The sequence below is a fragment of the Rhinolophus sinicus genome, chromosome 17 (assembly GCF_057876585.1).
Source record: "Rhinolophus sinicus isolate RSI-liver-muscle chromosome 17, RSI-T2T, whole genome shotgun sequence".
Classification (NCBI taxonomy): Eukaryota; Metazoa; Chordata; class Mammalia; order Chiroptera; family Rhinolophidae; genus Rhinolophus; species Rhinolophus sinicus.
This window is the reverse complement of record NC_142517.1, coordinates 44261565-44322512: the sequence shown is the minus strand read 5'-3', so window position 1 is coordinate 44322512 and position 60948 is coordinate 44261565. Positions and strand designations below refer to the sequence as shown.

The 60948-nt window shown below is 37.3% G+C and overlaps 1 protein-coding gene across 5 annotated transcripts; it reads left to right on the top strand.

Moving 5' to 3' along the window:
- Positions 1 to 528: 528 nt before the first annotated feature.
- On the top strand, positions 529 to 47805 carry ZMAT3 (zinc finger matrin-type 3). Of its 5 annotated transcripts, XM_019752110.3 has the most exons (9): positions 529 to 1792; positions 3005 to 3100; positions 4706 to 4805; positions 6302 to 6372; positions 20946 to 21272; positions 41630 to 41749; positions 44060 to 44226; positions 44348 to 44448; positions 46373 to 47805. In XM_019752110.3, the coding sequence occupies exons 5-9, from the start codon at positions 21003 to 21005 to the stop codon at positions 46582 to 46584; spliced, it is 870 nt and encodes a 289-aa protein (XP_019607669.1). In that variant the 5' UTR covers positions 529 to 1792; positions 3005 to 3100; positions 4706 to 4805; positions 6302 to 6372; positions 20946 to 21002; the 3' UTR covers positions 46585 to 47805. The 5 variants fall into 5 exon arrangements, with proteins under 5 accessions (XP_019607669.1, XP_019607640.1, XP_088650236.1 ...); XM_019752081.3 differs by lacking the exon at positions 529 to 1792 and having other exon boundaries at positions 2106 to 3100; XM_088794110.1 differs by lacking the exons at positions 529 to 1792; positions 6302 to 6372 and having other exon boundaries at positions 2106 to 3100.
- Positions 47806 to 60948: the final 13143 nt, after the last annotated feature.

Below are 60948 nucleotides of genomic sequence, written 5' to 3'. Positions count from 1 at the left end.
CCACTTTTCTCTATTTCCTCTTCCCCCCACTTTCCACTTTAGGTAACCACAAGTCTGATCTCTTTTTCTAAGAGTTAATTTTGTTTTGTTTTTAGCTTCCACATATAAGTGAGATCATACAGTATTTGTCTTTATCTAACTTATTTTATTTAGCTTAATGCCTTTAAGGTCTATCCATGTTATCACAAATGATGGGATTTCCTCATTTTATGGTTGAATAATAATAATAATAATAATAATAGTAGTAGTAGTAGTAGTAAATGTATATATATGTATCACACACACAGAACGTGACAAAAATGTATACACATTTTAAGAAAGGAAAAAAACTATTAAAATTGTAATAATATATACTGATAACAAAAGATGAATACAAGTCATATGTACACATTTTTTGGCACCCCTGATATATATATATATATATATATATATATATATATATATATATATATATATGTATATATATAAAATCTTTATCCATTTATTCATCTATGGACACTTAGATTGCTTCATGTCTTGGCTATTGCAAATAATGCTGCTATGAATATGGAGGTGCAGATATTTTCTAAGACGTGGGAGGATCATACTACCGGATCATATGGTTCTATTTTTAATGTTTTCAGGATGCTCCATACTACCAACAGTGCCCTACCAACAGTGCGCAAAGTTTCCTTTTTCTCCACATCCACACTAACAACTGTTATCTCTTAATCATTTGACGATAGCTATTCTAACAGGTGTGAGGTGATAGCTCATTGCGGTTTTGATTTGCATTTCCCCAATGACTAGTGACGTTGAGCATCTTGTCATGTACTTGTTGGCCTTACATACATCTTCTTTGTAATGTTCTTTTTAATTCATGATACTCTTGGTTTTTGAGGAGTACTGCCTTTCATAATTCATTTAAAAATTTAAGCCATAATTAAAATTTTAATAAAAAGTGGGAAAGTATCATAAGGATGGTGCTATTTAATGGTGTGTAATGATGGTTTTCCAGATTAGATTGTGTTTCTTAAAGCTAAGTCAGTGAAAGAACCTGATATAAAATCCAAGGGATGATGAGTACAGAAAAGAAAACTAATAAAATTTAAACAATGAGGAACATTCTAAGGTGGCACAGTGAAAGGTACAATTTGGAACACCCTCTGTCCTGTGTTGCTGGCTCCTGGGTTTCTGTACTCCATCTGCTTCGAGTTCATTAATGTGTTCCTGATGATGATTTCTGTTGTTTAAAAATGAGTTAGATCATTACTATTTCTTGATAATTTAAAAAAAAACCTTAAGTGAATTAAAGTCAGAAAATACCATTTAATGTATTCACTGGCTGTAATTGTCATATACCTATCACAATGTCATTCTCTCTTTCTCCCTCCACCGCTCCCTTTTCTTTTTTGCATTCTGTATAAAGGAAAATACTGTTTTGGTTTTTATTTCACATTTAGAAAACTTGTGGCCCTGAAGGAAATGCTGGCTGGGCAGGTCTGCCATGACATCATCACTAAGTAGACTTCCAAGGCAAATGTAAGCCGAAGTTGTTTTTGAAGCCAGCACTTGCTGTGATGGAAGAGACTCCGGAAGGAGGACTTCCTGCCCTTCCAGGCTTTGGGCCTCTCAGAGTTTCCTCTGAGAGGTACCACATTAGGATTGAATGCTTTATGAGAATATTTCATATTGCTTCTTTCCCCACTTCTCAGCCAGGTGTACCATTAACACCATGAATTCCCACATAGAAAAAAAACTCTAAGCTGGTGCCAGAGAACCTGAATTCTAATTCTGGACCCTGTTGTAAGTGGTACGTGACATTAGACAAGACACATAAGCCACTCTGAGCCTCACTTTCCTCTTTTATAAATTCAAGCACTAAGTTTAGATTTTTTTAAGATGCAGTGATTTGTCTTGCTGTTTAGTTTGCCGAGCTTTATTTTCCAGATTGGCGGGGCATGCAAACCTTGATTAGAAAACAATTTCTAAAGAGGGAGGGAAATCAATAGTAGTGGAAGAGTTGCTGGAGAAATAAGGAAGGTTAACTAGTTGCACTCTTCTTTGAGGTTCAGCTACTAAAAGGTAGCAGAATAGTTTCAGACATGTTCCTCAGGCTCTCACAGTTTAAAATAAACTGGTTCTATTAAGTCTGCACATGAGTTTCTGTGACTGAAAGGATACAATATCCTGTACTGAGACAGATGTAAATTCACAATATACAGTTTATCAGGAAGGACTCTAAAGTTCGGGTGAGATAAAATGCATTGGAAGTAAGTCAAGTAAGTACTGGAGGCATATTTAAATATTTAGAAAACCTCAGGAGAAGTGGAACATCCTGACTCCTCACTGATAAGTTGCAGAATATAACCATCTCCTTGCACGACTTGTGGAAATTGGAGCTCTTTTTATGAAGTAATTACTGATTTTCTAGAGTGATTTATGAAAATTGGTCTTAGGGTCTCATAAATAGAATATTAGACTTAATGAAAACAATCTTCGGAATAAAGGAAGACTTTCACCTTTAAGAGTGAGCTAATTTTATTTTAGTTGGAGTAGCAGCAATGAACCACTTACCCTTATAAAGAAAAGAAGAAGAGTTCTGTGTCAGATTGAGAGCCTATCACTGTTAAGAACCTTTCTCAGACACTTGTATGATGGGAAAGAAGATTCAAGCACTTCAATCTTTCTATTTTCTTCTTTCAGTCCCTGTAATCTATCCAAAACCTTATATTTAGCACCAGTGGTTCCCCACTATTTCAAGGGCCTCTTTTAGAAAACATTAAAAAAAATGATAAGATTCCCATCTCATAGTAATTATGTTTTTGTATCTAGTAATTAGAAGATGACAATATATAAAAAGCTGACATGAATTTAGACCATTATTAATGGAATTTGATTAATTATGCTTTGCAGTTCTATACACTTAAAACATAGTACATATGTTATCTAGAGATACTCTTCAGACTATACATAATGTTAAGTGAGCAAAAAGATTGGATAATCTCTTGTATTATCTCCACAGGGTCCAAGGACCAAAGGGACAAACCTGTCTGCCGCTTTGGAACAATGAAACTCAACCAGGTCGGGGAGGGAAGGACGGGAGATGCAAGTTGACCAGGTTTCTCTTCTGTAGTTACTGTTATACAAACAAAGAGTATGTTGAAAATATATGTGTTTTTCCCCCTCAAGCATTCCCCTGCCTTGAGATTTGTGCATTGCCCTGCCACCTCCCTTACCATCCTTTATACTTCCCTAGGAACATTGGTTCCTGCACTTAGCGGTTTCATGCCTAGGGAACATTTAATAAGACAAAATCAAAGAAAAACACATACATTCTGGGGGAAATGGGGAAACTGTGTGATTAGAAACATTAAAACCATAATGCAATATTATTTTCATATTCTAAAAGAAGATACATCAAGATTAGCAGACTGGTGAAAATATCTTTTATGGACTGGTGATTTGGAATCACTACTTTGGATAAAAGTAAAATCTGTCTTTCAAGTAACTTACAATTTTGTTGAATGTTTTTATTTTCCTTCCTAGAACTTATGTTCTATTAAGAAAGCCTCAGATAATAACTCTGTTTCTTCCATGTTGAAGGAAGATACAATGTTTATTGCTTTGCTTATATCCTGTTATTTTTCTCTGGTTACATTTCTTCGTTTTGTCATAAAAAACTATTTGAGATGGATTATAGCATATATTATAATATTAAATAAATAGAAGAGGAAATTGAAATAAGAGAAAAATTAAAATGAGGAAATAATGTTAGAACACAAGAACACATGCTGAGTCTTATATAAATTTTAGAGGTGAGCCTCATTTTGAATCGACAATTCCTAACAACAAAAACATAGAGGGAAGCAGATTGATAAAGCCATCTATTACTGTATAACAGATTAACTCAAAATTATCTCTGAGGGTCAGGAACCCAGGAGTGGTATAGCTGGATGGTTCTGGCCCAGGGTCCTTCATGAGCTGATGTTCAGATGTTAGGTGGAGCTGCAGGATTCACTTCCTAGATAACTCATCACATGGCTGTTGGCTGAGGCTGATGGCCTTGGTTTCTCACTGGCTGTAGGCAGAAGGCATTAATTCCTCACCATACCTTTCCACAGGGTTTCCTGGATGTTCTTATAGATGGCAGCTGGATTTCGCAGAGTGAGTGATTTATGAGAGAAGGCAACACAGGAAACCGCATTGCCTTTTATGATCTAGTCTTGGAAATGACATACCATCATTTCTATTTTGTTGGTCATGCAGACCAACCCTATTACACTGTGGGATGTAACTTTACAAGAATGTGAATAAAAGGAGATGGAAATCATTGGGGGCCATCTTGTTGGATGGCTCCACAATGATCAAACTAAAAGATTCAGTGCTATTAATTTAAAAAACAAAGCAGTTTCATGAGAAAAAGAAAGACTCCCCCCAGACTGAGATATGAAAGAAATTTATTTCATGGAATTGCATAAAGGTGACATATGAAATTGTGGAAGATGCTTTCAACAATATACCTAAAAGAGCTCTAGTATGAGTTATATTCGGATGTTTTTTGTGTTACCCTTTGTTGTGAATTGAAAGGTTATGTTCTCCCAAGATTTGTATGTTGAAGTCCTACCCCCTACCCCTGCAATGTGATGATATTAGGAAGTGGTGTTTTTATAAGAAAAGACCAAAGAGCTTCCTCTCTCTCTTTCTCTCTCTCTGCCATGTGAAGATACAGAAAGAAGATGGCCACCTGCCAACCAGGAAGAGGGACCTTACCAGACATTGAATCTGCTGGCACCTTAATCTTGGATTTCCCAGCCTCCAGAATTGTAAGAAATAAATTTCTGTTTAAGCCACACAGTCTATTCTGTTACAGCAACCTGAACTAACTGAGATACCCCTTAATGTAAACTGTTGACATAAAAAAAAGATATCACTAAGTGAAAGCAGTGATATGAGAAATTACACAGTCAAAATTCAAAGTGTTCAGATGTACTAGCATGATAGACAATAATCTTTAGGGAAATTGGATTGATGCTTCTCAAATTGGGGTAATTTTGTCCCTGGGATATACATATCAATGTGCTGGGGATACTTAAAACCAAAGAACGAACATATCCCATCTTTCTGAAGCAATAAATTTACATGAAGATATAGGAGGAAAGTTGTGAATATTTTTTATTAAAACATTTTGTTACATAAATCCACAAGAAAAATCAGTAATTATTTTGTTTCATGTTTTTACGTTTGTTTTTTTCCAATTTTATGTTTCACATTTGTTCAATTTTTATATGTTTTAGTATCTTTATATAGCAGGAATTACTGGGAAATTTGGACTTTTGTATCATTGAGGAAATCTGGTTTGCTTGCCCTCCCCCCTCCCAGTTGTGTGCATTATGCTCTGAGCCCACTTCCTCCCTGTCATCCAGCTCTTGGCCCTGCCTCCACAGCAGTGCCTAGGACCGGACTGTGTGATTTCCCAGCCTGCGGGGGCTCACACATTTTAGTATTTTGGAACATGAGGTGGCATCTTCATAACCCCCTGCGTGTATTTTATTTGTTTATGTATTTATGATTTTGATTATAGAAAATAATTTTCTCACAAATCAGCTCAACTTCCTAACATTTCCAAAATCAAATCTTTTGTGTATAAATATGAAACTTCAGTTAGTTTTACTTCCCATGGAAGTGAGTCTCTTTGTAATACAAATATACCTGAAACTCTGCTTTAAAAATTACTGTAATGCTTCTCTTTATCTTCCAAAAATGTAATATTATACATTTAAAATTGTATTTTAAATCAGGGCCACACATTGGTGGTGGCAAATGAGAATTTTAATGGATAAGCTTAAAAACTACAAATATGTAAACTACTCATACTTAAATAAAGAAGACACCAGTAACTGAAACGGTCAAAGGTGAACAAACGGCTTTGTCTCTGAAGACTCCCTCATTGACAGGAAAATAAAAAAAGCATTGCTTCAATCATCATAGTGAGAGCAGTAAGAAGCAGCAGTTGATCAAAAATACAGAATGTACTCCAATGCTAGGTTATGTGTGCTAGCAAATTAACATTGACATTTTAGCGTCTTAACACTATAATGGCTACTCTTAACATACAAAGAGTACAACTGGTCTCACTTGACCAGTCGATTGTGGGTCCAGTGACTCTCCAGGGCAGCTCTGTTCCAAGCAAGGACTCAGGGATCTAGTCTGCTTTTATATTGTGACTGTCATTTCAAAACATGGCATGCAGATTGGAAGATCACATACTGGCTCTTAAATGCTTTGAGTTAGAAATGACATACATTATTTTCTTTTCCAGCCAAAGCTAGTCCTGTGGGCTAATCTAACTGCAAGTATATAAGGAAACGTGGAGGAGCACATGTGCATTTGGTGAGCAGTGTGTACTTCTGCCATGGATGCTTTTCCATGCATGAGTCATTATTATGGAGGTGCAAAATAGCTTGAACTTTAGTATGACTTATGAGGATAAACTCAGAGTAACTACATAAAACCAGCCATCTTTCAGTGGCTTTTAAGTACCAACCACACAAATTATGAAGAAAAATAAAAAATTTTAAAAAGATGAAATAATTAAGACTGCTTTTAAAATCAGTTTTAGAATTCTGTGGACAATGAAGCTACTAAATACAAGAAAATTTGGTGAAGATTTGGTACTGTAGGTTTGGCCATTGCTTCAAAAATTGGTATCTAAGCTGAAACACTTGACCTTTTTGAACTATACATTGAAGGACACTTTTCATATGGTCAAAATATGTACCCAAACAAATATAACATATTATGTTGAAGACAAATATTGATCTAGCTTTTCATTGATTTTTGTTTACTATTGTTTACATTGAGAATATTTGTGGTCATGTTTATTTGCGAAGTGCAAACAAAAATATTTTCAACGAGATGTGTGTTTTTAGTGAATAGAATAGCAACTGAAAAAATTAATAAATGGGATGAAATCTATCATATAGAAAGCTACGGGGGTGCTTATCTCCTCAATTTGTTCACTCATATTGCATTCTTTACTGAGAACATTTTATCTGAAAAATTTTACCTCTTTAATTAGTATGTTTAACAGGGTGGTAAAAATGATAAACTGTGAATGTTTTCACTGAAAACAATAGCACTGCTTCAATGAAAAATGAATTTTGAAGGTATGTGAAGAAAAATCTCAAGGATCATAAATCATTTGATTTTTAAATTGACATGTGATAAAAAGTATAACATTATTGGTAAAATCTCCCCTTTTTATTGAAAATGTCTTTTGACAAGTAATCTCCAAATTGTGAAATATACTGACCCTGGATTAGGGCAACTATCAGTCTTTCTTATTTCACTAGTGATTTGTTCTCACAGAATGTCTGACACCAGCCTCAAATTTCTGGTTGCACTCTATTTTTTCTTTTTTGTAGCTACATTCTGACTGTTTCCTCTTGACGATTTCTCTTCATAGCTTGTAATGTAGTAAAAACAAACATACAAACAAACCTCTTGGCCACTCTATACACCTGTTTATGGGATTCTGGGGTCTCCAAAATATTGTTAGTTCAGTAGAATACAGGAAATTGACAAGAAATTTAAAACATGTTGGTAGGAGCTCATCTAAATCCAATTTTGCAAAATTGATGTGTCCACTCCTATAGCATTTTGTCCATTTATCACCAGACATGATTTTACTCATTTTTCCCTGGCAATAACTAATTTAAAACATTTTTGTATATTCAAACCAATATAAAGTAGGATGCAAGAGTTCTAATGTTTTTATTCTGGAGCTCCCTATTGGGTTGGCCAAGACTGTCAGATCTGCATTGTTATTTGAAGGCTTTTCCTGCCCACTTGATTTCCTGCCCAATCGGTTCATTTTCTTTGACTTTCATAGACTTCACCCTCCAGTGACCCTCTTGTACTCCTACTATTACGTTAGTGTCTGCTTAAGGAGCTGAAGTGATGGCAGTAAGGCACCCGCAATGAAGACTGGGGGACTGGGTCATTCACCATTTGGTTGGCAATGACAGCCCCATCCCAGGTGGAAGGTGAGGCAAAGGCAGCTTCTATCACAAGATGGCAGCTCAGTTGCTAATGCTTTCCCCAGAGGAGGAAAACACCTTCGTTGGTATAATAATTCAAGCTTTTGAAAAGTTCTATGGTGGTGGTGGGCAGACAATGCATGCAAGGACGTGAAATTGGATGGCTGATATCAAGTTGCATTGAGGTCCTAAGGTACAGAGGGATAATGAAATCTTGTAGGTATTTAACAAACACTTGACAAACAGGTGTAAAGGTCACAGGGCCTCTTTGAGAACTATAAAGGGCCTTTATTTCCTGCATTATGAGAATAGAAATGGCTGAAAACCATACTCAGGATTTAATAGTTTGAGTCACTAAGCTTCAAAGGCAATTGACTGCTCAACTAAGGCAGGACTGCTCTGCCAAGGTCAGGGCTGTGATTGGGAAACTTGGGTCCCTGACACATGGGATGAGGACATTTGTGTGGATAACCCCAAAGATTTTGAGTCCCTAGACTCCTCTGACCCTCCGAGCCTGCAGAGATGGTCCTCTCTGTTAAGAGCTGGCACTTCCATCTCCTATTCCCCATGGAGGAAAACACCACAGAGGCCTCTCCTTTGCAAGACAACAGAGGGGACCTCAAGATCTGCTTCCTCTCCTGACTAAGCCAAAGTATATAACTCATCAAGGAACTGCTGGACTTCACATGGGAAGAAAGATACCATACCCCAATGGAGCTGCAAAATTCATCAGCATGTACTGACAGGAGCCAGGGAAGGTTCTTGATCAAAGGGGCTAAAATTTAAGACTTGATAAGGAAGAGGTCACTCTCTTGGGATATGAGATTTAACATCCTGACAAGGACCTCAGATGATGGTGCAAACTCATTGCTATGGTGACATTTAGAAGCTTGAGGAAGGCAATGGCCATGATAAACGAAGTTGAAATGCTTAAATTACCATGGCGGATGGTGGATGAAAGGATTAAAAGGCTTAAAGATTGGGCATGCCAGAATTATTGTATTTTATCCATGTCTTTATTAGGCATTTATTATTTATCTTCTTAATGAGCATGTAAGTACCCAGCACTCAGGGATATTGTTTGTCTTGTCCTGTGCTCTATCCCCAGCACTAAGAACAGTGTCTGAAACATAGCTGACTTCAATTAATATTTGTCAAATGAATAAATATATATGAATAAGGTGACAGATTCCCCTAAAGTAACAGCAACCTTCTTGGAAGCGAGTCAGCAGGCCTTTTTCTATTCATAGCTTTCCAGCTGAAACTTCAACCATGGATATATTTTTATTACCTGTGGCGGTTGTTTTCCAAGTCCCTGTTTCATTAAACAAAGGGAGAGTGGCATTGCCTTGTTCAAAAAGAAAAATTAATTTGACAGTCAAGGCCATGGAGAGGTTATAATAAATCACAAGCATTTCCATCAACTTCAAGTACACTCTCCTTTTAAGTGCAACATGCTGACTGACGTTCAAGAATACTAACCCAGGAATGGCATATTCTTCAATAGCTTGGAAAATACTAATAGAAGATGGTGCCATTTGATAGGTATTTTTAAAGCTAACATTTAAACTTGAAAATAGTTTATATTTTTGTCATATATTTATAAGCTCATAAAATTTTGTATTTGGATATAACCTCAGATATCATCTAATCCAGTGTGCTTGTATTGTAAATAAGAAAGATGATGCCCAAAGCTATTAAGCGATTTATCCACAGTCATTTAGGAAATGATTGTTACAATCATGACAACTATCTAGGTTTCCTGATTTCTAGTCCAGTTCTTCCCTTTGACACTTAAATGACTTTCACTGTAGTTGTCACCAGTTGACCCAGGGAGTAATTAGTACTTCACAACAACACCCCCTTCTCTGAGCCCCTACCTCTCTGACCAGAGATGATGAATCTAAGAGTGGACATTTGACCCATTCTTGTCCAAGTAAATTCTGTCTCAAGGGTTTTAAAATTTGGAACAGAAAGATAGAGCCTGAGATGCAGTCTTCTTTGATGGTGGAAATTGTAAGCTGTCAGGCTTAAGAACTATTGGTATCCAAGTCTCCCTACTTGTGAGAAACAAGGCTGCAGTGAAACAGAGTAAAGTCTATTTGCCCTAGGAGAGAAAGAGATCCTAAAGAGAAAAAGAGATTCTGGGTAACATCTGAGTCTTTGCTTCTAAGAGCCCAGCTGCCTTTGCCATAGATGGGGTATTAGGCAATCTGTAGGATCCTTCCATGCCTTCTGCCCAAATCAGTTTTAGTTGTTTTTCTGTTATTGCCACCAAGAATACACATATTGAATAACTACAGGGTTTATAGCAATATTCTAAGTTTCCAAGGAGAGGCAAATCAATACTGAGACGCTACCATGTGTCAGGTACTAGATATATATTATTTTTTATCCTAACAATCCTATAAAGCTGTTCTTATGCTCTCCATGTTTCAGACTAGGGAACTGAGATTCAGAAGGAATCCATGCTAGGTTAGAAGGCTAGTAAGTATCTGTAGATCTGTAGAGAGAACTGGAATGCAGATGATCAAATCCTGAAGCCTGTACTCCTTTCAACAAGTCATATTGTCTTAAATTCTGTGTGATTTGTTTTGTTACTCAGAGTGAGGTATAGAGATCAGCAGTGCTGGCATTACCTCGGAGCTTGTTAGAAACACAGAATCACGGTCCTGACTTCAGGCCTATTGAGACCGTATCTGCATTTTAACAAGATCCCCAGGTGATTTGTACATATGTTAGAGTTTGAGAAGCTCTGTAGAAACCAAGACTGTGGTGTCAGAGAGACTTAAACTGAGTACTTTTAAACTACATCTTAACATTTCAGAATCATTTTCCTCACCTGTAAAATGGATAAATTAACACCTACCTCACTGGAGTTGTGAGGATTAGATGAGACAGGGTATGAAAGCCACTACTGGCACAGTAGGCTCTTATTACAAGTTAGTGTACTTCCTCTCCAATATTGAAGAAATATATCATTCTTCCCATTATTACATAGCACTGATACATACACAAAATGGTGCAGATAAGACTATATGGATACATAATGAATGGATATTTCTCCCAAACAGAATAGTGACTGCAGGGGTGAAGGGTCAGGAAGTAGGATTTGGCTTTCTTTGTCATAACGGGTGTGCAACATTGAGTTTACATTAGTGATGTCACTGGCAAAGAAATAGTCAGAAGCTAACTGGCCTGAATAAGGGAGATGTGTTATTAAAGCAAAAATAAATAAATAAATAAATAACTCCAGTATTTTTTTTAAGAATTGACAGAGGTTGTGAGAGGGAAAAGGATATTAAGTCAGAAAAGAAATATGGAGTTTTTAAGAAAGTAGCTAATTATTTCCACTGTTTGCAGATCTTAAGACCTAAATTGGATACTCTGATAATCGCAGGTTACAGAAAAGGAATATGATTGCTATCATCCTAAAAGTATTCATTTTCTCTCTTTTACATCGCCCACAAGAAGGAATGTAACCATTTTAGTAATAGTACAGGAAGATAATAAAGTTATTTTAAATGCTTGAGGATAATGAGACTATGGTAATTTTTCTATATGCCAGCAATAATTATTTGAAGGAAAATAGATTGCATTCACTAAAGCAAAAAAGCATATTTTATGTATTTTAATAATAGTAATAGTATTTGTACCTTGATGAAGAAAATCACGAAATTGTATTGGAGGACAAAGAAGTCTTGAATCATTGTAGAGTGTCTGGAAAAGAGAATATTGTAAATTTTTAACTTCTCCCCAAATTAATTTATGGGTTTGATTGCAATTCAGATTAAAAGCCCAATGGGAGTTTTTCTTGGGGAATTTGACAGTGTGATTCTAATCAGGAAGTATAAACAGCAAAGAACAGGCAAGAACTTAGAGTAATGAGATACACATTTTTATTTTTACCAAAATAATCTGTATACAGAGGGTACCAAAAAATGTATATGCATTTTAAGATAACTGTTAAATTGTAATAATATCTACCAAAAACAAAAGATGAATACAAGTCACGTGTGACTTCTGCACTTACAAGAGGTGCTCAAAGTGGTTACCATCAGCGTCCAGACACTTCTGATTATGGCGAACAACTTGCTTGAGCAACGCTGACCAAAGTGTCCACTTGTATACATTTTTTGGCACCCCTGGTATATAGTTTACAGAATTTAGAATGGGGGGAGTCTTATATTAGTTACCTTTGCATAACAAATTACCCAAAATTTAATAGCTTAACACAGCATTCATTATCTCACATGATGTGATTGATAATGTTATGTCAGCTTGACCAGATCACAAGATGCTCACATATCTGGTTAAACATTATCTCAGGTTTCTGTGAGGGTGTTTCTAGAGAGAATAGCAGATGGATATTGGTAGAATAAAGGAGATTCCACTTGCCAATGTGGGGGGGCCTCATCCAATCCTTCAAGGATTGGAGACTAGAACAAAAATGTGGAGGAAGGGATGATTCTCTCTCTACCTGACTGGGTGAGCTGGCGTATCCATTTTCTCTTGCCCTTGATTCCTGGTTTTAGAGTTCTTTCTCCTGGAGGAAAATGTTAATCTGCAGATTCAAGACTTTAAAAAAGCTTCCTCTTTATTCCCTGGCCACTTTACACTGTGTAATTTAATTGTTGAAGAAATTGGGTCATTTGTTCTCTAGTCTGGATTTTTGTTGAGTGCATCTCCATAGTGTAGTTTAACATGTTTCTCTACCCTCCGTATTTCTTGCAAGCTGGCAGTTGAATCTACAGGTGTGATTAGAAGTTGAAGGTTGGGTGGTCTAGGACAGTTTTTTAACTTCAGACTCGAGAGCTCACTCTTGTCGTGTCCTCAGTAGTGTTCACTAGGTGCTGGCTTCCTTTCTGAGATCTCCTTCCCCTCTTCTATTCTGGTTCTTCTGTTTGCTGTTTTACTACTCTGCACCATTTTGATTCTATTGCTGGCATTTTCTCCTCAGTTTGGAAGTGGAGTTTGGGTTGGTTAGCCTGAGAGTTTATGGGCCCCTAACTAAGTTAGTCCCTTCAGAACTCATCACATACCCACCCATCCATCTGCTCTTGGAATGTGCAAAGCTCCTCTGAGTTTCAGCTACTGTTCCCAAATTTGCCCACTGAGCCTTCCAGGGAGTCCCTGTCTGGTACTTGGGTATTTTCAGTCTGTTGCCCTGTTGTTTTTCTCTGCTTTCTCTTGCTGATGTCACACAGCTCTCGTAGCTCTTGGAGGTTTGTCCCTATCACCACTTAATATTTTGGGGTGTGGAGACACTTCATTGGACTAGCTGTCTATAAACTTTTGGTTTTGCTACTTACTGTGTCTACTTTTTTAATCAGGGAAATTCAGGGGGGTTAAAAAATCATGCCACTGCTGTTCCCATCTTTCTATGATTCCTCTACATTTTACTTTTTAAGTTAAAAATGTTAAAATGTTATTAAGATGCTTGAGAGGTTATTTTGCTTGATTTATTTGTTGCATTGTATTGCTTTGATTGCAAACTAAGGATTGTGTTGAAGAGCAGAGTTGGCATGAGAGACAGAATTTTGGACGCTTACTCTGATGATTTAAAGAAGTCAATTTGGAAGACGTCAGGTGCCGTGGCCTGGGTATAAGAGTAAAGGATGTAGAGTCTCAAAGGATGACACATATTTACATTCCAGGCAGGATCTGACCTGACAAATTGTATCAGTCCATGGAGAGGGATGAGGGCTTCTCCTTTTTCTGATTTTGGGTACAGAATGAAGATGTCTGACTTACATTCCCCAAATGCTCAAGCCGTGACACCAAAAGTGTGTTAGAATCATCTTCTTGGTAAATAAACTAATATAAAATGTAGATTTTTCTCAGTATGGGATCTAGCATAATGAAAAATAATGGTCTTTGTTTTAATATGAGAGTTTCCTCCTGATAAATTCAGATAGTTTCCCATATACTAGTGACATTAAAGAGACAACATTTCTATGAAGTACAATTGTCAAGTATTATAATCCCTATTCTAAATGGGAGGAAAGAGAAACACTTCATTAATCCATTTATTCAATCAACCATGGTGGTACAAATATACTAGTTAGCTATGCCATATAAGGTCATAAAACTTAAAAGTATAAAAAATTCTGTTAAAAAATAATTGAAACTAGTCTCAATGTTGAGATCTTGTTCTTCCTAAGGACGGAAAACTTAATTTAGCCAATTCTGCATGCACTGCTGTTACCCACAAATCTCTCCTGTCCCAAATCACTTCTGGTTAAATGTAATCACTTTATCATGATATGACTCTCCCTTGTTCTTTCGAGGGTAGCCTCTTTGCAGGGGGTAGGGTAGGGTAGATGGCAAGAGAGATATTTGGTTCTCAGATGCAAACACCCTTGGGTTTGGCCTCAGAAGTTGATGTCCCCTTTTCCATCGCTTTTGGATCACTGACCTATGCACTCAGCTGTCCTTCCTTATTCTGACCTCTAGGCCCTTCAGCCCTCTGCAGTCCTCTCTCTCAGCCTCTTTGAATGGTCTGTAATGCCATAAATACTAAATCAAGAACACGTTTGGGCATATTCCTGTGGTTCTTCATGCCCAAATACGTCATGCTAACATGCTGCTCTCTGTTGGCTTATTAAAGAGAAACCCTAGGACCTTGGTTGCTTTTCAGGTCCCCACCTCCCCAGGAATAGAGAACTCAGATCTCCTGTGTCTTCAGGTCTTAAAACACATCTGGGGGTTCTGTTATTTCTATCTCCATAGCTTCTTTCAAGCTAATCCCAGGGACTGGGTGTGAGGGGAAGTACAAGCTTTTTGGGGGAGATATGCACCAATACCTCTTGGGTGAGAAAATGGTTCCCCTATGTTTGTGGCAGATTACATTACTGTTTACAATTGGCCATCCCTACCACCCTCTTGTAAGATTATAATCCATGCCCACTGCCATGTAATTTGCCTGTAGAAGCAGTAGACTTCTTCTCCATTGACTTGGGCTTTAACCATATGAAAGGCTTTGGCCAATGGGATTTGAGTGGACGTGTCATAACACATTGGAGAAGCAACTTTAAGAGGCTCACACATTTCTCCCAGCTCTCTGGCTCTTCCCATTTGTCATGAGAATTGGCAAGTCCCACTTAGGGGCTGCTTCTTCAGCTTGGGACCTGGAATAAGAAGACCCATGGAACTGCTCCACAGCATGTAATACAAGCAAGAAATAAACCTTTGTGGCCATAAGCCATTGAGATTTTGGTGTTGTGTATTTTTACAGCAAAACTAATACATTTTTTTTTTGTGGTTGAATTTCTTTTTTCTTTCAGCTCTGCAGGAGCTGAAACTCATGAAATACAGCTATTTTAAACCAAAACCTATGACTTATGAGACTGTTGTCACTGTCATGAGCTTCAAATGTCTATTAAGCAATCTTCTGAGAAATGCCTTCTTATTTCTCCCTGAAGCAGGGAAAGAAATGTGCTAGCAGTCCGGGAAGAGTATAAGATTAGGGGTAGAGGACATGGAAACGTATGTGTGTGTGTAGAGCTATAGGGTGGAATACCTCAGTTAATGTTTCAGATTTTTACTCTGACATACAAAACTGCATAAAACAATGAAATACAAAATTTGAAAATTCCAAGACATGAATCTTTCCTGCACTCAAGGAGTTTATAGGACAGATGAGTCATCTATTTAAGTAAGTATAATATGAGGCAATACATAATAGGTGTGTCTGCAAGGTGTGCAGAGAAAGTGCTATGGAAGCTCATCAAAGAAGAGGCCTAAAAGGATAGGTAGAATTTGGAAATGCAGGGATGGGTGGGGAAGCATTTTGCACTCAAGCTGTAGATTAATCTAAATCACATAGGCAGGAAAGTGAGTGGTTTGAGTGGGGCCCAGTAAGTAAACATGAGTGATTCTGTTTTGTTTACTGTTTAGGAGACTGATGGGAAGTTGGGTTGGAAAGGTAAGCCAAGGCTCAGTTGTGGTCCTAGCTAAAGAGTGTGGACTGTGAAGTGGCTAAAGACCATACAGAAAAAGGGCTGAAGAGTGGATTTCAGCAGCATTTATTATTTAAAAAACAATGTGGCCATTTATAATTTTGACACATAAAGTATGTATACATAAACAGGAGAATTAATTCAGCTAAATTGTTTCCTACTTAAGCATGTTGCTAAACAATCATTGTATTTATGAAATCATTTCTGGAAAACAGACCATCTGATTTGTTGGTGGTGGCATTGGATGGTGTGTTTCAGCCAAAGAAACAGCCTTAATTTCCTGCAGTAATTTGCCTACTACTAGGGCACATCTTGCTATACATAGATCTCCTTGGCATTTTAACTGATCAAAAAATAAGCACACAGTGATGTAAATGTACTTAATGACACTGAACTGTACACTTAAAATGATGAAAATGGTAAAGTTATATACATTTTACTATAATAAAAAAAAACCCCAGCGAATCTTTCTATGGGAGAATTTACAAATTAATAGAATTTTAGAGCTGGAATTTCCTCAGCTTACCTCTCAATGTCTACATTTTCAGGGTGGTGTTGACTCTGAGAGGATGTGGCATTCTAGCATTAGCCAATCTCTTCCTGGTCTTTCCTGTCTTGCAGGTGAGGCTCCAGGAGTCAGGAGAAAGTCTTCTCTGTCTTGCCCAAGTTAGTGTAAAAGATAGGGCGTGTGTGTGTGTGTGTGTGTGTGTGTGTGTGTGTGTACACGCGTCCGCGCGTTCTCTAGTGTGATTGCAGACCACTGAGCAGGCAGCCACGCTCTTCTTTCTCCATCCTGGGGAGAAGTACAGTTTAAAGATTCTGTTGCGTAGTTTAATGGCTCCTGGACATTTTGGCATCTCCATTTAGCTGGCAACCAGCAGACTGAGGGCGCGGCTGGAATGAAAAAGCTTTGGATTTCAATGACTGCAGATAAAAGTTGCAAAAGCTCTGCCCAGGTTTCTGCTCTGGATCAACTTTCCAAGGCATATGATGAACAGCTCTGAGGACCTGTCCGCTGGGATTGGCGGTGGTGCATCCTCCTTCGCATTCGTGCCTTTCTTTGTTCCTACTCCGGCCCAGGGCTCCTGAGCTCGCAGTGTCCGCACCTGCCCGGGGCGCACCCGCGCGCGGGGATGCTGGAGCCGCTGCGGCCGCCGCCGCGCTGCAGCGCCTGCTCCGCCAGGCACATGCGCAGTGGCGACGCCGGGCCGGCGCCTTCAGTCTCCTCCTCCGCCGCCTCCCGGTTCCGCAGTCACTTCCTGCAGCTGTTTCCCTGTGGGTCCGGTTGGACTGACTTTTGAGTCAGTCTTCAGCTGCTAAGAGGGCTCGGCTGGGGCCAGCTGCGAAAGTTGCGCCGAGGGAGGCGGGGTTGAGCCCGGCCAAGCCCGGCGCGCAGGGCTGACGGCGGCGGGCGTCCCGGGCGGACTCGGCACCCCGACTCCCCGCGCGTCCCAGGGGTTCCGGTAAGTGCGAGCTATCCGGAGCCTCGGGGCGTTGAGGACGATCTAGGATCCGCGGGGACTAGCGGTTCCTTTCGGCTGCGGTCTTTCCACCTGCCTTCCACGTGACAGACTTGCGCTGCTTTTATTTATCTGTTTGTTTTTAAGCCTTTCACGTGCTCCGTTTGGATCATCTAGGCGGGCAGCTGCCTTGGCCCTCTCGCTGCCCTCTCCCCCCTCCTGGGAGACAGGGGATTCCATCTTTCGTGATGGCATCCTTACGAGGTTGAGGTGCGCGAGTGTGCGCGCTCCTGTGTATGCATAGGCACATTTTAGGAATGTAAGGTATATGTGGGCGATGCTGAAGTAGCTGTAGCTTTGATTCAAATATGTAACCGGTGCCCTAGCATTAGGCACCGTCACAGCTGAAACTGGAAAACATACGCCAGTTCACCAAGGCCTCTTCGCCCCCAGATTCCTGCGTTCTTTTGAGTCTTCCTTATATGAGATACCTTGCCTCAGCTGATTATTTTTCTAGTTTTCTCTCTCTCATTCCTTCTGGCTGCTCTGAATAATGCTCACCGTCTTTTCCTCATTTCCAGAATTGCCAATTACAGACTTCCCTAGTTTGCTGAGGTGCCAGTAACCTGTTCCTTTATATTGTTCTCTTTGTAGATTTCTCCAAATGAGAAAGTGATTGTCTTTAATACGGTAATGTGAAGAGTAGGCCCCAGTCCAATTATGAAACTATGCTGTAATCATTCCTTTTCTTTAAACAGGATACACCGTGAGGCTTTGATTTTCTTTATTGTCCCCTCAACTCCTTCCAAACCGGGACATTTACCACCATAAATCCTTCCTTTATGCCACTTCAAGCATCAAATTGAATGGTTTTTATGATCTGAGGAATATTTTATTTACATCAGCCATCAAGTTAGTTTCTTTTCACCTAATGCAGTAGTTGAATGGACCTGAGTCACATATGCTTTGGTTTCTCTATATTCGACCATTCATGCTTTCACTGAAAGCTTGGTTTTATTTCTTTTAGATTTATATTTGCTTGCAAGTATAGTAATTGATGTAATTGTCATGTATTCTCTTTGGGAATTGACATTATCATTTTGATTGCTGAATATTACAAGAAATAATTTTGGAATATCTAGCTATTTAAAAATCTAAAGATAAAATGCGATAATGAGTAAGTTTGTACATGGTGAGAATTTTTTCTTTAATTCAGGGGATTTTATCACCTATGGAAGGGGGCCTCTTGTACCTCTGTGCTCTGAGAAGAGCTTTTGATGGAAATCTGTAGGCAACAATGGGGGAGACACATGCTGAAATTTCCTCAAGTGGGAGTGAGCTTCCATAAAACAAGTCCAGACATGTTTAATTGTTATTGGTAGCATTTGATTTTCTGTTGATATTGCTGATTTCCTTTATCCAGATGTTTTGACACCCTCCTCCACCATTTCTCTTCTGAACTGGCAGCTCATTTATGTCAATTTGGTATCAGTGTGTTGTGTCGGTACAGGCAGAATGTGCAGTCTTTTAATATTATAAATTACTATAATTAGGTAGTTAAACTTTTTGAAAAAGTGGTCTTTGTCTCCTTAGTTTTTCCTTTTAAAAAATGTCCATATATCTGTCTTTACTTTCTGAATGTCTTTGCTTGATTTAAGTGAGAGGAATAATATAATTATAGAGAACCTGTTTTTTTAAATGTTCTAAATCTGTATTGCTTTTCTTTATGATCCCAGAGGTACATGCAGCATATTTCTGCTGAAGAATAAAATAATATTGTTTTTCTAAATGTTATGATTAAGGTGAAGTATTGTTAAATACTATGACTAATAATTTATGTACTTTGCTCTTAAGTACATTATTTCCCCATTGCACTGATATCCTCTGCTGCCCCAAGACGCTGAATTTAGTATAAAAGTTGTTACTTGATTGACATTTCAACATGTGTATATTTATTAAACATGCTAAAAGAGACTTCTGACTTTTCACAATTTATTTGGTTAATTTTAGTAAATCTGTTGTCATAAAATGTACACATTTCTATTGCAGATGGCAAATTTCAACAGCCCAAAAATATCCATATTCTGTTGACCAAGAAAAGAAGTTTTAATAGCATTGAGAGAATGGAAGGAATAGTGGATTTTGAAATAAATATTTTAATTTGGGTTAATTAGAATCATTGGAACTCAAAATGTGTATGTACTGTAGTTCATTTTGAGATACTCAGGGTTAGAAGATGCCATTGGGTGGCAGGCACGAGAAATCATGGATAAAATTAAAGAGGGATTGGAATATATTGGATCTTTTCTGAGGGAAACAGAATAGAGACTACTAGTTATTTTATAAGGAAGGGAAAGGAAATAGCTGAAAGACTGAGGAGCTGGAATTATATTGGGGCTGTGGTAGTGTGATCCAGTCCCTCATTAGACATTTGCCTGATACATTCTTTTGTACAGGTAATTTTCCTCCAGAGGGAGAGAAAATATTCTGATTTTATAGGGGACTCCTGAATATGTAGTCTAAGGCTATATGAGGTGAGGTCCTGAACTCAGGCGCCTCCAGGGAGCAGGCAAGTATCAGTGATGCAGGCAGCAGGCTAAGTGGGGACTGAGGTGGCCTGGAGAAGGCAGGCGTGGCTACGGGGACCCTGCCTTTCAGCACTAACCAGCTAATTGTTGCCCACGTGGGACCATGTGCCACATGTTACCAGGTCATTCTCTTATCAAGAGAAGCCATGAATCTCTTGATTTTTAAATGTTGAAGACTACCTCGATTTAAAAAATGAAAGCAAAACAAAACACTGAATATTCCAAATAGAGCAAGTCTGTGGCTGCATGGCCTACAGCCTATTTGCAGCCTCTGCGGTGAGGAGCTGTTGGCTCAACTATTTAAATGTTATTAGTTGATCACAAGGTACACTTTTGTTTATTTTTGTCACATGGTAACTCCGAGTGATTCCTCGAGTTCCTTGATATTTTAGCTACTTCTAGAAGTGCTTTAAGGATTCTGAGAAGTGATTCTCTTTATTTCATTCTTTTTGATATCATTTGGATGGAAAGACTAGTTTGGATGGAAAGGAGACATTTGATAAGGTCTTTAGCTGGTGGAATTTTTGTCTATGCATGATTATCAAGAGTGTTTAATTGTAAGTATGCCTGAGGGAAGGGGTCTGGACTGGGTGACCTTTGATGTCCATTTCAGCCATGTGACTTTTAGATTTAATTAGTTATGGATGCAGTGCTATTAATGTTCATGGGCCAGAGGGACCACAGTTGGAGCTGTGCCAAGAAAAATAGAACCAAATCTATAAAACTGTTCTCCGTGGAAGAGCATTGTGTCGATGTGCGTTAACAGACAGGGGAAGTCTGCTAGATGAGGCAAAAAGACAAAAGTCCCGAAGATGGTTTGGAGAAGTAGAGAAAGGGGTCAGGTGGTGTGATCATTTACATGTGGTATTGCCGAGGTCACATTTTAAAGTGAGTATGTTTTTGCTCTTGATTCAGATTTGAACACCTGACTTCTGCTCGCCCACTGGATTATGCCCAGGGCTTTCATACCCAATGATCCTCTTGCAACACGCCGGGCTTCCTCTGCCTAAGCGGCCCTCATCGTCTCCTCCTATGTCAGTGGCCGCCAGGTCTACAGGAACCTTGCAGCATCTGCCGCAGAAGCCTTTTGGGCAGGAGGCTTCCTTACCTCTGGCAGGAGAAGAAGAGTTATCTAAGGGAGGGGAGCAAGACTCTGCCCTGGAGGAGCTATGTAAGCCCCTGTACTGCAAGCTCTGCAATGTCACCTTGAACTCAGCGCAGCAAGCCCAGGCTCATTATCAGGTAAGGGAAGAAAAGAAGAGTAGGCATTTAGTGGGAGAACATTTCCGAGTTGTCTCTCCAGACATGACTGATTGTGCCTGGAGTAATCAAGGTGGCTTAGTGAACAACTAAGTATTCGTTTGTTTGATTAAAAGTGTAATGTTCCTACTTTTAAAGAAAGCATCACTTTTTATAGAATGGGGTCTTAACCTTCTGTACTAAGCTGGGTGACATTTGATAGCTTACCTGTCATTGTAGGCAAATGTATGTCATCTGTGTTGGTGTACAAACCTGTGATCCCAAGGAGAACAGGTATTTGAAGCGTGATATACCAAACTCAGTTCAATGTCACAATTGCCTAGGAGAATTAGCCTTATAAATTCTCTTCCAGCCAATACAGCTTGCATCAGTTCAAGGTAATCGCTGTCTATGATTCTTATGCTTTTCCTTTTTGACCTCTGACTCCTTTTATATATCCTACCACTGCTAAGGACAACACAGGTATCTTTCTGCAGTGAGAATAAAATGAGGTTGGAGTATTGAGTCTTACCCTTCATTCATAAGAAGCATACTGTGATTTCTATAAGCCCGTTAGTGTGAACTGATAATTATTTCTAAGATTTAAAGCTTTCGCCTCCATTTAGAGTAGCTAGCGGAAAGGACAAATTTAAAGGGTATTCTTACCTAGGAACAAACAGAAAATTAATTTTTGGCTAGAAAAAAAGAGTACAGTATTTTTATTCTAGCTTGTTTGTTTAAAATAATATAATTCATTTTTTGGAGAAAAGAGACCTGAGAAGCAATCGAGGCCAAACACCACTGAGTGAAAGTTTTTCTTCTGGGTCATCATTGATTTGACTGTTCATTTTCTCCGTGAATGTCTATGGTAATAAGTCAGTATGGTAGAAAGATGACTTGCACAGATATTTCTTCTATTATACCATTCTTTCTCCAACTTCAAGTTTTTATTTACTCTGGGTATAAGTCTTTTCTGTTTTGTTTTGATCCTAAAGGCTGATATTGTGTCACTTTGTGACTGTACATCAGAAGTATTTTGATGGTGTATTGTTTTCTCTGGGATTTAGGGGAACATACTGCTTCCCTGGAGTTCCTTTTGTTTGGGTTTGTTTTGCCCTCAGGTACAGAGTTGAGTTAATTATAGCTCTCTGATCTTGGCACATGTCACCATTGGTTCATAAAGGCATCTTCTGGTTTTGTTATTACATTTTTTCGCCGTTTCCCCAACCCCCACTCTCATTCCCTCTGTGTACCACTTCCTACCACAATGGTTGGATACCGGGTTTTCTTTTGCCTGTTTTACCATTTGAGTGGAGTGTTAGGATGATCCATCTCAAACCCAGAACTTAGTGCTAGCTTTCCTCTTCCTTTATTCTTATGGAATGTTCAGTTGTATAGCCAAAACTCACTTAGAAAAATCAAACGGGTTTTAAAGTTTTGATTTTTAGTTATATATAAGCCCCTAATAGATCATTAACTTGGAAGCAACTCCACTTGTGTGCCCTTTAAAGAAGAGTTGTCTGCTTTTATGAGGGAAGACTCTTTTTATGATGGAAGGGCATTGTGTAATTTTAATATATGTGCATGGATTATACCTGGACCTCCTGCCTTTTTTCCCCCCTCTAATATAGATTTGTGTCTCTAGACAGTGATGGATGCTTCTGGTTACGCGTAGAAAGAATTCAGTTTGAGCAGGGTCATTGGAGTATAAGGCTTAAAGCATATTAAGAAACAGAATCAACATTTTTTTAGGTTTTTTATTCTACATTTGTGTGTGTGCTCTTAACTTTTGAGTTGACAAGATTATTAATTATACTTAATTTCAACTCCATCAGTCATACAGAGTGAATACATAAATTAGAAAATATAAGAAAAGGGAAATAAAATTTTTATAAACTTCTCCATAATCAGAATTATTAAGTAGAAAAATTGGAGGAGAAGGGACAGTCTGTCGTAGGGGACAATTTAAGCAGCTAAGAATGAGGGTAAAGATAGAGTAAAGAAGTAGCCAGTGGGTATTAAGAAAGTAGAATCTAATAGAAAGTAAAAAGTTTGGGTGTAATAATTGCTTGTTTCTAAGAGCTTAGAAGCAAAGATTTGAATGAAACCAATACTATTAGTAATTCTTAAAGAGGGAGAAGTATTTTTATAGAGAGACCACGCAAGCGGTTAATGTATACAAGTATAGGGCAATTCCATTATGAAAGCAGAGAAGAAAGCTAATCTTAGAAGTGAAGTCTGGATTTTTACAAGATAGAAATGGTCAAGATGAGAGAATGTGGCGCAAAGGATCAGAAAAATAGACAATCAGAGCATGGATATAACGTAGAGGTGGAAGAACCAACATGGAAAGAAAGCATAGAAATGTTAGCCTGAAATGTGTGTCAAAGAGTACATAAAGAGGCAGTGATTCTTAAAGAAGTCCCTGTAACATTCCTTGTAATACTGGTTTGGAGGTGATGAACTCCTTCAGCTTTGTCTTGTCTGGGAAGCTCTTTATCTATCCTTCGATTCTAAATGATAGCTTTACTGGGTAGAATAATCTTGGTTGTAGGTTCTGGCTTTTCACCACTTTGAATATTATGTGCCAATCCCTCTGGCCTGTAAAGTTTGTGTTGAGAAATCAGCTGCCAGTCCATGGGAGCTCCCTTGTAGGTAACTAACTGCTTTTCTCTTGCTGCTTTGTCTTTAACCTTTGGCATTTTAATTATGATGTGTCTTGGTGTGGGTCTGTTTGGTTTCATCTTATTTGGGACTTTCTGCTCTTCTTGGACTTGTACGTGTGTTTCTTTTGCCGGGTTAGGAAAGTTTTCAGTCATTATTTCTTCAAATAGGTTTTGACATCCTTGCTCTCTCTCTTCTCCTTCTGGTACTCCATGATGTGAATGTTGTTATGCTTGATGTTGTCCCTGAGGTCCCTTCAACTATCCTCATTTTTTTGGATTCTTTTTTCTTTTTTGGTCTTCTGATTAGGTGTTTTCCACCACCTTCTCTTCCAAATTGCTGATTCAGTCCTCTGCTTCATCTAATGTGCTGTTGATTCCCTCTAATATAGTCTTCATTTCAGTTATTGTATTCTTCATTTTTGACTGGTTCTTTTCAGAAGAAGAAAAAAAACATAAAGAAGAACATATTACAAAGAAAAACATTCTCACTGACAAAGGCAAACACATAATTAAATCAGTAAATCACCTAACACCAAAGCTAGTACAAAGGTTACAAGGTATAAAAACCTAGGAAGAGTCTGCGTAATTACCATAGTAAATAAAAACATACACACAAACACCTACAAAAGAAATAAAAAAATAATGCCAAAAGCATAAACGTGGAGGATGTGAGTAAAAATGTTAGTGATTATAGAATGTGTTCAAACTTAAATGACCATCAACTTAAAATAGACGGCTATAAACATAGCTTGGCATGTATGAAGCACATGGTAACCACAAATTAAAAATCAACAAAAGACATACAAGAAATAAAGAGAAAGGAATCCAAACACAATACTACAGAAAGCCATCAACATAAAAGAGAAGAGTGAGGAGAATAAGAAAGGAACAGAGAAGAACTACAGAAACAATCAGAAACCAATAGAATGGCAATAACTACATACCTATCAATAATTACTTTACTGTAAATGGATTAAATGCTCCAATCAAAAGATGAATGGATAAAGATATGGTACATATATACAATGGAATATTACTTAGCCATAAAAAGAGTAAAGTTTTACCATTTGCAACAACATAGATGGACCTAGAGGATATTGTGCTAAGTCAAATTAGTTGGACAGAGAAAGAGAAATACCATATGATTTCACTTATATGTGGCATCTCAAGAACAAAGTAAATGAACAAGCAAGACAGAAGCAAACTCATAGATACAGAGAACAAACTGATGGTTGCCAGGTGGGGAGAGGTTGGGGGGCTGAGTGAAAAAGGTGAAGGGATTAAGAAGTACACATTTGCAGTTACAGAATGGTCCTGGGTATGTAAAGTACAGCTTAGGAAATACAGTCAATTTCGTAAAAACGATACATGTTGTCAGGTGGGTGTAAGACTTATCTGGGGGATCGCTGTGTAAGTTATATAAATGTCTAACCACTGTGCTGTACACCTGAAACTAATATAATATTGAATGCCAATGGTAATTGAAAAAAAACATTTAAAAAAAATCAACTGAAAAAAAAAGGGCATTGATTTAAAAAGGCTGCTAAAGACAAGGGTCAGACCAGTGAGTAAGGTTTACCCAGAGCCAGGAATAGGCAGAATGGCAATGATTGCAGACTAATAAAACAAAGTGGTAGATGAGATGATGAAAGTAAAGTTTTATTTGAACTCTAAAAACCTGCTTTGTAATTTTAGTATAGAGTAATACCAAGATTGCAATTCACTATTTCAGCTATGTGTGAGATAAAATGGGTCAGTGGTAGCCTGCTTAGAAGCTAGAAACACATTCATGTGAAGTGATAAATCTCTGTGATGACATTACTGAAAATGATCGAGTTCGTTGATGCCATTGTTGAAATCGCAGTTTCAAGTTGCCTGGGGAATTGTAAACAACCCTCAGTCTGGTTTGAGCAGTGTTCCACTAGAGTCTGACTGTATCTGGTTCCAGTAATCCAGGACACACAATGAAAACTGCTCAATCAATACTTTCCTTTAAGCTCACTACCATCTTTCCACGACATCCTAACGTTCTCAAGTGGGGGCTGCCTTAGCAATACCCATGTGTGTCTGGGGTCACCACAGATTTAGTTTTAGTCCCAAGACTTTTTAAACCGGTCAGTCTGCTTCAAAATACCCTTAGCTGTTCTTTTGTTTTTAATGAGGTTACCTATTTTTGCAGTCTCAAAATTATGGCTTTAGTTGTATCTTAATTTAAAATAAAGCCTTTGGAGGAAAAACGTCTTCATTTTATTAAAATCTGCAGGGTTCAGGTTACTTAGGGCAACCCTGGCATGGAGTAACACCACGCTGTTTCAGCAGCATAAATGCCCAGAAGACGAACCACTTTAGGATGGAAGGTCATTAACAGAAATTAAAAAAGCAAAAAGCATCGATAAATTTTGCTTAGGCATCCACAATTTAAAATAAAGTCAAACAATTTATCTGCTAATTTGCATATTCATTTGAAAGAGAACTAGTTGCTCAAAGTACATTTCTGAAATTTGTTGTAAACATGGATTTCTACTTGTAGTATTTAGTAGCCAAATAACCTACCGTATTAGATTATTAGGTTGGTGCAAAAGTAATTGCGGTTTTTGCAGTTATTTTTAATCTTTTAAACCGCAGTTTTGCACCAACCTAATAGAAAGAGAGAACACATGTAAAACAAGTAGTTCTAGCGTTATGATGCTAAATGTAGGTATCTTAATTCATAATTCAGAGAGTGCAATTAGATGTTATCCCCAAATATAAGTACTGATTTTGGCATGTACATTTGAACATTGATCATTCAGGTTTGGATGGCATGATCAGCACCTCTAATCTCAGCTAGTTTTTATGTTTTCAAAATTCTCCCATCTGACAGATTTCCAAATGAACTTGCCATGGACTGAGATGGCCAAAATACACTTCATTAGGGAACAGAAGCTCTCCCTGATCCTGCCATTAGCTGGATCGCACCAGCTTTCTGCCTCCCCATCTGAGCCCTCCCCTACCTTGTTTCTTATTTCAGAAGAGTAGATATCCCTTCTCTGGACAAGGCTGATTCCTCACCCTGTACTCTGGATTTCATCACCTGTCGTCACTTCTGCTCCTTGATCAAATTAAAAGCATGCTTAAGTTTTTTTCCATATAAATAAAAATAGCAACAGCAACCTTCCCTTTACTTTTCATTCCTCTTGTTAGCAACCTTTCTTTTCTTTCTTGTCCTTAGAGTTCTGCCAGGTATAATTGTCCTCCTCAGGTCTTTGTTTCCCATTCATTCTCTCCAGCAGTCTGGTTTCCATTCTAATATTCTACTGAAATGATCTTTTTTTTAGAAAAATATCTTTGTTAAAATATAGCTAACATACAATATTATATTAGTTTCAGGGGTACACCACAGTCATTCAACATTTATGGACCTATCTACCTACAGAAGAGATCAGCATGATAAGTCCAACAACCATCTGACACTGTACCACGCTATCACAATATTACTGACCGTATTCCCTGTGCTGTACATCACATCCCCATGACTTACTTGTCTTATACCTAGAAATCTAAACCTCCTCTTCCCCTTCACCAATCTCCCCCCTTTTTAAAATTTTGCAATTGCAGTTGACATTCAGTATTGTTTTATAATAGTTTGAGGTGTACAGCATAGTGGTTAGGCATTTATGTACTTTACGTAGTAATCCCCCTGACTAGACTAGTCTAGTCCTGGCACTATACATAGTTATTACCATATTGACTGTAATCCCTATGCTTTGCTTTACATCCCTGTGACTGTTCTGTAACTACCCATCTGCATTTCTCAGTTCCTTCATCTCTTTCACCCAGCTGCCCAACCCACCTCCCCTCTGGCAACCATCAGTTTGTTGTCTGCATCTATGAGTCTGTTTCTGTTTTGTTTGTTTGTTTATTTTTGTTCGTTAGATTTCAATATAAGTGAGACCATATGGTATTTATCCTTCTCAGTCTTACTTATTTCACTCAGCATAATACCCTCTAGGTCCATGCACGTTGTTGTAAATAGTAAGATTTTATTCTTTTTTGTGACTGAGTAATATTCCATTGTGTATATGTACCATAGCTTCTTCATCCAATTGTCTATTGATGGGTGCTTGGGTTGCTTCCATATGTTGGCTATTGTAAATAGTGCTGCAATGAATGTAGGGGTGCATACATTTTTTTGAATTAGTGTTTGGATTTTTTTCAGCTAAATACCCAGAAGTGGAATTGTTGGGTCATAAGGTAGTTCTATTTTCAATTTTTTGAGGAACCTCCAAACTATTTTCCATAATGTCTGTGCCAATTTGCACTCCCACCAACAGTGCATGAGGGTTCCCTTTTCTCCCACAGCCTCACCAACACCTACTGTTTGTTGATTTATTGATGATGGCCATTCTGACAGGTGTGAGGTGCTATCTCCTTCTGGTTTTAATTCGTGTTTCTCTGATCATTAGTGACGATGAGCATCTTTTGTCTATTGGCCATGTGTATGCCCTGTTTGGAGAAATGTCCGGTCAGGTCCTCTGACCATTTTTTAAATGGATTGTTTTTTTGTTTGTTTGTTTGTTTTGGTGTTGGGTTTCGTGAGTTCTTTATAAATTTTGGATATTAACCCCTTATCAGATGTATTATTGGTGAAATATCTTCTCCCATTCAGTAGTTATCTTTCCATTTTGTTATGGTTTCCTTTGCTGTACAAAATGTTTTTAGTTTGCTGTAGTCCCATTTGTTGATTTTTTTTCTTTTGTTTCCCTTACCAAAGACAACATACCAGAAAAAATATTACTAAGGCAATGTCAGAGAGTTTGTTGCCTGTTTTCTTCTAGGTGTTCTATGGTTTTGGGTCTTACATTTAAGTCTTTAATCCATTTTGAATTTATTCTTGTATATGGTATAAAAAGATAGTCCAGTTTCATTTTTTTTGCATGTATCTGTCGTTTTCCCAACATCATTTATTGAATATACTCTCTTTACCCCATAGTATATTCTTGTCTCCTTCGTCATAGATTAAATGACCATATAGGCGTGGGTTTATTTCTGGGCTCTCTGTTCTGTTTCATTGATCTATGTGTCTGTTTTTATGCCAGTACCATGCTATTGATTACTATAGCCTTGTGGTATAGTTTGATACAGGTAGCGCAATACCTCCTGCTTTGTTCTTCTTCCTCAAGATTGCAGTGGCTATTTGGGATCTTTCATGGTTCCATATAAATTTTAGGATTATTTGTTCTGGTTCTGTTTAATATGCCATTGGTATTTTGAAAGGGATTGCAGTGAATCTACAGATTGCTTTGGGTAGTATGAAAATTTTAATGATGTTAATTCTTTCTATCCATAAACATGATAAATCCTTCCATTTATTTCTGTCTTCTTAAATTTCATTCTTCAATGTCTTATACGTTTCCAAATACAAGTCTTTTACCTCTTTGCTTAAATTTATTCCTAGGTATTTTGTTTTTTTAATGCAATTATGAATGGGATTGTTTATTTAATTTCTTTTTATGATAGTTTGTTATTGGTGTATACTAATGCAACCGATTTCTGAATAGTAATTTTATATCCTGCTACTTCACTGAATTCATTTATCAGTTCTAGTATTTTTTGGTGGAATCTTTAGTGTTCTCCCTGTATATCATGTCATCTGCAAATAATGACAGTTTTACTTCTTCCTTTCCAATTTGAATGCCTTTTATTTTTTTTTCTTGTCTGATCGCTGTGGCTAAGACTTCCAGTACTATGTGAATAAATGTGGTGAGAGTGGACATTCTTGTTTTGTTCTTGAACTTAAGCTTTTCTTTGTTGAGTATAATGTTAGTTGTGGATTTGTCATATAGAGTTGAAGTATGTTCCCTGTGTTCCCACTTTGTTCAGAGTTTTTATCATAAATGGATGCTGGATTTTTGTTATACCCTTTTTCTGCATCATTGATACGCTCGTATGGTTTTTATCCTTCATTTTGTTTAGGTGGTGTATCACGTTAATTGATTTGTGGGTATTGAATGAACTTTGCATCCCAGGAATAAATCCTCCTTGATCATGATGTATGATCTTTTAAATATATTGCTGCATTTGGTTTGCTAATATTTTGTTGAGGATTTTTGCATCAGTCTTCATCAGGTATATTGGCCTATAGTTTTATTTTTATGTAATATCTTTGTCTGGCTTTGGAATCAAGGTAATGGTGGCCTTGTAAAATGAGGTTGGGAGCTTTACATCCTCTTGAATTTTTTGGAATAGTTTGAGAAGGATAGGTGCTACTTTGTCTTTGAATGTTTGGTAAAATTCTCCTGTAAAGCCATCTGGTCCAGGACTTTTGTTTTTTGCCTACTGATTTGATTTTGTAGGTAGTAATTAGTCTGTTTAGATTTTTGGTCTCTTCTTGATTCAGTCTTAGAAGATTGTATGTTTCTAGGAATTTATCCATTTATTCCAGATTGTTGTGAAATGGTCTTTTCCAAGGGCACCTGTCATCTTACAACCAAGTCTATCTCTTTTTTACTTGACCTCTTTGTAGCATTTGCCACTAGTAATTTGCCTTTGTGAAACACTTAAAAGATATTTTACTCAAAATAATGCTGATAGAACAAATGCAAAGCTGTAATCGCATGTTCTCCCTTCCTCCCCCATTCCCTACCTTTTCTTTGTTCTCCATTCTCCTTTCTACCTCCTGTGCTGAGTTGGCTATAGCTTTACTTTGGCATTGTCAAGGTTGATCACATTTTGTTTATTCTATAATTAAATTAAATTTTCCATGCTTTATTTGCAGGTTGATTCCAGTTGTTGAAAATGGACATTCGGCTTTTGCATAAATATCAGTAGGGAAATACTGTTCACTATAGAGCTGTTTTCTTATCTCTGTTTCCAATGTCATGATTCTGTTAAACAAAAGCTTTCCTAGGCAAAAACTTTTCTGAAAGAAAGGGTTTATTGAGACACATGCTCGCCAGGAAAAGGACCACGTCCTGCAGCATGCAGGCTAAACCACCAGCAGCAGGGCTAGGTGGAGGAGACAATATGTCCCCCATCCTGAGACTGATGGAACTCTTTTATACAGTGAGTTTGGGGAAGACAGATATAATTTGTTTTGAAAGAATTTACATTGGTAATAGGTAAATGGGGTGGGATAAGGTAAATGGGGTGGGATAAGGTAAAGTGGGGCTAGTTCTGGGATAGGTGCATGGTCCATAACGAAGAAGTGATTGTTCTTTTTGGATTGGGGGTGGGCATCAGTTTGGAAAGTTCTTGTCTAAGCAAGAAGTGGAGGCACCTGGTATAGTTGGTGGTGCCTGGCTTTTCTCTTTAGATAAGTGTGGAAATAGCCACCTGGAAGTTAATTCAAAGTTTCAACGTACATTCAGAAATGTAAGTCACCTTTTGTGGGTTTTGGCCCACAGCTGTTAGCTGGTTAACCCATCTGTCTCTTCCTTTCATCCTCTGGCCTGCTGTAATTTAATATAGGACATCTCAGAATTTTTTTCTTGTCAATTCAATGCTACTCAAAAGAGAAGTTAAAATGGGTAACCCTTTCATGAATGGCAGCAATTGCTCAAAATCAGGCCCATTTTAGTTTGCTTCATATGTGGAGTATAACTTTGAAATAGACTTTTGTGTTTCCTTGAGTTTCTGACACTTTTGTTTAAAATAGAAGAATCTTACACCTTTTTAAAAAAAAAAACATCTAGTAACTTCTAAATCTTTCTTTTTATTGCTTATAATCCATTTCACTTATCATCATGAAGCCCACTGACTCCTTTTTCTAATTTGGACTAGTTGTTTCACATTTGGATCATGACTTAATTGTGTAGCCTTTTGTATTTCCTAGAGTTTTTCATTGCCTTTCTTCTTTTCTTTTTCTTACATTATGTGTCACTATCATATCCTGACTTTTCCCTTCAAACTCTCAATCACACTTATTGTGTGGAATCCCCCTTTTATCATCAGTTCTTCCACTTGCTCCATTTTCAACTGGTCGCCGTCTGGGTTTGCTGCACGCTCTCAGTTTTGGACTTTTCTTCGTTGTTCTTTCGCTTGGGCTAGTATACTCTAGTATACATATTTTCTTTTTTTTTCTAAAAATAATCTTATTTGCATGCATCTTCACATTACTTGAAGGAAGAATAAATATAAATGTATGTCACAACACATCTCCCTCTTTAGTGAGGGGGTAATGGGAAATAAATTTTTCTTAGCCTCTGTATGTCTAAAAATGTTTGCATTGTGCCGTCATATTTGACAGTTTTATGGGTGACTGACTTTAATTTTGTTTTTTTGTGTTTTGTTTTTTTCCCCCTGAAAGCTTTTGGTTTCTCCTTTTTATCCTTGATATCTGAAATTTCACAATGATGGATGTGTCTAGGTCTGGGTCTTTTTTCATTTGTCCTTTCAATTTGCATACTCCTGTTTCTCTTGAGCTCAGGGAAATTTTCTTTGACACTATTTCTTTGATAATATTGTTCTCATGTTTTTTCTCTCTGTTTTCTGGTAGTTCTATTAGCCCTGTGTTGGACCAGCTGGATGGATTCTTTATATTATTTACCTCTTCTCTCTTTTATCATTCCTTTATTTTAATTTCTGAGAGCTATTCTTGAATTTTAAATTGATTTTTAAAAAAAATTTTGACAATGATATCTTTAGTTTTTAAGGATCTCTTGATTTCTTATTGTTACTTTTTCTAGCATCTGTTTTTTTAGGATGTTAGCTAAGAACATGAAATCATGGACTTTGGGGTCAGACTGTTTAAACTGTAGTCTTACTACAAACTAGATATATGATAGTGGAAATATTTCCTAACTTCTCTGTGCCTCCAGAAGAAGACGATAAGAATGATTTAGCATGTATAAAACATTTAGAACATTCTGATACCTGAGCGAGTCCTTAATACTGCTGAGTTGTCCTGTCAGGCAGTGGAGCATGGTGATATGGGCTCTGGAACCAGATTGTCCCTAGCTCTGCCATTTACTTTTGAGTGTGAATTTTATTGACTTTTTAGCGTGAATCACTTTTAACTTACAAACTAGTTCTAAAAATAGTACAAAAAATTCCTGCAGGCACCTCACCCAGGTACCCACATGTTAATATTTTATATAACTGCATTGCAATGATCAGAATTAGGAAATTAACACTGGTAACAATATTATCTAATATACAGACTATTTATGTTTCGCCAGTTGTCTGCCAACTTTTTCTGGTTCCAGGATCTAATTCAGGATGAAATTTTGCATGTACTTGTTATCTCTCCTTTAATGTGGACAGTTTTAGGTTTTCTTTGCTTTTATGATCTGGTAATTTTTGAAGAGCTGTTTTGTAGAATGTCCCCATTTAGGTTTGTTTGATATTTTCTTATGATTAAATTCAGGTTATTTTTTATTTTAGTTTAGTTTTTGGCAAGAATACCGCAGAAGTTCACCACTCAGAGTCAGTTCTCTTTCCTTCACCATGTATTTGATCCCCTTTGCACACAATGTGCTATATAGATGTAATACATCTCTGTAACTTTACTAACAATTGTCACCCCAATAAACTTTAATTTAAAGAAAACCCAACAGCACAGAAGTCATATTGTGTCCTTCCCCAGTGCATCATATCGGGAAGGACATGATGTGAATACTTTGCATCATTGGTGCTGTTGACTTTGATCACGGGTTAAGGTCACGCCTGCCAGGGTTCTTCTTTGTAAAGTTGCCGTTTTTCTTCTTGTGCTTAGTAAGTATCATCTAGGGGGGTACTTAGAGACTATGTGGATGTTTTGTTTCTCATCATGTTTTTAGTCAGTGATTTTAGCATTCATTGATGATTCTTTCCTGCAGTGATTATTTACTGTGGTATTTGCCAAATGGTGATTTTTTTTTTTAATCATTCTTTCTACATTTATTAGTTGAAATTTTACTTTAAGGAAGATCTTTCTCTTTTTTTTTCTTTCCATCCATTCATTTACTTATATTCCTATGGATTCTTATTTTATTTTAGGGATATAATCTCTTACTATCATTATTTATTTTGATGTTTAAATTTACCCAGATTTGACGAGTATAAATCCCTTCAAGCTAGTGCTTGTGCCCTTTTGACATGTGCACACAGGTTTTTTTTGGATACTTCCTTACTTTCTGCCAATATAAAACATTCTAGGATTTTCTTGCCCTTTCCTCATGCCAACCATTTCTTCAAGGAGCCAGACTTCTTTTATTGGGGAGTGGTATTTAGAAACCAAAGAGCCAGGTGTGCTCTTAGGTACTGGGTTGTCATTGTTTCCAGATGCTCTCAGTGTCAGAGCTAGTAATATACTCGTATGTATATGTACATATATATACATACACATTTACATATACATATACATGTACATGTACATATACTGAGAACTGAATTCAGGCTGTTCTTCCAATTTTGAGTTGCCAAGATAGTGTTCATTCTAACTAGCTTCTCTTTTCTTCATGTTTAGCTCCATTCTTTGATAGTGAGAAACCTAGGCTTTAGCTACAAAACACACACACTCTCACTCTGTCTTTCCACATAAAGTAGTTTAGGGATTTATAATCTATATCTCTGTGAAAAACAAACCTACTAACCAGAGGATAATATTTGTGTATTGTTCCTTTTGTCTTTAGCATTGCAGTATATAGTCAAAATATTTACTGTTTTACAAAGTTACTTAGGTTACAGAGGTGCTCCCTGCCAGGTTTCTCTTTTGTAAAGTTACCTGTGTGTCTGTGTGTGTGTGTGTGTGTGTGTGTAATAAATATGGGGTCGATGCTTTGAAACTATGTGAATAGTTTTTTCTCATTTCTCTCTTCATTGTGGTTATGTTATTTTTTCATACAGTTAGGTTTGTTTGTTTCTTTTTGTATTTCATTTTGGGTCCACCCCAGTCCTTGTTGGCTTTGCTTCTTTCTTCTAAAGTCTGTGAAATGTTAATACAGTCCTAAAAGTCAGACCTATACAGAACTGTATATTCAAAGCAGTGTCACGCCCCACTGTCCTTTGTCATCCATTTTTATTCCCCTATTATTTATGCATATTTACATGAGTTTACTCCCCTGTTTGATTATTTAATATTTTACTATATGGTTTGTCAGTTTTTAATGGCATCCCAGCTATTTTCTATTGCAAAATCAATGAGCTTTTTCTACTTTCCTCTTTCCTTTTTTTCTCATTTTTTGTTGCATTATTTCCATGGGTTATAGCATATAATATTTGAATGTTAATCTTTCAGCCTCATCTCCACCTTTTACTTGTTCATTGATGTATAATTTTATATACAGAGGGTGCCAAATAAAGTATACACATTTTAAGAAATGAAAAAAACTATTAAAATTGTAATAGTATATACCGATAACAAAAGATGAATACAAGTCACGTTTAACTTCTGCAGTTACAAGAGGTGCTCAAAGAGGTTACCATCAGCGTCTAGACACTTCTGATTATGGCGAACTACTGCTTGAGCAACACTGACCAAAGTGTCCACTTGTATACATTTTTTTGGCACCCTTCATGTATATATATACACACACATATATAAAATTATAGATCACCAAAATATGTGTGTGTGTATATATATATGTATATATATCATCAGTCCTTTTGCTGAAGTTTTCCCGGTCATTTCTTGGTTAAATCAAGCTCCAATAGATCCCTCAAGAAACACTTATGAGTACTGAATTCTTAAGTGTTTAAAATGTTTTTTATAGTCTTGACACTGGATTCAGGGATAGTTAACTAGGCATAAAATCCTTGCTTCACACTTTCATTAAGTTTTTAAAGAATGCCTCTCCATTATTGCTTTGTTTTGTATATTATAGATGCCATTCTGATTCTTTTGCCTTTGTAAGTTATTTGATCTTTTTGTCTGGAGACCTTAAATACTTGCCTTTGAGGTCTTAAAGCTTTAAAAAGATATACCCTAGATTTGATTGTTCTGGGTTGATTTTCTCAGGTATCTGGGATGCCTTTTCAATATTTAGATTCAGGTCTTCATTTACTTTTGGCCAATTTTAAACAATTTTGGACAATAATAGTTTCAAATATTAGTTCTGTGTCATTGTTTCCAGTTTTACATGTTATTCCTTCTTTACTTGTCTTCCATTTCCATTGCTTCCTCTCTGACCCTTTAAAATTTTTCCTTATATCACTTTTATTTTCTTGATTGCTTTTCTTTCTTCTATGTGTCTTATTACATTTTCATTTGAGTCTGTTATCCTTTGGCACTTGTACTTACTCCTCATTTTTGACAAGATTCTTTTTTTGCCCTGAGTTTGTTTAATTGCTCTTCTTTTCATTTCTCACTGTGGTTTGCCCATTTTTGGGGGTACATTTTGAATTCCTGATTCAAGGTGTTTTTTACGTTCCCAAATTCTTGTTTGAATATATTTAATTCAATTTGGAGGGTTTTCTTCTATTTCATGTTGGGTTTTATTGGTTTTGTTTTTTGTTGTTGTTGGGGAGAGGTGCGTTCATTTGCTGAGATGTGTTGATTTTTTTGGTAGTAACTTCATATAGACTTGATTAGTTTTCATCTGTTCATTTTGTGGATTTTGGGTAGCTTATGAGATTCTTAATTCATTGGAAAGTTTTTCTTCTTCCATCAATGCAGTAAAGTCCAGTTCTTTAATTTTTATTTTTTTTAATGGTCCGGGGAGGGTTTTGTATGTCTTCTGTTCTTTTTTGTTTTTTCTTGGTCTTGCGTGACACTAGCTTTTCCTGTTTTGCTTCTTGTTCCCCTTCGACCTCCTAGTTGCCAAAGGATGCCTCTCCTTTTTTGCCCTTTTCTCCTCCAGAAGCCACTTTGAAGACAACCACTTCAGACTGTGTGTACATTCGAGCCCCTTTCCAGCAGTCAGTGATTGGATAATGCTTTAATTTAGGAAACCTAGGAGGCTTCCTTCTTCTGGTGGTGATTATCTAGTAGTTTTAGGTCTTCTGCTAGCCTCCTCTTCTCTCTTTCCGACAGTTTTTGTGAGACCACTCTTGTTTACTGTGAAGGATTATGGCAGGAGCATGAGTGATTGCTCAGTGGGGTTTGATATTTTGTGTTTTTCACCTACACTTATTTTGAAGTCTGGACATTCCGTGGTGTCTAGTTCTGTGGAAGGCATGATATGTGTGTAGTTTTATTTGTTTTTCTTATTGTTCTGTATTGTTTGTAAGGGATATATGGGGAGATACAAATATTGGCAGCTGCTGCCCAACTCTCTGGAAGCTCTCGGGCAAGTTTTTAACCCTCCAAGCTTAGTTTCCTCATAGTAAAATGGAAATAATAATTATACCTACTTGATAGAGGTTTCATGAAGCTTAAGTGGGATACTATTTATGAATTGTTTAGAACACTGTCAGTCACATAGTGCTCAAACATTGTTAGTTGTCATTATTACCGTTATGTGATGGATGCAATATCTGCTTGAATACTCCTGTAGATACTGCTTTGAAAATAAAATCCCTGCTATTATCTAACGTGGACCCGTCCCATAGTACTGTGTACCCCATCTTCTGCCTTTCCGTGGACTGTGCTCCTGTAGCCATGCTGTAGCTTCTGCATCCTCTGTTCTTTTTTTTAGTGACTTCTTCCTGTTGTCATGCAAAGTCGGCTAAGTAAAACCCATCTTAAAACAAATCTTTCACTGGCCCATTTCCCCCTCTAACTCTATACCCTTTTTCTCTTCTCCTTGTCATAGAACTTTTCTAAAAAGTTGCCTATACTAATTGTCTCCATTGTCACATCTCTCATTCTCTCCTTAAGCCACTCCATGTACCTGTCATCCCCCCTACTCCACTGAAATAGTTCTTACCAAAGTTACTCTTAACCTCTATCTTTTACAATCCAACCGTTACTTCTGTGTCCTTACCCCACAGTAGCACTTGACCTGGTAAACACCTCCCTTTTTTGTTATTGTTGTTTTAAATTATTATGAAATCCTTCAAACCTAAGAGTACTGAAAATAATATAATGAGCATGTGTATTTGCCATCTAGTTTTAAGAGTGAAAATTATCAATTCAGTTGAAGTCGCCGGTCTCCCTTCCCAATTGTATCCCTTCCTATGCTCCCAGGTGTAGGCACTATAGTGAATTGGTATTTATTTTTCCCATATTTGTTTTGTACTTTTGCTACATATATGTTTTCTTATATAATATGTAGTGGTGTCTCATGTTTTAAACCTCCATATTCAAACGATTATTCTTAAATATCTTCTGCAACTCGTGCTTTTTATTCAACATTTTGTTATGAGAATCATTCTGTTGCCTTGCGTGATCCTAGGCTGTTTGTTTTCACTACTGTAAATAGTGTTCCATTGTATGACTGGCTACAATTTATCCATTATCTTCTAAATGGATACTTAAGTTGTTTCCACTTTTCAGCTGTTACAGTCCTTTTAGGAATGTTCTTATAGGTATCTCCTTAGATGTGTTTCTGGTAAAGCCTAGAAGTAGGGTTTCTGGGTTATAATGTATCTAACTGGACCCTTCTTTTACAACAACTTGTTCTAGGCTTCTGTGATACTATACTTGTCTGGTTTTCCTATTCCTTCATAGGCCAGGCATTCTCTATCTAATTTTCTGGATCCTCGTTCTCTACCACAGTCTACATTTTAGTGTCCTAGGTTTTGTCTTTGGCTTTTTTCTCTATCTTCCCAACTGCCAGCTTTGATTTACTTTAATTTATCCCCATTCTGATCTTCAGCGAATACAATCCAGTCGTCCCACTGCTGTGCTTCAAGTCCTTCAGAGGCCATCTGCTGCCTCTAAAGTTCAAGTTCTGGTGATGGACAAAACCATGAAGGATTAGCCCCCATGCGTCTCACCTCCTCCCGCTTCTCCAAAGGATCCTGAAGACCATCTCTCCCGCAGGCTGGGCCTTTGTGCAGACTGTTTGCTCTATCCCCAGTTTTCTTTCCCCTGGCTCCTTAACTGCCTGGTACACTTTTGCTCATTTTAAAAGATGACTCAAAAATGCCCCCTTTTCAGGGCAGCCTTCCAGGACACAGTCAGGCAGAAGTAAGAAATTCCTGCTTGGTGTTCTAGCAGTTTATCTATCTCCATTATAGCACTCGATTCATTTATCCAACACATATTTACTGATGGCCTGCAATATGCTAGAAACTGTTCTAAACGTTGGGGATTGGAACAGTAAACAAGACCAGCAAGGTTCTTATTTTCAAAGAGTCTATATTCCAGAGGGTAGGAAAGGGAAAGAAACAGGTAACCAAATAATATTTTCAATAGTGGTAAGTGGTAACGAGATAGAACGTAAAGGCACACAATGTAGTTATGGTGGAGAGCGTGTGTGGGACGAGTAGGTGGAGATGGGCGTGACACTTCAGATTGCATGGGTGCTGTTTGAGTTGAGACCTGAAAGTTAAGAAGGAACCCTCTTGCAGCCACCTGAAAGACTATTCTAGCCAGAAGCAACAGCAAGTACAAAGTGAGCTGGAGTGAGTTTGGCATGTTTAAGGAACGGAAAGGCCAGTGAGGCAGGAGCCTAATGAGCCGGGGAGAGGGATGCTACATGAAGTAAAATCCGAGAAGTGGACAGGGCCAGGTCAAGTAGGGCCTTCTAGGAAAGATTTGTCGATTTTAAGTCTGTGGGAAAGCATTGGAAGACTTTATGTGAGAGAATGACACGGTCTGATTTATGTCTAGAATTCTCACTCTGGCTGATATGAGGAGAATTATAGGACACGAGTGAGAGCAGAGACCAGTTAGGAGTTGTTGCTCTAAGTGGAAAATGTTGGTGGCTTAGATTACTGTGATGTTTGTAATGTCCATGGAAAGAAGTAGAGTGACTTAGGTTGCGTTTTGGAGGTAGGCTTACAGGACATGCTGATGGATTAGATGTGTCGGTTTTAAGGAGGGATGGAGTCAAGAAAAGGACTCCTTGGCTTTTCTTGAGTAACTGGGTGTCATTTACTGACGTGTGGATGACTAGTGGTGGTGGCTATGATGAGAAACTTCTGTGGGGGAGGAATCAAGAGTTACGTTTTAGATATTTCCAGTTGGATATGTCTCTTAAGACTGCAAAGTGTATGTGGCAGGAAGGCAGTTGGATAGATCGCTCCGAAGGTCAGGGGTGGGCTTAGACTGTTGTAACAAATTACCAGAGACTGGGTGCCTTACACAATGAACAATTGTTTCTACAAGTTCTGGAGGCTGGAAGTCTGATATCCGGGTGCATCGTTCAGTTCTGCTGAGGACCCTCTTCCAGACTGCAGACAGCTGCTTCCTCTTATATTGTCACATGGTGGAAAAGGAGTGAGGGGTACGGACGTCTGGCCTCTTCATAAAAGGGCCCTAATTAGGCTTCACCCTCAAGACCTCATCACCTCCTAAAGGCCTCACCTCCGAAGACCATCATATTGGGATTAGATTGCAGCGTACGATTTTTGGTGGGACACAAATGTTCAGTCTACCCCTGACAGGGACGGATGTAGATAATTTGGGGAGTCATCAACTTATCGATTATATTTTAAAGCTATGAGCCTGGCTAAAATAACTCAGAGTCTGAGTGTAGATGGAGAGAGGAGAGAGCTGAGGGTAGCGCTTTGGACACCACAACCTTTAGAGAATGAGAGGTAGAGGTGTGAGAGGGAGACATGGAAGACAGTAGAAGGAAGGGAGTATCAATTGTGTCATGCTGCTCAGAGTCAGATTGTGATGAAGGCACAGACGTGACTGTGACCGACTGTGACCCTGGATTTGACTCCCTGGAGGTCACTGTGACCTTGGTGAGAGTGCCTGTAGGGCATTCCAGTGGTCAGAAGGCGGGACTTACCTCATTACTTTAATTAACTGCTTATGTGTCTCTGTCCTGGAAAGCCTGTGCCAGTCCTATTTATTTTTAGGGCTTCCCATCTACATAGTAGATGGTGAATAAATGTTTACCTATGGGTTTGAATTTTACAGTGCAGTTTAAGGAATAATATACTGTTTTACCCTCATTTAGAATGCTTTTAGACCATGGAGCCTTCCCACCAATTTGTAGTTCAAGGAGGATAGTTGTGAATAATGACTTAAAAGAAAACACAAGAAGAGAGGCAAATCCATTTTAACAGAGGTTCACAGTGCGTCCTGAGGCCCTCATGCTGTGTGAAACGGCCTTGCTTCAGACTCCGCAGGCCCGCCTCAGGCTCTGGCTCCACCACTTGGCCTCCCTCAAGGTGCTGGCAGCCAGTACCAAGCCCTCCCCCCCCTCTCTGGGTCACACTTCCTCAGCTGTCATATGTGGATAATGTTAACAAATCCCTCTTATAGGATTTGCGTGAGCAGCAAATGAGCTAATGCACAGAGTAAGAAGATACTCTGTAAGTGCTATTTTTTTGTGTGTAAAAATAATTGGATTATCCATTGTAGATTAGATCAGAGTGTCTATGAGATTCATATTTAGGCAGTGGCATATGAATGGCAACAAGTAGGGGGAGGACACAGATCACTGGAAAAATGTGATACTTTTCCAGAAATATGTAGGAAATCAATTCTTTTGGCTTTGTTCCCTTGTCTTTCTCGGATAAATATAATCCTTCTGTTAGAACTGAAGAGTACAGTCTCTTTAAAATCAAGTAATCAGATCTAGCTGGTGGTCTATTTACCCCAGTATTGCATCTACCTGAAAGAATAAAATGTAGTGCTTTTTTTTTTTTCTTTTCTCTATTTTTTTTTTTAAATTAGTATATTAGCTCGACAAATTTTCTCCATGGTGATTACCTATTTCATCTTACTTCTAGGGTAAAAATCATGGTAAGAAACTCCGAAATTACTATGCAGCCAACAGCTGTCCTCCTCCAGCCAGAATGAGCAACGCGGTGGAATCTGTGGCTACTCCGGCTGCCCCAGTCCCTGCGCAGGTGAGACACGCGTCACGGGGGCAGCAGTCCTGTGCACACATGGTCACAGATGACCTTTGTGAGAGTGCCCATCAAGGCCCAGGTGGGCAGAAAGTCTTGAAAGGTCCCACTTGGCACTTTTAACTCTGAACTGTAGTGCTGGGTTCAATGCATGCCCACATCCATGAGCATGGAGATGGCTCATTGGCTTTGGTTGTGATGCATGATGAAACAAATACTGTTTCATGAGTCTTTTCTCTATGCATTTCTCAAAATTCTGTGTTAAATGACCCTGAAGATCTAGGTTAAGGTAGAATAAAAACCAACTAACCCTGAGTAGAGAGAGATTTTAAAACATTTATCTTTGCAGTTTATACCTTCCAGCAAGATCAGTCTCTTGAGATTGCCAACCCCCCCCCCCCCCCCCACCACCACCACCACCACTCCAACCAACTGCTTTTTTTAACCTCTGTGCAGAGAGCCCATGTAAACTCCTTCTGGTTGAGAGCAGAGTTCCTTTCACTCTTTGGAAGATTCAGCACGTCTTTCATGCAAGATATTCCTATACTTTATGACTCTGAAATATGGGTTCTACTCCTTAATCTGTCTCTGAACTACTATTTGTCCATGGAACAGTACAGTAGTCGTAATAACTGCTGGCGTGCTTACCATGCCAAGCACTGTGCTAAGCACTTTCCATACATTATTTCATTCAGGGCTGGGACGAGGGTGCACTCGCCTTGAGTACAAAATTTAACGGAGAGACAAAAAACTCAGTCGTCAAAATAAATATTTTAAAAAATCGAAATTAATGTAAAAAATAAAATCAATGGTTAATAAAAGGTCAAAAACTCGAAGACAGGATAAGTGTTCCTGATTTTCTTTTCGCCTTAGCTTACAATGTGGGTTGGCATGGCACTGTTACAGGTCCTGTCTTTATTTAAAATTTTGAAATTATGTTCCTCATTGATTTTTTTTGCATTAGGTTTGATTTGTAAAAATATTCCATTGAAGTGTTATTTATCTTGATTGCTGAGTTGTTTTGGTACTCTCTCCAATTTTGTGCCCGTGGCAAGTGCCTGCCTTGCCTCCTTCTCGTCCTGGACCCTGACTTCATGTCATGCTTGCAATAACTTACAGGTACTACTTTCACCTCTTAGGACTCAAAGTGTAACCCATGGGGCCAGCAACACAGGTCTCACCTAGAAGTTTATTAGAAGCTCAGGTGAGCTAAGTAACTTGTCCACGGAGTTACAAGTTTTGTAAAGTGGTGGTGCAAGAATCATTTTTGGACTTCAGACCTCTACTGCTAACCACTAAGAGATTATTTTACTTTTCTGAATGTCGGTGTTCCAGTACTTACAGATAGCAATACCAGCTATTCCTCCATCCTCATGAATTCTTGGGGGTAAATGAGATACGTTAAAAACAGAATCAGAGGAAAGGAAAATTCCCAGAGAGACCTTCAGGTGGTGTCGTTATCACATTCCTGATTCCTGAAGGCTGCTCTAGAACAGAATGGCGTCTTCCTCTTGGGGACCAGCTCCCCCTCCCTAGCAAACAGCCTTCACTTGCTTTCATTGCATAGCCCTTGGTGATTTTTGAAGACAGCTATCCTGTCCTCAGAAAAATCTTTCTTTCTGGGTGAAACAGTGTTATTTCCTTCAGCTGGTCCTGATCAGTTATGCTTTCCAGATTCTTGTATAGGTATTGTCCTCCAGACAAAATCTAGTATGTCATTTTACTATCTTCTAGGCACTGTGTTAGATTTCCCGTAACTCATTATTTCCTAACCTGAATACAATTGTCTGGATCTTCTGATTATTTTCCCCTAATTATATCATATCTGTAGCTAATTTGTAGACTCTTTGAGGGCAAGGGCTCATTTTTTAGTAGATGTCTGTATATAGCTTCTGCATTAAATAGCGAACCCTATAAACAGTAGGCATTCAGTAAATACTTGTTGATGGAGTCTGAGCAGACTTTACTTTTTCTGGTAATGTGATTTTTTCAGGCCTTAACTATACTACCCTAAATCTTCCATGCTGGGTTTTTAAACTTTTTTTTAAAAAAAAATTCATCAGTGGAAATAGCAATGAGCCATTCATCAGTGGCACATTGGTGATTATCATGCAAAACCATGATTAGGTGTCTTATAACCTTTTTTTTTTTTTTTCTGGAATGAATTATTTCCTTTCCTTATAAAACTGAGTGTTTGTGGTCATGCCATAACTTTTGGTTCCTTTTCAACTCTTAAAAGGAACTTTGAGGAGAAGGAGGGAGTAAGATCCAGAGCTTTTTTAACCTTGTTTCTTGTGTCTTTGACGTCAGGTGGGCCCCTTTAAGCCGGGAGGCCGAGTGATCCTGGCCACAGAGAACGATTACTGTAAGCTCTGTGATGCCTCCTTTAGTTCTCCGGCCGTGGCTCAGGCTCACTATCAAGGGAAGAATCACGCCAAGAGACTGCGGCTGGCGGAAGCTCAGAGTAACTCATTCTCGTAGGTATTGCCGTTTTCTCTGAGGCCACAGTGTTGTGTGAGACTGTCTGTCTTCAGAGAGAAAGAGTTGAAAGGGATCCCTGTTTAGAAGTCTCACTCTTGAAAAATTTCTTTTCTCCAGGGAATCCTCAGAGTCCGGTCAACGGCGGACCCGGAAAGAAGGGAATGAATATAAGATGATGCCTAATAGGAGAAATATGTATACAGTGCAGAATAATTCAGGTATCCTGTGGCTTTCCACATACCTTGGCTACATTCCACAAGTGGTTTCCTTTATTTTTCTTTCTTTTAATGGTAATAGATAGCCCTGAGAATTTGGAGTTAGCTATTGTTTTGTTTGGTCTTTTCAAACTGGTGCTTATTTCAGGTCTGATTTATTTATTTATTATTCATTTATTTATTTACTATTTAGGATATTGTTTATTTTGATTTTAAACTATAGTTTATGTTTTAAGGTCTCTTATCATGGTCCCTTTATATTTCTTCTGGTGTTTGCCATCTGAGAAATGTAAAATGCATTATGAAAATAGGTTATTTGGTTTAAAGTTGCACCATGTTAAATCTCCATTTATTGGGGAAAATAAAAAATATTATAGCAATGGTGTTTAACCAGGGTAGTGAATTAGAATTACCTGGGGAGGTTTTTACAAAATGCGCATGCCTGCACTATGACTTAGAGATTTTCAATTAGTAAATTTGGAGTAGGACTCAGACATATGTGTGCTTTGAAAATGCTTCCTCAGTGATTCTGATGTAGGCTACCTTTAGTTCACAAGTACTAGTTTATAGGAATGTTTTCTGCATATTTTGATTATTTGCAGTAGGGAAAATAGGACTGAGAAGTCCCTCATCCTCTCCCTACCCCAGCCTCCAATGAATACACATACCAGCACAGCTCATCTATGTGAGCAGTAAAAATTAACGTTAATTGGAAAGGTAAGAGAAACATAGAAAAAAAGGAATATAGAAAACACAATGTAATATGTGCTTTTTAAAAAATAAAAGTCTAAACATATATTAGTAATTACGATGAATGTAAGTTTACTAAAGTTCCAGTTAAAGGAAAAGGAATATAAGATTAGATTACAAAAAACTTAGCTGAAATGAAGGAAGCTGAGATATCTGTATCAATGTTAGATAAAATATACTTTAGGACAGAAGGCAGTTTAGATTGTTTTCTGACCAGAGTACAATTAAATGAGTGGTCAATAACAAAAATATAAAAACACAAAATTTTCTTTTATTTTGAAATTTAAAAACACTTCTAAATAACTCACAGGTCAAAGAAGAAATCATATTGGATATTAAAAATTCTTAAAACCAAACTGGAATAAAAATATATCAAATTTGTAGGATGCAATGAAAGTAATATTTTGAGAAAAGCCTTAAATTAAAAAGCTTAGTACAACTTAAGAAGTCAGTTATGTAAAAAGAAGGAAAGAAAATTATCAATAATTTTACCAACATTTTTGTATATGTCATTTCAATCTTTATGTATTACTTCCTTAAACTAGAAATGTGATTAAACTTTGTGATATTCTTGTTTCACTTAATAGCATATTATAAACATATTTTCATGTAATTAAAGAGTTTTCATTATTTTTAGTGACTGCATGGTTTTCCATTGCATTCATTTCCATAATTATTCAAATTGTACTTTTGGATCTCTCCTTTCCCCACATCTACCCCCCACCCCAAAGCTTTTATAAATACTGATGAAATAAATGTCTTTGTTTATAAATCTCTATGCAAAAATTCTTAATATTTTCTTAGGATAATTCTTAGAAATAGAATTTTTAGATTAAAGAGTTAGCATAATTATAAAACTTTTCATATAACGCTTGGAAATTAAATTATTTGTTAAATTGTGTTCACTTTTCAGAGCAATTGTCATTTAGAATTTGGGTTTAGCTCTACAGTAACCTTTCTGACAATAGTTGGAGGAATCAGTTTAGCTTTTAGATTGAATGTGTATAAAATTGTAATTTAAAAAACCCATTAACTTCACTTTCATTTAAAATTAATAATATGTGAATTTCATAATTTTGATTTAGAAATGCAAATTACACTGAAAATTGATCAGACCATCGTCATTCACTTAGTGAATATTTTGAAGTGAATACATTACCTTTGTCTCTTGCTTTAGCAGGTCCGTATTTCAATCGCCGCTCTCGGCAGAGAATTCCGCGTGATCTAGCCATGTGCGTTACTCCAAGTGGCCAGTTTTACTGCTCAATGTGTAATGTTGGGGCTGGCGAAGAGATGGAATTCCGGCAGCATTTAGAGAGCAAGCAACATAAAAGCAAGGTGTCTGAACAGCGGTACAGGAATGAAATGGAGAATCTGGGCTATGTATAGTGATTGCTGTGTTCAGATAGAGCAGCTCGGCCTGCCTGTTGTTTGCCTTCTGTCAACACGCCCTGCTTTGTGGTCCTTTTGATCTGAGTACATTCCTCTGCTTAATGTTAATACGTGTAACCTGCAGTGGTACCATGAGGTGTCAAAACTGGGGAAGGAAAACAACGTGCTTCTTAGGTCATGATGTTTTTTCAGATCAGTTGTGCTGAGTTACTTAGAGTATGTGACCTATCTACCCCATGAGAAATCATTTTTTATCTTGACCAAGTTCTGGTCAATTAGTAGCCTGATCACTTAGAGCTTTAACTATTTAAACATTTCATCTTCTTTTGCAATTTTAGATTTGTGTACTGTTAAGTAAAGAATTTTATTGAGTTCTTACTTCAGAGCATAGTAAAAACATGTTAAGCAGAGATTTCAGTTTCCCAAGGCTTCTTTGGAACCACCACCTCAACTCAATGCCTTGTCTGTAGGATTTACTATTATAAACTGCATTAGGGTCTTTCCCAGGACATTTTCTCCTTTATCATGTCCTCCCATTACTGAAATGCAAGTGTTCTTGGATTCAAACACTTCCATTATGCTTGTAGACTTCCAAACAGTGAAGCTTCATTTCCAGTTACGGATTTCACACATTTAAATGTCCCCTTCGTCCCTGATCCCCTCTTGGTTGAATTAGTTTGTCTGATAAGCTCATTTCATTCTTCAGCTATGTCATGGGATTTCCAAACCCCACATTTGAATATCCAGTGAATTTAAGAGAGTTGTGATATTTTTTTAAAAGTATTTTTCAGCTGGTTTTAGAAAATGTAAAGATGTGTTTGATTTTTCAATTTAGAGTTACTTCATTGATAATAACTTGTACTTATATGATGGTCTAATCATAAGTTTAGATCTCTTGATATTTGGTTTGGCAGACTTTTTAGATGATAAACTGATTCTTACATTTTACTTACATTCTTCTCTGTCTTGCTAGTTTGTTGGCTGTCCTAAAAATACTACTACCTTACTGTTTCAAAAATAGAGAGGAATGAAAAAAGTTAATCAAATTTCAGTACATCATTTCCAGTAGAACAATACATTGATTTCATTCTTTGTAATTCAGCTTCCTTGAAGATAATAGAAGTACATTGTAGGTTACTTGGTATCTGATAATTACAACAGTATTATTATTTTTGTATTTTGTTTTTAAAATAAAGCTCTAGTATATGTCTAGATTAACTAATGGAGTATTCTATGAACTTTCATTAACCGTATTTTATCTACTTACTATATTTACATGGATAAGACTGGTGCTCATCCATACTTCTTTTGAAAGGCCATATAGAAGTTTATATAGAACAGTATCTTTGCACTAGAAGTGTCTTTGGATGCTTATATTATTAATTAAAAACAAAACAAAACTATTTTTTCTTGAGAATCCTATAGACAAAGAGATGGGGAAAAGGAAAATCATAATCATGATTCCTGTCCTTTAATACATCTAAACAATTTTTGAACAATCTAGACCCATATTTAAAATTCAGTTTTTTGATTAACCTCTGGTACAGTATCAAGTTATTCTTCTGTTGAAGTGGTGGTTTCTGAAAAGTAGAATTGTTTAGTAAATTTTTTTTCCCCAAGAGACAAAATCATGAAATAATGTTCTGTTGAGATTCTATCCAGACCTGTGACTTAGTGTAATAACCCTTTGTGCATTAATCTATAAAGTATAGTTGATTAGTTTTGAGCAATTTAGAGCTTATTTGATTGGTCAGTAGGTTATTCATTTTGCTGCCAGGACAATTTTTTGGTAGATTTTAAATATTACAGTGCTGGCCACTTGATTCTGTGATTATGTCAAAATTTCATTTTTCCTCTCCGTATGTGTATTTATATAGATATACATATACATATACATATACATACATACATATATAAAACCATATATATATATACACACACATATATACATACATATATATGTGTGTGTGTGTGTATATATATATATATATATATATATATATATGTGGTTTTATATGATACCACAGAGAAGATTTTATTGAACTTATTTAGATTGTGGATAAGAATTTACATTTTGTAAAAGTGACATTTGTCCTTTGCAAATAAAGTTGAAGGAAGAGTTTCCCTCATTTTCCCCACTTAACAATTTCATTATGTATACATGAAAAGCAGTGGATTTAAGGCCTTGATGTTTTGTTCTGGCCTTGAGTATTCAGGTTTCCAGTCTCCCAGTGCCCTTAATGGATATTATGAATGCATAAACGTATTTTCTTTTTTAAAAAAAGTTAGATTTATAGTGTTATTTCTTACTTGCTATATTTCTTTGCACTAAAAAAGAGCTATGTGTTTGTTTTATATGACACTTTAGATACCATATTGCCTACAGTAACTCAGATTGTTCCTTAATTTCCAAACTCTAGGAAGTTGATAAATAACTTCCATGAGTATTTATAGAGATTACATACACATAACCCCCACTCTCCTCCCCCCATAAATCTCTATGACAGTGGGTTGCGTTTGAGGCTTGTTACCTTGCAATATTCTGTGTTCCATAGGTGAAGCAAAGGGTGACAGAGGTTGTCAGAAAGGAAATGCCCAAATAAATACATCTCTGCATGGTACAGTTTCTCAAACTCATGCATTCCTATAGACAGTGTTTTTTTCCCTGTCAAAGAAGGTTGTTGTTACTACTGCAGTCAGTAATATGTGATTTCCATTGATTTCATTGTGTGAAGTCCAGTCCTGCTCTGTAATGTGCTTTAGAATTTGCACCCCGTGCTCCCCAGGAGTCATATTAATATCTTTTATATGCTGTATACAAGGATGGACAGAGACCTAAACAACGGAAAACCTTTAGTCAATTAAATTAAGTAGATGTCAGTGATCATCTGCCAGAACTCATAGCATCCAGGTCTCTTTACTCTGAATATCTTTGTGTAAGTTGTCATTCAAAAGCAATGTTAGAAGATGACGATTAGAAACTCTTCTAAGATACTGAGAGCGAGAACTTGTAAAGGAAAAATTCTATGTTCCAATTAAAAGATTGGATTTCATATGCCTTTGAAGTGTTTTTTTTTCCCCAAAAAAAACTAAGCTACAAAACTGAGTGTGCCATGTAATCCTTTTGACTCCACATTGAGCAGAAAATACTTTGGTCTCATATTGGTATATCATGTATTGCAATTTGTAAATATGTGCATGTTGTTTATTACATTTGTCTGCCTATCTCTTATTGCACTGAATTCTGTAAGTAAATATTTTTTATACCATCCATTTTGAAAAAGTTCCTCCTCCAACTTCCTCACTATTTTCCCTTTCTAATGAGTTGGTACACTTAGAAAACCAGTTAGGATTTTTGAAACCCTGAGATTGAATGAAGAATTGTGGCTATCTGAGATCATCCTTATATCCCTCTGACCCAAGCAGCTAAAAGGAAGCACAGGTTCTTCCACCTTATTTACAAAGCCGTTCTACAGCACTGGTGTAGTTGCTATAGCTACGTGGCTATACTTTGTCAAGGATAAAAAGATATATGTATATACACACACACATACATATATATGTGTATACTTATGTATTCTTCAAATATATATATTTAAATTTTTAAATATATATATTTAAATCTTTAAATATATATATTTATATCTTGAAATATCTTTATAAAATCTTTAACTATATATACATATATATGTGTATGTGCATATATATGTATATATTGTGCATATATATGTGTGTATATATATATATACACACACATATATATACACACACACACATATATATATATATATTTAATTCTTCCGCTGTAGATAGATATTAAGGATTAACTGTGGGATTTATGGTTCTTTCACTCCTGAATTGACGAACTGAGCAACTACACTTTGAGGACTGTCCAGTGACCTGTGTCAAATGTGTTTGCTTGTGTCAGGGGAGACGTGTAACCGTTTAGCATAGTATTCACTTCATAGAGGCCTAGGAATGGTGGGTTTGAAACCTACTCTATTTTGTTTCCTCAATGTCAGAACTTAGGCTGGAAGTACTCGGTAAAGAACTTGGGGAGGCATATGCAAGGACAATAGAGCTGCTTTACAAATAGAGAAATATTTTGTCAGTATAGACAAAAGTGTAATATAGGCTGTGGAAGAGCTGTTTAAAAAATATTCTACCTTACCAAATTTTTTTTTTTTTTTTTTACCAGCCAAATCACTGGTCAGCAGTTTCACACATAATGAGTATTTAGTTGTTGCTTTTGGGTTTTGGTTGTTTTTTTTGTTGTTGGTGGTGGATTCCTACCATTGTGAGTTATTACTCTCAGTCTAACTGAGTGGACAAATAGCTGTGTAAATAGCTTCTCATAAGACATTTCTACTGATAGCTGTTTGACATTTTCTTCCATCATAAATGGGAGGATCATAAACTCCCTCTCTGGGTAGCTACCAAAAAAAATAAAATACTGGCATATGGTCCCCTGTGACCCTGTCTCCATTAAACGCCCAGAATATGAGTGCCTTTAGCAAGATTTTAGCGTTTCACAGAAAGAAGAGATCATAGAATTTATTGCCATTAATCAAAATTCATTAAACAGGATCTTGGAATAACAAAGGTCTGTGTGAATTGTGTGTTCTACATCTTTTTTTTTCTTAATGCAATCTCAATTTGTTATTGAATATAACTGTTATCATTATTAATCAGGAACCATACACCCTGAAAATGAATCCAGTTGTCCCAGACTGGCAATACTTGCCACTTTTCACCTTTATCTATATTACATTTATTATTAGTGAATGGTGGTATGATGGTTGGGAAGAGTGTGACACTGATGTTTGGAAGAACTTCATTCCAGTGGTCTTTTTCAAACTTGTCTCTCTGTAGAGAGGAGAATATTAGGTGTTTGCAAATGAAGTATGTAAAGAGATTGTCTTGTACAGTAATTATAAATCGCATTACTTTGTCTCTACATTAAAAAAAAGGATCTTCACAAATCAGGTTTGAGGCCTTTTAAACCAAACTTTTCCCTACTTCGGATAATTTCTAAAATTCTAAATCCTGAGAACTTTGAGTCTTAAAACACTGCTAAATTGATTTTATTGTAGAAATATTAACATTTTACTTAACATTTTATTTTGAAAAATTTCAAACACATAATCAGAGTTAGAAAAGGTTTACAATATACCCACCACTGGATTCTACAATCAATATTTTACTATGCTTGTATTACCACATATCTGTCCATTCCTCTTGTCATCCCTCAATGTGCAGAGTTTTTTAAAATACACGTTTCATGTAAATTTCAGAGAATACATTTCCCTTAAACACCTCAGCATAGGTGTCATTTACTAGAGTTTAATATTTGTTTAAATATTAATATCTTTTAAAAAGCAGTGTCTCAATCCTAAGTTTAGATCATAAGTCTCTTAAACTCATGAAGTTGTTAACCTGAGCCAATTAACATATATTTTTTCTCCTGTGGATTTTAGCCTTCCAGTTTGTTTTTGTATATGCTTGGACAGAGGGAAGACAACTTCTTTTCAAACTGAACTTTTCTGGTGGTGTTGGTCATTTTGAATGCTTAGTTGTCATACATTTTAAAGTTTCACAATAAGAATTTTTCCTCTGTCCCTGTTGTTATGATGTATTTTTGCTGAACTATGCAGCTCTTTAAAAACTGTAAATTATTAATTGGGGCTTATTAAATCAGCTTATACCTCATTTCAACCTACTGCTGCTTTTCTCAATGTTATCGTATTTTCTTTCACTACTTTCACCTGTTCTGCCAGAAAGTCTGGAGGAGTACAGTCAAACCCATAAATGATGAGCTGTTTTAAACAACTCTAGAAGGGCAGATTAAGTAGTTCAGAAAGTTAAAACCATTAATTTATCTAAAGCCTTGAATTCCCTGAGAATGGTACTTGCCCGTGCTTCCACTAGCCATAATTAGCAGGATTGACAATGATTGTACTGTACAATGAATTGTTGAGATTGTGAGCCTTAGTAACCATCGTTAGCTTTAGTACAGTTTAGAATTTATTTTTTGACATAAGCATTTATTATGCCAGTTGTTTATGGACAAATAATTTAATTGACTTGCTCCAGGGCACGTTGGTGCAATGAATTGAAACTTCAATGTGCTTGATTCATATTCTTTTGCTAGTTTGGTAAGATTCATGGCTTCTAAAATAACTGACTACTTCCTGACCCTTAAAATGGATGTGTATTTTTACTCATTAGACTTTCATTTTCAGGCATTTCATGATTTTTTTGAACTTAAAGAGCTTTTCATGGTCAGTTCCTCATTATGCCAATGCAATTGCTAAAAAGAAAAAACAAACAAATTTCACTGTTCAATACTAATTAATGTAGGTTTGATCAGATTGGTTTTTGCATTTCAATGAGATTCATGATTTGTTCATCACTTTCTATGTAAGTGCTTAAGTGACCCCCTCACTAGTGAAAATAAGTGTTCTATATCACTGATTATGTGTATATTCGCTACATAATATATTTTTTTAAGGAAAAGTAACCCCAGGTGTCAGGATGAATGATATTATCCTAGGGCAAAGCACATACAAAGTTTATTTCTACTCTGCAAATCTGGCATTCATGGGAACAAAGCTTTTTCAGAGTGGCTGGTCATTGTGTTTTGCCTTCTTTTGGTACTTGAGCACCTTTCTGTAGTTTGTAAATCTGTGTGTCATTTTGTAAGAATTTCATGTTGATTCTGTGTTAATTGGTGTTTACCTTGTGGTATCCTTGGTTGCCCATAATAATTTAGTATGGTGTCTGCTTTGAAATGCCTTACTAGAGTATGTCAGACTGCTCTAAAGCATTCCATGTATCTGCTAGGACAATAAATTGCCTCTCTTGGATGTATGCTCTAGATCCAGAAGCAAAGCTGAATTTGCTTTCACTGTGAAGGTTGCATTTTAATGCAGTTATTGTTTTAAATTACAGAATAAAAGTCTAGAAAAACCAAGGGAGACTTTAGAACCCTTCATTTAATGGCATGGCAAACTTAAGACAGCTTTGCTATTTCGCTAGAACAATGTCTCTGGTTAAAAGATATAGCTAAAAAATGCCAGCACAAACTGTATTAAATTGGGGTTATTTCCTAAAACTTTCTCTAACTATCCAACAGAGGTTTAACATCTGTGTATGCTCTTGGGGCTAAGTGCCAGTCATTGCTTTGGAAATCTGATTCTGTTCTGGGGCTACAGAAATGACAAAATTGTCATGGGATAAAACCAATCAACTGTGAATTGTGAAATTGAAATTGCACTTTTGGTTTTATTTTCTTCTGCATATTGAATATAGAAATCCAAAAGTTATTTAAAACTTACACTGCTTATGTTGATGGCTCATTTTGGCTGTGTATCTTCAATTATATACTGATTTCTGATAAAGGCTTGGTATTATAACAGGCATTTTGTGTTCAATTTAATAAAACAGTTTCTGAGTCTTGTCTGCAAATTGTTTGGTTATGTATGAGTTAGAGATCAAGGGAAAAAGTTACATTGTCAGCAAGGAGGTGTTATTTTCTCAGTGACTCAATGGCTCTGGGTTCACCATTCATCAATCTGCACATAATCTGCCACGGGCTTCTTGAAGTCATGTGGAATGTTGTCAGCTCTTAGGCTTGCAGTACAATTGACCTAGCTGCCCACACTCCCCTGCCCCCTCCCTACATGCCTGGAGTTAGCCTGGGACTGGAGTTCTCAATTTTATTGATGTACTGAAAAATTTCTCTTTTCAAATTCTGAGGAAAGTAGAGCTTAGCAGGACCACTACTACTGCTTCTAGAAATAAACACATTACTAGGCATAGGAGGTTTGACAATTAAGTTTGCAAACTTGTTGCAATGATGTTGCTAAACTTTTTGATGTAAGAGCGATTATTCATTATGAATTTGTACCAACTGGACAGTTAACCAGGTTGACTATTTGGAAGTGCTGAAAAGGCTGCATGAAAAAATCAGATGGCCTGAATTTTTCACCAACAATTCGTGGCTCTTACATCACAACAATGCACCAGCTCACACGGCACTGTCTGTGAGGGAGTTTTTAGCCAGTAAACAAATAACTGTATTGGAACACCCTCCCTACTCACCTGATCTGGCCCAGTGACTTCTTTCTTTACCGGAAGATAAAGGAAATATTGAAAGGAAGACATTTTGATGACATTCAGGACACCAAGGGTAATATGACAGCTCTGAAGGCCATTCCAGAAAAAGAGTTCCAAAATTGCTTTGAAGGGTGGACTAGGTGCTGGCATCAGTGCATAGCTTCCTCAGGGGAGTACTTCGAAGGTGACTAGTGATATTCAACAATGAGGTATGTAGTAGTTTTTCTAGGCTGAGTTTGCACACTTAATTGTCCAACCTGGTATACCCATTAATCTTTTGGTTATTTCACATGTAAAATACTCTTATATACAATATATTATCGGGGTATGGCCATTTAAGCACTGGTTTACTATATATCATGTGCTTTAAGTTTAAATGCTCATTTTAAAAAGTAGATTATAAACCTAGAAAGTACTGTTATGGTTTGTGTAATTGGGATGCAAGACACATACACCTTCTGTCGTGGGAAAAATTCTAGTGTCTGCCCAGAAAATAATGTTTCTGAATGAAGTGAATAGATCACACTGACTGTGTTGTAAAATACTCAAGGCATCAGCACATTTTATTAAATCATCTCCAAGAGACTTTTAACTTAAAAGAAAGCCATGATAATGGGAAACAACAACAACAAAAAGTCTTCAACCAGTAGGGCTTTTTAGCTCTTTTTTTCAGGCATTTCTGAGGCTTAGTCATTCATTGAAAAATCTATTCAAGCTCAAGTGCATGGTGTTAGGCCTTAAAATTGCCTATCCATCAAAGAATAGCAATGAACTTCCCCAATGTATTATAATCGATAGAAGATCGTAAAGAGATCAGAAATAGATCTTTTTGTGATGGTTTTTAAATTTTTAAGATTTTTGTCATTTGAATTGAGAGCCCACCCAGTTTTATGCCAATTTGTAGGGGTAGGGTATTCATAAACTTGGAAATTGGGAACTTACAAAGAGATGAAGACAGGAAACTATTGTGAAATGTAAATTTTATTTAATAGGGATGTAGTTATGATCCCTTACAAAAAAACCCACAAAAAAATCACTTAAAAATACACTCCATGGTGTATTTTTGTGCATGTTTATGAGAAAAGATACATGCGACTATATATCTTTCATATAAATTAAAAACTCCCCCCAGCCCATATATATATTATACATACATACATACATACACACACATATACACATATATATACATATATACATATATATGTGTGTGTGTATATATATATATATATATATATATATATATATATATATAGAGAGAGAGAGAGAGAGAGAGAGAGAGAGAGAGAGAGAGGTGTGTATTCGGGAGTATATATCAACATGTTTAAGAAGATCAAATACTTGTAATGAAGTAGGTCCAAAGGAGCAGATGTAAATTTGCCACTGGAAGAAATATGCTCCACCATAGGCAGTCTGTAACTTCTGCTTGGCATTTTGGATGTCTTTAGGTATGTAATTAGAGCTTCAAATGTGTTTTGGCTGGCGGCTGACCCTCCAGAAAGGAAAAAGATGTCTTTAATATTAGCTTTAATTTTTCATCTTTGCTGATGCCAGAGGCTCTTCTCTGTCCCTGTTTTCTAGAAATAGCTTACTAGGTTATGGACTTTGACCAAAGGTATTTAGTGCCACCTTGTGGACTCTCTAAGTCTTACAGTTAGCAGTTTGTGATTGGTATACTACCTTTGAAGCACGGTCTTTGACTAAAAAACCACCTAGTGGAGGAGTTTTTATCCTCCAAGCAAAGACAGACAGCATGTCTTTAGGAGGTATCACAGACTGTGTGCTTTTACTGCTGACTTATGCAGAGTGGGAAAAGTGGTAGATTGGGAATCAGGATACATAAATGTGTATATGTATGTGTATATATATGTGTGTGTGCATGATTTTTTTGTGATTTTTAAAAATGACTATTTTGCTTTAAAAAATCCATTATTCATACATTTTTGGGTATGTGAACAACAAACATAGAAACCAAATTAAAATAATGGTCAATGAAAGCCCCAAACTGGAAGGAAAGGACTAGAAAAATCATCAAAGAAGATTGTTGAACATTTAAAAAGTATTTACAGGGCAAATGTTATCATACATGTGGAAATCATGCTGACAACATAAAAACTAAACTACAAAATACTAAAGTTTTCACAAACTATTTTGGGTAAGAACATAATGATTTCTGCTTCAATAAGCTGGCAGTACAGAAGGAGACATTTTTACGTCTTTTTATTAAATATTTCAAACAGAAAAAGTACATACTGGGATAACTGGTCCCAATGCTGTCACGTCCGTGCTCTTGGGCATGTCACTTAACCTCTCTGAAATTCATTAACTTAGAATTGGGGTATTAAGTGTGAATTCCAATTATGTATTTCCCTGTCAGTAGTATGGATAATTTAGAGAATTGATCTCTTTAAAAAATTAGTTGGGTTTTCTGAATAAATATGTTTTGAACATTGTTCTTTAGATTTATCTATGATGATACAAGTAGCCATAATTTATTCATTTTAAATGCTGTCCAGTGTCCCACTGTGTGAATATAGCACAATTAACATCCTTTTTTGATGGACATTTGGGTGGTTTTTTCAATATTTTGTTATTGCAAACAATACTACAGTGAATTTTTAAAACATACAAAGGTCTGACAAATCGTGAACTCAGCCTAGAAAAACTGCTGCACACCTCATTGCTGAATATCACTACAGTCACCTTCAAAGTACTCCCCTTGGGAAGCTATGCACTGATGCCAGCACCTAGTCCACCCTTCAAAGCAATTCTGGAACCCTTTTTCTGGAATGGCCATCAGCGCTGTCATCTTATTAGCCTTGATGTCCTGTCATCAAAATGTCCTGCTTTCAATATTTCCTTTATCTTCAGGTAAAGAAAGAAGTCATTGGGGGCAGCAGATCAGGTGAGTAGGGAGGGTGTTCCAACACAGTTATTTGTTTACTGGCTAAAATCTCCCTCACAGACAGTGCCATGGGATTGTCGTGATGCAAGGGCCATGGTGCATTGTCATGATGCAAGGGCCATGAATTGTTGGTGAAAAGTTCGTCATCTTAACTTTTTCATGCAGCCTTTTTAGCACTTCCAAATAGTCAACTTGGTGAATTGTTTGTCCAGTTGGTACAAATTCATAATGAATAATCCCTCTGATATCAAAAAAGGTTAGCAATGTCGTTGCAACAAGTTCGCGAAGTTCATTGTCAGACCTCATATGTCTCCATAGACTCTACAACCTAGGTCCTTGCTACATCATCTTGGCGCTTGTGAGAAATGCAGCATCCCAGGCCCCTCTCCAGACCTACTGAATTAGAACCTATCTTTATGCAAGATCCCCGGATGATTCATAGGTATATTCAAGTTTAGCAGCTGTTTTCAAACTTAGTAGCACCTGGGAAGTTAAAAGCAACAACAAATTTATGCCTGGGTCGTGCCCCAGAAATTTTTATTAATAGGGTGTTCCTGGATGTCCAGGGATTTTAAAAGCACCTTAGGTGATTGTAATATCTAGCGAAGATTTAGAATCGTTGCTTGGACACAAACAGCTGTGTCTGCAATTGTGTGTGTCGCTTGTCTTTTACTGGGATACCACTCCAAAACAGGACAGTTTTACTCACAAGGGGCGACGGCAGGCAGGTAGATGCTATGATGGAACTTCTCATCCAGTAAATAAAGCACTTGAGCAAATACTTTGTCCTCGTTTAAGTACAACTAGTTCTTAGTCCATAGAGATTAATTTATTTAACAAACATTTGTAAGGCACTAACATATCACATAATCTTCTAAAAAGGACTCTATTAACATTATCTTAATATTTGTTGGAAATTTTCCTCTCAAAAAGCTTTGAAAGTTTGAGTGAAATAGTGCAGTTTATCAGAAAGAATGCGTAGAAATAAGCACGTCCTGCAGGGTGGTATTTCTGGCTTTGTGCTCAACGAGACCGTGCTGGTCTCTAGTGCCAGCATCAGCCTGGGACTCTTCCCCAGGGAAGCTGCCACCCACTCACCCAACAGTGCACGGGCTGTGAGTGCACAAAACTACTGCTTCTGAAGGAAGAGAACAACGTACTCTGTTTGTTTAATCACGTGCGTGGGCTTTTCTGATCAACTCTCCAATGTCATTGGGGTCAAAACTGGGATAATTCCTGATCTTCCAGTGGCATGTTGGGGCAAATTATTCATCAATCACTCTGCATTTTTGCAAATAAGTTGTGGAACAGAGCATTTAAATCACAACTGGATTGGCTATTTCTATTTCAAAGTATATTTAGGTGATCTGAAGGGACTTTCTGAGAGAGGAAATTTTTTCCCCATTACTTAAATACATGTTCAATCACATAAGTAGACTTAATATACATTTTCACTGTCAAGTAGTCAAACCCTTTTGAAAAGGGGAAATACTTCTTAACCTCCCCATTTCCCCAATCCCACTTTTTCCCTTCTCAGAGGTAACATGTTATTAGCATAACATGTATCCTTCTAATCGTTTTCCTACATATCATATTTCTAGATATGTCATTATTATGTTTTATCGGAGAATTTCTACACCCTCTACTTCTAATATCTATTGTAGTGCTTATTTAACCGTATTTCCTTGTCTGTCTCCCAGAATTGCTAAATTCAATCTTGTGTCATACTAGCTATGAATTAATTCACCCAGGATACAGCTTAAAAATACACTGTAGAGAATTAAAACAAACAACTGAAGTTGTCAAGTTCACAACTCTACCAGAATTATATTTGAAAAACCAAGTAGTGACACCTGAGTTACATATATCCTGTTTCGGATGAATTACACTGGAAGGACAAAGACTTTCCTGGGAGGAGAAATGTGCCTCAGTTTTTCACTGGCACTCCCCATCCTCCTGCGCTGGGAGGCACATGTAGCCAGCAGCGTGTGTGTGTGTGTGTGTGTGTGTGTGTGTGTGTGTGTGTGTGTGTGTGTGTGTGTGTGTGTGGGGTGGGTGGGTGGGGGTGGGGGGTAGGGGGGGGACGGTCATTTGCTGAATGTGATGCTGTTCCTCTCTTCCCCTCCTCCACTTGCACAGGATGACTGATCAATTTTGTTCCCTAGGAATTCTCTCTGGTTGTTGGCAGGACAGTACCCAGCCAGTGGGCTCATGTTATCAGCAAGGGCCTTAGGAGATATTCACTGTGTCCTGCAGACGGGCACTTTCAAAACTGCTGTTGCCTAACGCCATTCTACATTTCATCAGCACGCCCTCCTGCCGGGTGTTTCTTAGAAGACTGAGGAAAGAGAATGAGCAACTTCACGTTTATTTGAATGTGATCACCACTTCGTCACTTGGTAGCTGGCGAGGAAAACAGGAATTCATCTTTGGGCTCAAGGACTTTGCAAAGTCACTACCAGTTAGACATACTGTGACCTGTGCTGGATTTCAGGAGAGATTTGTACACAACTTTATAACTGCCCTACTGCAGGTGGTTGCCACTTTGGAATTCATGATCCTATAGGCTGAAGAGGAAAAGCCAAGCATTTGCAGAAGGGGCATATTTCCAAGAAAAATCTGGCCATAAGATTTTTGGCTTAAAAACTTTCACTTGTTCCCTCATGGCCAAAAATTTAAATTCTATTGTTATAGAATTAAATCAAAGCCTTCTTAAAGCAGAGGCCACAAACTAGGAGCCTAGGACTGAATTTGGCAGATGTGCTCTGTCTGGGTCCCACAGTGTTTTAGGAAAAAATAGAATTAGCTACCAAGAGAGCAAGGTCAAGGGATTTAACATAAAAATGTGAATTTCTGGCCATATTGGCCAGCCTTTCTGTATAAATTAGATGAAATGAGTGTGGCTGCACTCTTCAGATGGGGCATGAGCTTTCCACTTTGCAAGAGTCTCCCCTGTATTGGACCCCCTGAGGCTTTTGTTACTGTAAATCTTACTTTCTGCCCCATAGCCTCTCTTGTACTGCAGGGTGGGGTGTAGGAAGGAATTCACTAACCTTTCCGATACAGATGCCCTGGCAAGTATGAAAGTGCTCCTACCCTGTAGGGCATCCCCTGAGTAAAGAGGCTGAAGAGCTAGTTGATAAATACACCTCACTTTTATGTCTCAGGTGGGTGATACCGAGGGGTATTCTACAGAGTAATTCTATATAGCTCCTCAAGAGACCCCAGTACAAAAAAGCGGCCATTTTCTACAGCAGTAACCAGATCCACAGTAATCTTTGGATTGGCTTTCTCTGTTCGTTTTTACTCTTTCCACTCCCTGACTCTCACTCCTTGGG

What these genes read in the sequence shown, in the direction of transcription:
- ZMAT3 (XM_019752110.3), top strand. Translation starts at nt 21,003, where the DNA reads ATGATCCTCTTGCAACACGCCGGGCTTCCTCTGCCTAAGCGGCCCTCA. An exon ending in AAGCCCAGGCTCATTATCAG is followed by an intron (nt 21,273 to 41,629) that starts GTAAGGGAAGAA and finishes TCTTACTTCTAG; the next exon opens with GGTAAAAATCATGGTAAGAA. An exon ending in CTGCCCCAGTCCCTGCGCAG is followed by an intron (nt 41,750 to 44,059) that starts GTGAGACACGCG and finishes CTTTGACGTCAG; the next exon opens with GTGGGCCCCTTTAAGCCGGG.